This window comes from Anomaloglossus baeobatrachus, chromosome 11, assembly GCF_048569485.1.
Source record: "Anomaloglossus baeobatrachus isolate aAnoBae1 chromosome 11, aAnoBae1.hap1, whole genome shotgun sequence".
In the NCBI taxonomy this organism is placed as follows: domain Eukaryota; kingdom Metazoa; phylum Chordata; class Amphibia; order Anura; family Aromobatidae; genus Anomaloglossus; species Anomaloglossus baeobatrachus.
Window position 1 is genome coordinate 177,961,781 of NC_134363.1, and position 72,089 is coordinate 178,033,869.

General features: G+C 45.7%; 1 protein-coding gene across 1 annotated transcript; it reads right to left on the reverse strand.

The window, feature by feature from the left end:
• Window positions 1–349: 349 nt before the first annotated feature.
• Window positions 350–38,725, reverse strand: LOC142257169 (nicotinamide N-methyltransferase-like). The gene is made up of 5 exons (XM_075329288.1): window positions 38,652–38,725; window positions 38,355–38,413; window positions 22,164–22,305; window positions 16,003–16,210; window positions 350–2,540 (listed from the first exon to the last, which is right to left on the reverse strand). Exons 3-5 carry the CDS (start codon window positions 22,225–22,227, stop codon window positions 2,117–2,119), a joined length of 696 nt encoding a protein of 231 aa, XP_075185403.1. The 5' UTR covers window positions 22,228–22,305; window positions 38,355–38,413; window positions 38,652–38,725; the 3' UTR covers window positions 350–2,116.
• Window positions 38,726–72,089: the final 33,364 nt, after the last annotated feature.

The window sequence follows — 72,089 nt, forward strand, 5'->3', positions numbered from 1 at the left end:
GTGAGAAAAGCTGGGGTGGTCATGAGGCAGCGAGGTCATCGGAGATTATAGGCATTTCTGAACACATGCGTTTTCATGTCATTATGCCCTTTCCTTATATCACAGTGCACTGGGTAACATGATTTCAACACATACCCTTCATGTTGCATCTAAAATGTTTGTATTGGACACATTGATACTTCCATACATAGGGCTGTGAATGGTGCTGCCAGTTAAGGATATGACATTTAGGTAAATCTCTGGAATACCCCTTTAAAGCGCACCAATCAGCAGGATTTTCCTACATAACCTATAGCCAGTGCTATACTGGCACTATCAGGCTGATTTTATACATATCTTTAGTTGTCAGCTCGGATGTTTAGGTTTTAAAACTCAAGCAAGTAAAATTTGTAAAATGAGCAGCTTTTGATTGGCAGTAGCTGCCGATCAGCTGATAGCTGGTGGGTATTCATAGTGATTCCCACCCCCCTGCCTGTCCATCCTCCCCCTGTAATTTATGCTAATTCTATTATAGAATCCCATGTGACCAGAAGGGGCGAGGCCTCATCCAACAGAAAAATAATGTTGCTTTCTGGTAACAGCTATGTTGGATGAGGCCACGCCCCTTCTGGTCACATGGGTATGACATCAGCACAGGTCTTTTTAGCCACCATGATTTAGCCACAATCATTAGTAACACACTTCTATAATGGAATTAGCATACATAATAGTGGGAGGTTACATAAGCAGGGGGGCGGGAATCACTATCAAAACCCCACCCCAGCTATTAGCAGCTGCTGTCAATCAAAAAGCTATTCATTTTACAATCTTTACTTGCCTATATTTCAAAACCCATACATCCGAGCTGACCACTAAAGGTATATATAGAATCAGCCTGATAGTGCCAGTATAGCACTGGCTTTAGATTATATAGGGAAATCCTGGTGGTTGGTGCGCTTTAAGCCCTCTTAACTTTGGTAGGTCTTATCCATCATAATTGACTTATGATTCTACGGCTTATCAGTGCTACAGTCTTAGCTGTGATCATTGCAAATATAAAAGACTTGCCTAGAACAACATGGTGGCCATTGGGACCACCGACGTTCCCAGACTCTAAAATGCACATGCACACTATTACATCACTCATTTTCTATGAATCTGCCAGAGACAGCCGAATAAAGGAGCAGAAATCATGTACATATAAGGCAATATTTTGGAAAGTATATGTGTATTTATATGCAACATGTGCTACAAAGGGAGAAATCTTTGTAACTGAACCCCATCCCTTGACTACAAGGCGGCAGATTGAAAGCTGTAAGCGCGACTGTGCAGAGACTTCAATAGGACAACTTCCAAAATGTTCAACACAAATTGTACCACACCTTTACCATGTTGGTTACCATGGCTGGAGAAAAGTTGAGTATCTTTAACCTTACAGGGGTTGTTCACTAGTGGAGAACCCAAGAATTAAGTATTTAAGAGCTCTAATATATATAAAAATAATGTATAGTCACCTACCGCGACGGTGCCTGTCCGGGGATGTCAGCGGCTTTGTTATTGGGGAATGAAATAACTTGTTGTGTCACGTGAAGGCCGCTGCCAACATGAGGCCCTTTGTCAGCTGTTTACTACGGTATTTTGTCAGTACCGGTGTCCGTCCTGAAGGAGTATTGATCAGCTGCAGCCAAACGTTGGTCCAGTCAGCAGGTGACACAACAATGTCACATCATTACCAGGAGCAGTGACACCAACATCGCTGGAATACCGCCATTGATAGAGGTGAGTACATACTGTTCTGATTAGAATTGGGGTCCTGACATCATTAAGCAGGGGTTTACCAGTAGTGAACATCTCATTTAGTGCTAAATTAAAACAAATAAAGGATCATTCCCATCTATGATGTTATCTAGGAACCAACTGGTCTTGAGAATGGAGCAGTGAAATGTCCAATAAGAATGGTGGGGTGTCCACACAAGCGCACTACCAAGAGGACCAAGATTACCAAGTGAACTTTGTAGCTTTGTTATCGGGATCGGTGGCAAGCCCAGTTTTTGGATGGGAAATGATCAACAAGTTATTCTGTGGATAGGTGACATCATACTAAGCAAGGGATAAACTAAGAATATATTCCCCAGAATTACTTGTTTTTGTGAGCAGCTACGAATATTTCCCCCTCATTATTGACGAGATCACTCTTCGCCTTCTTAGCATTGACCTCAACTTCATCAATAATGAAACCTGCAACATTAAGAGTTTCTCTCACAAACTGCTCATCATATTTGAAGACATTAACTTTCTGTCCCCCCATCATGACGGAGGATGTATTTAACATCCCAAATAACAGCAGACGTCCTCCGGGCTTCAGCAGCGTATAGAACGTCTTCAGATATCTCTCGAAGTCAGCTCCATCTTTACTTATTGTGTCAAGGAGATCTACAGTTGTCACAGCGTCCGCTTTGGGTAAAACCTCTGGATCTGTAATATTTTCTTTAGTAAGGTCATATCTCCGGACAGGCTGTACTGTAGATCTCACATTTGTGTCTGGCTGTGTATCCCCATCACTGAAACAAAAACATAACAAATGTCATTAACCAAAGTTCACTTAAGACCAAAATGATAAATGTCATTATTATTAGATGTTCTTGACGGAAATATGGGCAACTTCAGAAGTTTGGGTCATCTGTATAAATGCACCATCTTTATGGTGAAGTTCAGGGGGTCAGGACATTATTGTGAGGACCCTCCTACAGGTAGAAGTAATATTTAGGATAGCTCTCTCTTGAAGACACCAATTGTGCTATGGTTTCATAAGTGTGAAGTGTAATGTGTATTGTGTCCTGTGTTAAGGGGGCTTTACACGCTGCGACATCGCTAATGCGGAGTCGTTGGGGTCACGGAATTTGTGACGCACATCCGGCCGCATTAGCGATGTTGCTTGCGTTCTTCATCAGGGGAGAGGCATCCTGATGAAGAATTGACACCAAATATTTTGAAACATTCGTCAGGCGTTTTCCTGCGGTCTCATTCCAGTGACCGGCCACTATTTCTGCCCTTACCATCATTGTCTGTAGATATTAATTTCCTAATACCGTGTTTTTCCAAAAATAAGACCTCCCCCAAAAATAAGCCCTAGCAGGGATTTTCAGCATTTTCAGAGAAAGGCTTAAATATAAGCCCTCCCCCGAAAATAAGCCCTAGTCGCGGATCAATAATGAAGTGTCCGTGCAGCTAAAAAAGATACAGATACTGCAGGACACTTCATTATACACAGCGGCACCCAGCAATTACACTCACCTGACACTGAGCAGCAGGACCTGCAGTGATCACACACCCGCACACATCAGCTCACACACACACACACTCACACACACACACACGATCTCACACACAAACATCGGATCGCACACACAGTCAGATCGCACGCATAATCAGATCGCACACACAAACATCGGATCACTTGCAAACATCAAATCACACACACACACACACACACACATCGGATCGCATACACACTCACCTCATCCAGTGACATCGATCTCTTCTCGCCGGGAGAATCCTGAGGCAGTGCGGTGCAGCGCGACGAACAGGACCTGCGGCCAGACACGTGACTTGCTCTCATTCCCTGCTGCTGTAAGTGCTGGATGTGATATGATGTGTGTGTGTGTGTGTGTGTCTGCAATCGGCTGTGTGTGTATCTGTGATCGGCTGTGTTTTTCTGTGATCTGCTGTGTGTATCTGTGATCGGCTGTGTGTATCTGTGATCGGCTGTGTGTATCTGTGATCGGCTGTGTGTATCTGTGATCGGATGTGTGTGCCTGTGATCGGCTGTGTGTATCTGTGATCGGCTGTGTGTGCCTGTGATCTGCTGTGTGTATCTGTGATCGGCTGTGTGTGCCTGTGATCGGCTGTGTGTATCTGTGATCGGCTGTGTGTGCCTGTGATCGGCTGTGTTTTTCTGTGATCTGCTGTGTGTATCTGTGATCGGCTGTGTGTATCTGTGATCGGCTGTGTGTATCTGTGATCGGCTGTGTGTATCTGTGATCGGATGTGTGTGCCTGTGATCGGCTGTGTGTATCTGTGATCGGCTGTGTGTGCCTGTGATCTGCTGTGTGTATCTGTGATCGGCTGTGTGTGCCTGTGATCGGCTGTGTGTGCCTGTGATCTGCTGTGTGTATCTGTGATCGGCTGTGTGTGCCTGTGATAGGATGTGTGTATCTGTGATCTGCTGTGTGTATCTGTGATCGGCTGTGTGTGCCTGTGATCGGATGTGTGTATCTGTGATCGGCTGTGTGTATCTGTGATCTGCTGTGTGTATCTGTGATCGGCTGTGTGTGCCTGTGATAGGATGTGTGTATCTGATCGGCTGTGTGTGCCTGTGATAGGATGTGTGTATCTGTGATCGGCTGTGTGTGCCTGTGATCGGATGTGTGTATCTGTGATCGGCTGTGTGTATCTGTGATCTGCTGTGTGTATCTGTGATCGGCTGTGTGTGCCTGTGATAGGATGTGTGTATCTGATCGGCTGTGTGTGCCTGTGATAGGATGTGTGTATCTGATCGGCTGTGTGTGCCTGTGATAGGATGTGTGTATCTGTAATCTGCTGTGTGTATCTGTGATCGGCTGTGTGTATCTGTGATCGGCTGTGTGTGCCTGTGATAGGATGTGTGTATCTGATCGGCTGTGTGTGCCTGTGATAGGATGTGTGTATCTGTGATCTGCTGTGTGTATCTGTGATCTGCTGTGTGTATCTGTGATCGGCTGTGTGTGCCTGTGATAGGATGTGTGTATCTGATCGGCTGTGTGTGCCTGTGATAGGATGTGTGTATCTGTGATCTGCTGTGTGTATCTGTGATTGGCTGTGTGTATCTGTGATCGGCTGTGTGTATCTGTGATCGGATGTGTGTGCCTGTGATCGGCTGTGTGTATCTGTGATCGGCTGTGTGTGCCTGTGATCTGCTGTGTGTATCTGTGATCGGCTGTGTGTGCCTGTGATCTGCTGTGTGTATCTGTGATCGGCTGTGTGTGCCTGTGATAGGATGTGTGTATCTGTGATCTGCTGTGTGTATCTGTGATCGGCTGTGTGTGCCTGTGATCGGATGTGTGTATCTGTGATCGGCTGTGTGTATCTGTGATCTGCTGTGTGTATCTGTGATCGGCTGTGTGTGCCTGTGATAGGATGTGTGTATCTGATCGGCTGTGTGTGCCTGTGATAGGATGTGTGTATCTGTGATCGGCTGTGTGTGCCTGTGATCGGATGTGTGTATCTGTGATCGGCTGTGTGTATCTGTGATCTGCTGTGTGTATCTGTGATCGGCTGTGTGTGCCTGTGATAGGATGTGTGTATCTGATCGGCTGTGTGTGCCTGTGATAGGATGTGTGTATCTGATCGGCTGTGTGTGCCTGTGATAGGATGTGTGTATCTGATCGGCTGTGTGTGCCTGTGATAGGATGTGTGTATCTGTGATCTGCTGTGTGTATCTGTGATCTGCTGTGTGTATCTGTGATCGGCTGTGTGTGCCTGTGATAGCATGTGTGTATCTGATCGGCTGTGTGTGCCTGTGATAGGATGTGTGTATCTGTGATCTGCTGTGTGTATCTGTGATCGGCTGTGTGTGCCTGTGATAGGATGTGTGTATCTGTGATCGGCTGTGTGTATCTGTGATCTGCTGTGTGTATCTGTGATCGGCTGTATGTGCCTGTGATAGGATGTGTGTATCTGATCGGCTGTGTGTGCCTGTGATAGGATGTGTGTATCTGTGATCGGCTGTGTGTATCTGTGATCGGCTGTGTGTGCCTGTGATCGGCTGTGTGTATCTGTGATCGGATGTGTGTATCTGATCGGCTGTGTGTATCTGTGATCGGCTGTGTGTATCTGTGATCTGCTGTGTGTATCTGTGATCTGCTGTGTGTATCTGTGATCTGCTGTGTGTGTCTGTGATCGGCTGTGTGTGTCTGCGATCGGCTGTGTGTATCTGTGATCGGCTGTGTGTGTCTGTGATCGGCTGTGTGTATCTGTGATCGGCTGTGTGTGTCTGTGATCGGCTGTGTGTGTCTGCGATTGGATGTGTGTATCTGTGATCGGCTGTGTGTATCTGTGATCGGATGTGTGTATCTGTGATGGCTGTGTGTGCCTGCGATCTGCTGTGTGTGCCTGCGATCTGCTGTGTGTGATCTGCTGTGTATATCTGCGATCTGCTGTGTATATCTGCGATCTGCTGTGTGTATCTGTGATCTGCTGTGTATATCTGCGATCTGCTGTGTGTCTGTGATCGGCTGTGTATATCTGCGATCTGCTGTGTGTATCTGTGATCGGCTGTGTGTATCTGTGATCGGCTGTGTGTATCTGTGATCGGCTGTGTATATCTGCGATCTGCTGTGTGTATCTGTGATCTGCTGTGTGTATCTGTGATCTGCTGTGTGTATCTGCGATCTGCTGTGTGTGTATCTGTGATCGGCTGTGTGTATCTGTGATCGGCTGTGTGTATCTGTGATCGGCTGTGTGTATCTGTGATCTGCTGTGTGTATCTGTGATCGGCTGTGTGTATCTGTGATCGGCTGTGTGTATCTGTGATCTGCTGTGTGTATCTGTGATCTGCTGTGTGTATCTGTGATCGGCTGTGTATATCTGCGATCTGCTGTGTGTATCTGTGATCGGCTGTGTGTATCTGTGATCGGCTGTGTGTGCCTGTGATCGGCTGTGTGTGTGCCTGTGATCGGCTGTGTGTATCTGTGATCTGCTGTGTGTATCTGTGATCGGCTGTGTGTATCTGTGATCGGCTGTGTGTATCTGTGATCGGCTGTGTGTATCTGTGATCGGATGTGTGTGCCTGTGATCGGCTGTGTGTATCTGTGATCGGCTGTGTGTGCCTGTGATCTGCTGTGTGTATCTGTGATCGGCTGTGTGTGCCTGTGATCTGCTGTGTGTATCTGTGATCGGCTGTGTGTGCCTGTGATCGGATGTGTGTATCTGTGATCGGCTGTGTGTATCTGTGATCTGCTGTGTGTATCTGTGATCGGCTGTGTGTGCCTGTGATAGGATGTGTGTATCTGATCGGCTGTGTGTGCCTGTGATAGGATGTGTGTATCTGTGATCGGCTGTGTGTGCCTGTGATCGGATGTGTGTATCTGTGATCGGCTGTGTGTATCTGTGATCTGCTGTGTGTATCTGTGATCGGCTGTGTGTGCCTGTGATAGGATGTGTGTATCTGATCGGCTGTGTGTGCCTGTGATAGGATGTGTGTATCTGATCGGCTGTGTGTGCCTGTGATAGGATGTGTGTATCTGTGATCTGCTGTGTGTATCTGTGATCGGCTGTGTGTATCTGTGATCGGCTGTGTGTGCCTGTGATAGGATGTGTGTATCTGATCGGCTGTGTGTGCCTGTGATAGGATGTGTGTATCTGATCGGCTGTGTGTGCCTGTGATAGGATGTGTGTATCTGTGATCTGCTGTGTGTATCTGTGATCTGCTGTGTGTATCTGTGATCGGCTGTGTGTGCCTGTGATAGGATGTGTGTATCTGATCGGCTGTGTGTGCCTGTGATAGGATGTGTGTATCTGTGATCTGCTGTGTGTATCTGTGATCGGCTGTGTGTATCTGTGATCGGCTGTGTGTATCTGTGATCGGATGTGTGTGCCTGTGATCGGCTGTGTGTATCTGTGATCGGCTGTGTGTGCCTGTGATCTGCTGTGTGTATCTGTGATCGGCTGTGTGTGCCTGTGATCTGCTGTGTGTATCTGTGATCGGCTGTGTGTGCCTGTGATAGGATGTGTGTATCTGTGATCTGCTGTGTGTATCTGTGATCGGCTGTGTGTGCCTGTGATCGGATGTGTGTATCTGTGATCGGCTGTGTGTATCTGTGATCTGCTGTGTGTATCTGTGATCGGCTGTGTGTGCCTGTGATAGGATGTGTGTATCTGATCGGCTGTGTGTGCCTGTGATAGGATGTGTGTATCTGTGATCGGCTGTGTGTGCCTGTGATCGGATGTGTGTATCTGTGATCGGCTGTGTGTATCTGTGATCTGCTGTGTGTATCTGTGATCGGCTGTGTGTGCCTGTGATAGGATGTGTGTATCTGATCGGCTGTGTGTGCCTGTGATAGGATGTGTGTATCTGATCGGCTGTGTGTGCCTGTGATAGGATGTGTGTATCTGTGATCTGCTGTGTGTATCTGTGATCGGCTGTGTGTGCCTGTGATAGGATGTGTGTATCTGTGATCGGCTGTGTGTATCTGTGATCTGCTGTGTGTATCTGTGATCGGCTGTGTGTGCCTGTGATAGGATGTGTGTATCTGATCGGCTGTGTGTGCCTGTGATAGGATGTGTGTATCTGTGATCGGCTGTGTGTATCTGTGATCGGCTGTGTGTGCCTGTGATCGGCTGTGTGTATCTGTGATCGGATGTGTGTATCTGATCGGCTGTGTGTATCTGTGATCGGCTGTGTGTATCTGTGATCTGCTGTGTGTATCTGTGATCTGCTGTGTGTATCTGTGATCTGTGTGTATCTGTGATCGGCTGTGTGTGTCTGCGATCAGCTGTGTGTATCTGTGATCGGCTGTGTGTATCTGTGATCGGCTGTGTGTATCTGTGATCGGCTGTGTGTGTCTGTGATCGGCTGTGTGTGTCTGCGATTGGATGTGTGTATCTGTGATCGGCTGTGTGTATCTGTGATCGGCTGTGTGTATCTGTGATCGGCTGTGTGTATCTGTGATCGGCTGTGTGTGTCTGTGATCGGCTGTGTGTGTCTGTGATCGGCTGTGTGTGTCTGTGATCGGCTGTGTGTGTCTGCGATTGGATGTGTGTATCTGTGATCGGCTGTGTGTATCTGTGATCGGCTGTGTGTATCTGTGATCGGCTGTGTGTGTCTGTGATCGGCTGTGTGTATCTGTGATCGGCTGTGTGTATCTGTGATCGGCTGTGTGTATCTGTGATCGGCTGTGTGTATCTGTGATCTGATGTGTGTATCTGTGATCTGCTGTGTGTATCTGTGATCTGCTGTGTGTATCTGTGATCTGCTGTGTATATCTGCGATCTGCTGTGTGTCTGTGATCGGCTGTGTATATCTGCGATCTGCTGTGTGTATCTGTGATCGGCTGTGTGTATCTGTGATCGGCTGTGTGTATCTGTGATCGGCTGTGTATATCTGCGATCTGCTGTGTGTATCTGTGATCTGCTGTGTATATCTGTGATCGGCTGTGTGTATCTGCGATCTGCTGTGTGTGTATCTGTGATCGGCTGTGTGTATCTGTGATCGGCTGTGTGTATCTGTGATCGGCTGTGTGTATCTGTGATCTGCTGTGTGTATCTGTGATCGGCTGTGTGTATCTGTGATCGGCTGTGTGTATCTGTGATCTGCTGTGTGTATCTGTGATCTGCTGTGTGTATCTGTGATCGGCTGTGTATATCTGCGATCTGCTGTGTGTATCTGTGATCGGCTGTGTGTATCTGTGATCGGCTGTGTGTGCCTGTGATCGGCTGTGTGTGTGCCTGTGATCGGCTGTGTGTATCTGTGATCTGCTGTGTGTATCTGTGATCGGCTGTGTGTATCTGTGATCGGCTGTGTGTATCTGTGATCGGCTGTGTGTATCTGTGATCGGATGTGTGTGCCTGTGATCGGCTGTGTGTATCTGTGATCGGCTGTGTGTGCCTGTGATCTGCTGTGTGTATCTGTGATCGGCTGTGTGTGCCTGTGATTTGCTGTGTGTATCTGTGATCGGCTGTGTGTGCCTGTGATCGGATGTGTGTATCTGTGATCGGCTGTGTGTATCTGTGATCTGCTGTGTGTATCTGTGATCGGCTGTGTGTGCCTGTGATAGGATGTGTGTATCTGATCGGCTGTGTGTGCCTGTGATAGGATGTGTGTATCTGTGATCGGCTGTGTGTGCCTGTGATCGGATGTGTGTATCTGTGATCGGCTGTGTGTATCTGTGATCTGCTGTGTGTATCTGTGATCGGCTGTGTGTGCCTGTGATAGGATGTGTGTATCTGATCGGCTGTGTGTGCCTGTGATAGGATGTGTGTATCTGATCGGCTGTGTGTGCCTGTGATAGGATGTGTGTATCTGTGATCTGCTGTGTGTATCTGTGATCGGCTGTGTGTATCTGTGATCGGCTGTGTGTGCCTGTGATAGGATGTGTGTATCTGATCGGCTGTGTGTGCCTGTGATAGGATGTGTGTATCTGATCGGCTGTGTGTGCCTGTGATAGGATGTGTGTATCTGTGATCTGCTGTGTGTATCTGTGATCTGCTGTGTGTATCTGTGATCGGCTGTGTGTGCCTGTGATAGGATGTGTGTATCTGATCGGCTGTGTGTGCCTGTGATAGGATGTGTGTATCTGTGATCTGCTGTGTGTATCTGTGATCGGCTGTGTGTATCTGTGATCGGCTGTGTGTATCTGTGATCGGCTGTGTGTATCTGTGATCGGATGTGTGTGCCTGTGATCGGCTGTGTGTATCTGTGATCGGCTGTGTGTGCCTGTGATCTGCTGTGTGTATCTGTGATCGGCTGTGTGTGCCTGTGATCTGCTGTGTGTATCTGTGATCGGCTGTGTGTGCCTGTGATAGGATGTGTGTATCTGTGATCTGCTGTGTGTATCTGTGATCGGCTGTGTGTGCCTGTGATCGGATGTGTGTATCTGTGATCGGCTGTGTGTATCTGTGATCTGCTGTGTGTATCTGTGATCGGCTGTGTGTGCCTGTGATAGGATGTGTGTATCTGATCGGCTGTGTGTGCCTGTGATAGGATGTGTGTATCTGTGATCGGCTGTGTGTGCCTGTGATCGGATGTGTGTATCTGTGATCGGCTGTGTGTATCTGTGATCTGCTGTGTGTATCTGTGATCGGCTGTGTGTGCCTGTGATAGGATGTGTGTATCTGATCGGCTGTGTTTGCCTGTGATAGGATGTGTGTATCTGATCGGCTGTGTGTGCCTGTGATAGGATGTGTGTATCTGTGATCTGCTGTGTGTATCTGTGATCGGCTGTGTGTGCCTGTGATAGGATGTGTGTATCTGTGATCGGCTGTGTGTATCTGTGATCTGCTGTGTGTATCTGTGATCGGCTGTGTGTGCCTGTGATAGGATGTGTGTATCTGATCGGCTGTGTGTGCCTGTGATAGGATGTGTGTATCTGTGATCGGCTGTGTGTATCTGTGATCGGCTGTGTGTGCCTGTGATCGGCTGTGTGTATCTGTGATCGGATGTGTGTATCTGATCGGCTGTGTGTATCTGTGATCGGCTGTGTGTATCTGTGATCTGCTGTGTGTATCTGTGATCTGCTGTGTGTATCTGTGATCTGTGTGTATCTGTGATCGGCTGTGTGTGTCTGCGATCAGCTGTGTGTATCTGTGATCGGCTGTGTGTATCTGTGATCGGCTGTGTGTATCTGTGATCGGCTGTGTGTGTCTGTGATCGGCTGTGTGTGTCTGCGATTGGATGTGTGTATCTGTGATCGGCTGTGTGTATCTGTGATCGGCTGTGTGTATCTGTGATCGGCTGTGTGTATCTGTGATCGGCTGTGTGTGTCTGTGATCGGCTGTGTGTGTCTGTGATCGGCTGTGTGTGTCTGTGATCGGCTGTGTGTGTCTGCGATTGGATGTGTGTATCTGTGATCGGCTGTGTGTATCTGTGATCGGCTGTGTGTATCTGTGATCGGCTGTGTGTGTCTGTGATCGGCTGTGTGTATCTGTGATCGGCTGTGTGTATCTGTGATCGGCTGTGTGTATCTGTGATCGGCTGTGTGTATCTGTGATCTGATGTGTGTATCTGTGATCTGCTGTGTGTATCTGTGATCGGCTGTGTGTGTCTGTGATCGGCTGTGTGTGTCTGCGATTGGATGTGTGTATCTGTGATCGGCTGTGTGTATCTGTGATCTGCTGTGTGTATCTGTGATCGGCTGTGTGTATCTGTGATCGGCTGTGTGTATCTGTGATCGGCTGTGTGTGTCTGCGATTGGATGTGTGTATCTGTGATCGGCTGTGTGTATCTGTGATCGGCTGTGTGTATCTGTGATCGGCTGTGTGTGTCTGCGATCGGATGTGTGTATCTGTGATGGCTGTGTGTGCCTGCGATCTGCTGTGTGTGCCTGCGATCTGCAGTGTGTGATCTGCTGTGTATATCTGCGATCTGCTGTGTATATCTGCGATCTGCTGTGTGTATCTGTGATCTGCTGTGTATATCTGCGATCTGCTGTGTGTCTGTGATCGGCTGTGTATATCTGCGATCTGCTGTGTGTATCTGTGATCGGCTGTGTGTATCTGTGATCGGCTGTGTGTATCTGTGATCGGCTGTGTATATCTGCGATCTGCTGTGTGTATCTGTGATCTGCTGTGTATATCTGTGATCGGCTGTGTGTATCTGCGATCTGCTGTGTGTGTATCTGTGATCGGCTGTGTGTATCTGTGATCGGCTGTGTGTATCTGTGATCGGCTGTGTGTATCTGTGATCTGCTGTGTGTATCTGTGATCGGCTGTGTGTATCTGTGATCGGCTGTGTGTATCTGTGATCGGCTGTGTGTATCTGTGATCGGCTGTGTATATCTGCGATCTGCTGTGTGTATCTGTGATCGGCTGTGTGTATCTGTGATCGGCTGTGTGTGCCTGTGATCGGCTGTGTGTATCTGTGATCTGCTGTGTGTATCTGCGATCTGCTGTGTATATCTGCGATCTGCTGTGTATATCTGCGATCTGCTGTGTGTATCTGTGATTGGCTGTGTGTATCTGTGATCGGCTGTGTGTGCCTGTGATCGGCTGTGTGTGCCTGTGATCGGCTGTGTGTGCCTGTGATCGGCTGTGTGTGCCTGTGATCGGCTGTGTGTGCCTGTGATCGGCTGTGTGTATCTGTGATTGGCTGTGTGTGTCTGCGATCTGCAGTGTGTGATCTGCTGTGTGTATCTGATCTGCTGTGTGTGTGCCTGTGATCGGCTGTGAGTATCTGTGATCGGCTCTGTGTATCTGTGATCGGCTGTGTGTATCTGTGATCTGCTGTGTATATCTGCGATCTGCTGTGTGTGTGTGCCTCTGATCGGCTGTGAGTATCTGTGATCGGATGTGTGTATCTGTGATCGACTGTGTGTATCTGTGATTGGCTGTGTGTATCTGTGATCGGCTGTGTGTGATCTGCTGTGTATATCTGTGATCTGCTGTGTGTGTGTGTGTGTGTGTCTGGGATCTTCTGTGTGTGTCAACGTGTCAGCTAGCAGCAGGGTAGGATGGCGTGCAGCACCGACCGGAGATCGCCGGAGGACCTTGGAACTACGCAGACGTCCTGGTCTGGTGAGTATGAGTCTCCTGGGAAGTGGGGGGGGGGGGTCTGCTTTTTTGGGGGTTAAACTTACCCCCAACCGTGTTTCTCCAAAAATAAGACCTCCTCCAAAAATAAGCCCTAGTGCTTTTTTGGGGGGCAAAAAAAATATAAGACAGTGTCTTATTTTTGGAAAAACACGGTATTGGTTGTATGTTATACTAACTTATATGGGATCCTGTGGGGATATGTCCATTATGGGCACAGTCTAATATGGAGTATACTTATAATAATAATCCATTGCTTTGCAATTTTTGTAAATGTTTTGTATATCCTGGATCCCTAGTGATCTGTGTATAGGACCTGATCCTGGTATATTTTATATGCTTTTAATGGATGTTCACCTTGTGCCTTAGTAAACTTTTTTGTACTATTTTGCACTATAAAAACTCTATGTCCTCTTTCTTCATATACTATGATTTTGAGTTTGAGCTGCATGTGGGGATGCGGTAGAATCCACATCCACAATTACAATTGTATGGTGTTATGGAGCTTATTGTTAATTTATGTCCCTGTATCCAGTAGCATAAATAGATTATAGAAAAGGTATTTCTAAAGATCCTATATGATAAGCTAATGATGGCAAGGACTAGTTGCAAGGGCATTAGTTCCTAGGCTTATTCCGCCCCCTTATCAAGCCCCCAGGGACGTACTAACATTCTACTCAATGCCCATTGCTCAGCGTCATCATTGGCAGTGATACGCATACCTGTGTCCATTGTCACTGCCTCAGACGCCGGGCAGTACTCATGATCAGAAGTCCCCAGCACTTCCGCTCATGCGCAATAGACCTCTTTGAAGCCGGGACACGTAGACCCAACTTCATAGTGCGCATGCCTGGAAGTGTCGGGGACTTATGATCATGCGCACTGACCCTAAGCCCGGCATTCTGAGGTGGTGCAATGGACACAAGTATGTGCGTCACTGCTGTTGATGACGCTGGCAATGGGCATTGAATAGCATGTTAGCACACCGCTGTCGGCGGTGTGCTAACATGCTATAAGGGCAGAATGAGTGCAGGAACTAATGCCCTTGTAACTAGTCCCCGTGCTCTCTTTCTAAAGATCTCTTTATGTATGCTACTAGATACAGGGACAGTCAGCCAGGGATTAGCAATATGCATCTGTGGCGCCCTGGACTAGCCAGGTCGTCACAGGTAACACGCACACACCCCCACCACCCTAGGCAGTTACATTAGCCAGACACAAAACCCTTGTTGCCTCCCTCCAGGGTCTGATGTCCACACCAGGTGGGGAAGAGCCAGGCGGTTGGCCCCGCCCACCGAGGAGTTCACAGGCCTGGAGGCGGGAAAGGTAGTCAGTGAAGTTTAGGAGGTTGAAGTGAGAGGAGTAAAGTGGAGAGTGTCTGGGTTGTGGCCCAGGCACTGACAGCAAGGTTGGCAGACGGTGGCGGCCGTCTGCAGGAGTGGTGGATCAACCCGGAACCATAGGACCGGGGTCGGGCGGAGGCCCGCCGGTACCGACCGGGGAGCGAAGTGAAGCTAGCACACACAGGCAGGGCCATCGGACCCCGACTAGGCTTGGAGTCGCCATCAACAGTCAAATCCAAGTGTGACAGGAACCCCAGGGGTTTCCTAACAACCAAAGACCCGTTAGAAGGCAACCGTCCGCACCGTGAGGGTATACAGCCACCGCCAATGGCTAGAGACCCAAGGGCCAGCGCCTGCGGGCAAAACGGGCTCCTCCGGCATCCATACACCGGGGAGCGGACTACCGTTGGGAACCCATCGTAGTCAAGACAGTACACAAAGGTGCAGGGAAAGACAGCCACCATCACCTGTCCGGGGAGAGACACTGCAGCAGCCGGCTGCGGAACCCGTCCATCCAGCCGTTTAGTTTACTGGAGACTTTATGCATCTCTTGCTGAGTGAGTACACCCGTGCCATCCGGCACCGCGCCGCGCTGTCCCTGCAACCCTGCACCTCACCTACCCTGCCTCCCAGTCACACCACCGGGCCCCGGGACCACTAACCCCTACCCACGGAGGGGGAAAACAACATCACAGCTGCTCCCTACCATCGCTCCCGGGATCTTCACCACAACCCGTGGGTAACGTCATGGACTAAATCCCCAAACCAAACCACCCCCCTTTTCACTCACGGGCGAGGAGCGCCGCTCGAGTCCCCGGATCCGGCCCACCGCTCGAGCCACCGAGCAGCAGCAGCAGCACCGGACCCGAGCGTTAGCGAGCGCAGCGCCCCACCGCCCGCGACACATCCAGAACTGCTCATGATTGTGGGTGCATATTGGACCTGACAGGTTCCCTTTAAGGAGTTTGTCTCTGGATATCTGAAGTGTTGTTACTATTGCAGCTGTAAAGTTTCCTACGAAAGAAGGAGTGGTTTTTTTTATTGTGTCTTTCCCCAGCCATTTGTCTTACCATCCTGGTGTTGTCTTATTGTGGTGACAAGATTAGCATCTCAATGGCCTTCAATAGGCAGGCTGAGCTCAGGGCCAGCAAGGGCCTAGGCACGTGATCGGCTTACAAGGAGACGGACCCATCTAGGGACATTAGGGAGTGCAGAGATCAGCTTCAGGTGAGTGTTAGGAGGTGACCCCGCTCCCTGGGATATGATTAACAGCAATGTAAACTAATTAATATAAGTAATAGATCAATATCTCAAATATCACAGAAAAAACTTCCTGTATTTTCCCCATTGTTGATCATCACGGCTCGATAGACTTCTACCATTTGTATAATGACTTCACCTGTTTCCTGTGATACCGGCCAGGATTTTCGATGCGCAAGACCAATCAAACGCTCCCGTACGTTTGTTCACAAATTTATTAATCTCTGCGATGCTACTGTCAGAGTCTCGCAGTATTATTATCTGTTTGAAATAGTGGGAGGCAGGTAAAAGATGGTAAATGAGGGAGCCGTAGCTGACATCAATCAATGTGTCCCCTTTAATGTGACCTGTGGGAGAATAAGAAGTGCAAAGTATTATATTATACGTGATATAATAGAATACACTGTAAAATATATTATATATAGGTCATAGATCGATAGAGGGATAGATCGATAGAGGGATAGATCGATAGAGGGATAGATCGATAGAGGGATAGATCGATAGAGGGATAGATCGATAGAGGGATAGATCGATAGAGGGATAGATCGATAGAGGGATAGATCGATAGAGGGATAGATCGATAGAGGGATAGATCGATAGAGGGATAGATCGATAGAGGGATAGATCGATAGAGGGATAGATCGATAGAGGGATAGATCGATAGAGGGATAGATCGATAGAGGGATAGATCGATAGAGGGATAGATCGATAGAGGGATAGATCGATAGAGGGATAGATCGATAGAGGGATAGATCGATAGAGGGATAGATCGATAGAGGGATAGATCGATAGAGGGATAGATCGATAGAGGGATAGATCGATAGAGGGATAGATCGATAGAGGGATAGATCGATAGAGGGATAGATCGATAGAGGGATAGATCGATAGAGGGATAGATCGATAGAGGGATAGATCGATAGAGGGATAGATCGATAGAGGGATAGATCGATAGAGGGATAGATCGATAGAGGGATAGATCGATAGAGGGATAGATCGATAGAGGGATAGATCGATAGAGGGATAGATCGATAGAGGGATAGATCGATAGAGGGATAGATCGATAGAGGGATAGATCGATAGAGGGATAGATCGATAGAGGGATAGATCGATAGAGGGATAGATCGATAGAGGGATAGATCGATAGAGGGATAGATCGATAGAGGGATAGATCGATAGAGGGATAGATCGATAGAGGGATAGATCGATAGAGGGATAGATCGATAGAGGGATAGATCGATAGAGGGATAGATCGATAGAGGGATAGATCGATAGAGGGATAGATCGATAGAGGGATAGATCGATAGAGGGATAGATCGATAGAGGGATAGATCGATAGAGGGATAGATCGATAGAGGGATAGATCGATAGAGGGATAGATCGATAGAGGGATAGATCGATAGAGGGATAGATCGATAGAGGGATAGATCGATAGAGGGATAGATCGATAGAGGGATAGATAGATAGAGGGATAGATAGATAGATAGAGGGATAGATAGATAGATAGAGGGATAGATAGATAGATAGATAGAGGGATAGATAGATAGATAGAGGGATAGATAGATAGATAGAGGGATAGATAGATAGAGGGATAGATAGATAGATAGAGGGATAGATAGATAGATAGATAGAGGGATAGATAGATAGATAGAGGGATAGATAGATAGATAGAGGGATAGATAGATAGAGGGATAGATAGATAGATAGAGGGATAGATAGATAGAGGGATAGATAGATAGAGGGATAGATAGATAGAGGGATAGATAGATAGAGGGATAGATAGATAGAGGGATAGATAGATAGAGGGATAGATAGATAGAGGGATAGATAGATAGAGGGATAGATAGATAGAGGGATAGATAGATAGAGGGATAGATAGAGGGATAGATAGATAGAGGGATAGATAGATAGAGGGATAGATAGATAGAGGGATAGATAGATAGAGGGATAGATAGATAGAGGGATAGATAGATAGAGGGATAGAGGGATAGAGGGATAGATAGATAGAGGGATAGATAGATAGAGGGATAGATAGATAGAGGGATAGAGGGATAGATAGATAGAGGGATAGATAGAGGGATAGATAGATAGAGGGATAGATAGATAGATAGAGGGATAGATAGACTCATTACAAGGTATATACACATGAGGTATATATAGAAAAAAAAATGACCTCATTCACAATCAGCAGCTGGAACATTCAAGGCCTGAGCACCTCGGCCTTTGGATGTAAAACAAATGACCCCGACTTTATTCAAAGACTGAAGAATATAGACATTCAGATCCTCCTGGAAACATGGACCAGAGCTGAAAACGAATCTCTGGTGCCAATCGGATACAGAGAAATCTCAGTCCCTGCCCTTAAAAATAAAAACATCAAACAGGGCCGCTGCTCAGGAGGAATATTGATCTGTTATAAAGAAGAGCTCCACCAGTACATCAAACCAGTGAAGAGAGGAGGCAGCCACATATGGATCAGAATCAGCAGCTCCATCCTCACCTCTCAGTCCGATGTCTACCTCTGCACCACCTATATACCACCGCCAGAGTCCCCCTACTTCAATCCAGACAGCTTTGAGATCTTACAAGAAGAAGCCACCCATTATCAGGTCCTGGGCAAAGTTCTCATCTTTGGAGACCTCAATGCAAGAACAGGGAGAGAAAAAGACTTTCTGACCACAGATGGAAACATCTACATATTTGGGGCAGAGAACGACAGTCACGACTCAGAACACTCAGAGAGAAACAGCTATGACAGTACAGTCAACAAAAGTGGCAAAAAGCTCCTGAACTTATGTAAAAGTTTAGGTCTTCATATTCTTAATGGACGTACAAAGGGAGACTCACTGGGAAGATATACACTAGACTCCCATGTAGGAAGGAGTGTAGTAGACTACGCCATTACAGATATGGACCCGGCAAATATTAGCGCCTTCATAGTCACCCCACAAACGCACCTGTCAGACCACAGCCAACTTCTCCTGTACATGAAATCTACAGAGAAACCATCCACACAAAAGCCACAGCAGAGCAGCCTCTACAACCGACCTCCATCCTATAAATGGTCCAAGACGTCAGAAATAAAATATAAAGAGGCTCCCAACAGACCGGAATTACAAGAGATGCTCCACAACTTCTACAGCTACAAGTACAAGTCAAACCCAGAAGGAGTGAATCAAGCTGCAAAAGACCTCAACAAAATATTCCACACCATGGCCAAATTGTCCGACCTCAAACAAGTCAACTACAAGAGGCCAAAAGAAAAGCAGATCAATGGTTGGTTTGACAAAGAGTGTAAAGCCGTTCGAAAGACCCTGAGAACAGCCTCAAACAATAAACACAGAGACCCCAACAACCCAGACCTGAGGGAAGCCTATGACACCATACAAAAGCAGTACAAAACCATCCTCAGGAGGAAGAAGCAGAGCTACATCTCTACCAAACTTAGCCAACTCCAAGACGCCCTCCAAGACAACTCCTTCTGGGAAATATGGAGCCACATGGACACAAAGAGCAAGAAAAAGACTGATACCCATATCCAAAATGGCAACATCTGGCTCCAGTACTCCAGAGACCTCTACAAAGACATCCCAAAAGAAGGACTAAGCCAAGAGCAGGAAAACATAACATCAAAACTAAAGGCAATGGAAGAGAAAATCAAAAACTTCCAAAACCCACTGGACACACCAATTACATTACAGGAAGTTGCAGAGAAAATCACTTCCATAAAGTGTAAAAAATCTAGTGGTCTGGATGGAATCCCCCCAGAGATGTTGAAGTACAGCCCACCAGAAATTCAAGCTGCAATGGTTAAACTGTTCAACATTGTGCTGAGTGCTGGCTACTTCCCTCGTACCTGGAACCAAGGACTCATTACACTGATCCACAAGATTGGGGACAGGTATGACCCTGCCAACTACAGAGGCATATGTGTCAGCAGTAACTTGGGAAAACTGTTCAACAGCATCCTAAACAAAAGGATCATCAGTTTCCTTACCGAGCACAATGTCTTGAGCAAAAGCCAAGCAGGGTTCGTGCCAAACCACCGCACCACGGACCACATCTACACCCTGCACAGTCTCATTCAGAGCCACGTCCACAATACAAAGCATGGGAAGATATACGCCTGCTTTGTAGACTTTAAAAAGGCCTTTGACTCAGTGTGGCACCCGGGCTTGTTCTTAAAAATGCTGGAAAGCGGAATAGGAGGAAAGACCTACGATGTCATCAAAAGCTCCTACACCGAGAACCTCTGCAGCGTGAGTGTGAACGGTAGAAGAACGGCTTATTTCCAGCAGAGCCGAGGAGTCAGACAGGGCTGCAGCCTAAGTCCAACGCTCTTCAATATTTACATCAATGAGCTGGCTGCTGCTCTGGAATCTTCACCTGCTCCAGGTCTCACACTCCATGACGCCCAGGTGAAATTCTTGCTCTATGCAGATGACCTACTGCTGGTGTCACCAACCGAGAAAGGTCTCCAAGACAACCTACAAATTTTGGAGAAATTCAGCTCCACATGGGCACTACCGATCAATCTAAAGAAAATAAACATCATGGTGTTCCAGAAGAGAAAAAGAAGATTTGACCAGCATCCTTCATTTGTCGTAAACGGCTGCACTCTAACAGGAACAGACAAATACACCTACTTGGGCCTGGAAATTCACCAGTCAGGGAGCTTTAAACAAGCCATAGAGACCCTGAAAAACAAGGCCTGCAAAACCTTTTATGCCATCCGAAGGAAATTGTATCATCTGAAGCCACCAGTGAGGGTCTGGCTAAAAATCTTCGATTCCATCATTGCTCCAATCCTCCTGTACGGCAGCGAAGTCTGGGGCCCTCACACTTACCCAGATTGGTCAAGGTGGGATTCCAGCCCAACAGAAATATTCCACCTGGAATTCTGTAAGCACCTTCTCCAGGTCCATCGAAGCACCTCCAACAGCGCCTGTCGAGCCGAGCTGGGCAGATTCTCTCTACACGTAGCAGCTCTGAAGAGGTCACTATCATTTCAGGCTCACCTACAGAGCAGCAATCCAAGCTCCCATCACCACAAAGCTCTGATATATATACGTGGGCCAGATGAACCAGGACCCCGGGCACAGCTCTCCCAAACCCAACTGGACAAAATAACCAATCACAGCAGCCTGACAAGAACCAGAATCAGGAAGATGGTAGACGAGGGCCAGGAGAGGTATGTCAGTGACTGGAGGACCGACATCAACACCTCACAGAAACTGACCACGTACCAGAGACTACAGAGAGACTACAGACTGGCCCCGTATCTGGAGAAAATCCCGGACCCCAGAGACCGCAGGACCCTGAGCCGATATAGACTCAGTGCCCACAGTCTAGCCATCGAATCCGGTCGACACAAGCAGAGCTACAAGCCAAGGGAGGACAGACTGTGCCAACACTGTGACCTGGAGGCCCTGGAGGATGAAACCCACTTCCTGCTACACTGCACCAAGTACTCAGCAGTGAGGGACACTCACTTCAGGAGACTCTCCCATCTCTTCCCGGATTTCAGCTCCATGAAGGAGGAAGAGAAAACATATATCCTGCTGGGGGAAGAAGAGAGCGCAGTGGAGATAGCAGCGCGGTATGTGAGCGAATGTCATAGACTTCGAGAAAGAGAACTATGATAAGCCATGGACTCCCATAGCCCCCCATCCCAGATGTGGCCCCCCAATCCCCACCCTGGATATGTCCCATCCACCGTTACCACAGTCCCCACCGTGGATATGCCCCATCATAAGCCATGGACTTCCATAGCCCCCATCCTAGAAGTGCCCCCACAGTCCCCACCCTGGATGTGCCCCATCCATCTTTCCTACAGTCCCCACCCCCCATCCCCACAGCCCCAGCCCCAGCCCCTAATGTACACTTGCTTTGGCAAAACTAATTTGTATTTGGTCCTGCCAATAAAGCTTATTTGATTTGATTTGATTTGATTTGATAGAGGGATAGATAGAGGGATAGATAGAGAAATAGATAGATAGATAGATAGAGGGATAGATAGAGAGATAGAGGGATAGATAGAGGGATAGATAGATAGAGGGATAGATAGATAGAGGGATAGATAGATAGATAGATAGATAAATAGAGGGATAGATAGAGGGATAGATAGATAGAGGGATAGATAGATAGAGGGATAGATAGATAGAGGGATAGATAGATAGATAGATAGATAGATAGAGGGATAGATAGATAGATAGAGGGATAGATAGATAGATAGATAGATAGATAGATAGAGGAATAGATAGAGGGATAGAGGGATAGATAGTTGGGATATTCCATACAAACCCTGACTGAAAGTAGAGTGCAGTTTTTTCATAGGAATTGTAAATGCATCATCTGCACGATCCATCTTCTGGTGCGGATGTATGAGGAGGCACGTCTGTCTGTCTGTCTGTCTGTCTGTCTCTCGGAGAGCCTGTCTATATACCTTTGGAAATAAACCATTAGACTGAATATATTAGTAAATATTGTATAACAAGTTAGTCAGAAGAATTCAGGTGATCATCTGTTGTAGACTTTATTGAAGATAGACCCCCTGGGCTCATATGATCTCAGCTCATGGTGAAGAAAATAAGATTAAGATGTTATATCCTACTAGAAGGTGGCCCGATTCTACGCATCAGGTATTCTAGAATTTACGTATTGTGTAGTTAATGTATGATTTTTGTTATATATATATATATATATATATAGATAGATGTTGTTGTGTGTAGTTACCAAGTGTTTGTGTAGGGCGCTGTACATGTTCTGGGTGTTGTCTGGGTGTGGCGGGGGGTGAGAGCGGTGTTTGTGTGTTGCGTGTGTTGCGTTGTTTGTGGAGCGCTGTGTGTCTGTAGCGTTGTGTGTGTATTGCGCGGTTTGTGTGGGTGTGGTGTGTGTGTGTGTGTTTTGGGGGAGGTATGTTTTGTGCAGTGTGTGTTGTGCTGTATGTGCGTATATTTGTGTGTGCCATGGTGTTTGTGTGTTGGGTGTTGTGTGTGTGCGGCGTTGTCTGTGTGTGTGGGTGTCTGTGTAGGGCGGTGTTTGTGGTTCCCAGTGTGTGTGTGGTGTGTTGTGCAGTGCGTGTGTGGCGGTGTGTGTGTGTGTTTTGGGGGGAGGTGTGCACCCCCCATCGTGCTCCATCCCCCATGCTGCGCACCCCCCATCGTGCTCCATCCCCCATGCTGCGCACTCCCCATCATGCGCCATCCCCCATGCTGCGCACCCCCCATCGTGCTCCATCCCCCATGCTGCGCACCCCCCATCGTGCCTGCGCACTCCCCATCGTGCTCCATCCCCCATGCTGCGCACTCCCCATCATGCTCCATCCCCCATGCTGCGCACTCCCCATCGTGCTCCATCCCCCATGCTGCGCACTCCCCATCATGCTCCATCCCCCATGCTGCGCACCCCCCCATCGTGCTCCATCCCCCATGCTGCGCACTCCCCATCATGCGCCATCCCCCATGCTGCGCACCCCTCATCGTGCTCCATCCCCCATGCTGCGCACCCCCCATCGTGCCTGCGCACTCCCCATCGTGCTCCATCCCCCATGCTGCGCACTCCCCATCGTGCTCCATCCCCATCGTGCTCCATCGCCCATGCTGCGCACTCCCCATCGTGCTCCATCCCCCATGCTGCGCACTCCCCATCATGCTCCATCCCCCATGCTGCGCACCCCCCATCGTGCTCCATCCCCCATGCTGCGCACCCCCCATCGTGCTCCATCCCCTATGCTGCGCACCCCCATCGTGCTCCATCCCCCATGCTGCGCACTCCCCATTGTGCTCCATCCCCCATGCTGCGCACTCCCCATTGTGCTCCATCCCCCATGCTGCGCACTCCCCATCGTGCTCCATCCCCCATGCTGCGCATTCCCCATCGTGCTGCATCCCCCATGCTGCGCACTCCCAAACGTGCTCCATCCCCCATGCTGCGCACTCCCCATCGTGCTCCATCCCCCATGCTGCGCACTCCCCATCGTGCTCTATCCCCCATGCTGCGCACTCCCAAACGTGCTCCATCCCCCATGCTGCGCACCCCCCATCGTGCTCCATCCCTCATGCTGTGCAGTCCCCATTGTGCTCCATCCCCCATGCTGCGCATTCCCCATCGTGCTCCATCCCCCATGCTGCGCATTCCCAAACGTGCTCCATCCCCCATGCTGCGCACTCCCCATCGTGCTCTATCCCCCATGCTGCGCACTCCCAAACGTGCTCCATCCCCCATGCTGCGCACTCATCGTGATCCATCCCCCATTCTGCGCACCCCCCATCGTGCTCCATCCCCCATGCTGCGCACCCCCCATCGTGCTCCATCCCCCATGCTGCGCACTCCCCATCGTGCGCCATCCCCCATGCTGCGCACCCCCCATCGTGCTCCATCCCCCATGCTGCGCACCCCCCATCGTGCCTGCGCACTCCCCATCGTGCTCCATCCCCCATGCTGCGCACTCCCCATCGTGCTCCATCCCCCATGCTGCGCACTCCCCATCGTGCTCCATCCCCCATGCTGCGCACTCCCCATCGTGCTCCATCCCCCATGCTGCGCACTCCCCATCGTGCTCCATCCCCCATGCTGCGCACCCCCCATCGTGCTCCATCCCCTATGCTGCGCACCCCCATCGTGCTCCATCCTTCATGCTGCGCACTCCCCATTGTGCTCCATCCCCCATGCTGCGCACTCCCCATTGTGCTCCATCCCCCATGCTGCGCACTCCCCATCGTGCTCCATCCCCCATGCTGCGCATTCCCCATCGTGCTGCATCCCCCATGCTGCGCACTCCCAAACGTGCTCCATCCCCCATGCTGCGCACTCCCCATCGTGCTCCATCCCCCATGCTGCGCACTCCCCATCGTGCTCTATCCCCCATGCTGCGCACTCCCAAACATGCTCCATCCCCCATGCTGCACACCCCCCATCGTGCTCCATCCCCCATGCTGTGCACTCCCCATTGTGCTCCATCCCCCATGCTGCGCATTCCCCATCGTGCTCCATCCCCCATGCTGCGCATTCCAGATCGTGCTCCATCCTCCATGCTGCGCACTCCCAAACGTGCTCCATCCCCCATGCTGCGCACTCCCCATCGTGCTCTATCCCCCATGCTGCGCACTCCCAAACGTGCTCCATCCCCCATGCTGCGCACTCCCCATCGTGATCCATCCCCCATTCTGCGCACCCCCCATCGTGCTCCATCCCCCATGCTGCGCACTCCCCATCGTGCTCCATCCCCCATGCTGCGCACCCCCCTTCGTGCTCCATCCCCCATGCTGCGCACTCCCCATCGTGCTCCATCCCCCATGCTGCGCACTCCCCATCGTGCTCCATCCCCCATGCTGTGCACCCCCCATCGTGCTCCACAGTCACACATCAGACAGTATACACGCACACATCTGATCGCATACACTCACACACACACCCCACTTCTCCCTGTGCCCACCGGTGGGCGGTCCCAGCAGCTGTGCTGCACGCCGTACTCCTCTGCCGACACTCACAGATCCGATCGCATACACTCACACACACACACACACTCACACATCAGAACACACTCACACACATCCGATTGCATACACGCACACACACACTGACGATATCGCACATACACGCTCACACAATCACAGCATCCAGAGATACCACATGCTTCGGGCCATGTGATCCTCCGGCAGGTCCTGGAAGGTCACTGCACAGTATCGCCGCCGAGAAGCAAGCGATATCACGGGATGTTATGAGTATGTGGATGCGATCTGATGTGTGTGTGAGGTGTGTGTGAGAGTGAGTGTGATCTGATGTGTGTGTGTGTGTCTGTTCTTATGTGTGTACGTGTGTGTGTGTTCCGCCGCTGCAGGACCTTGATGTGCTCACCTCGGGGCGAGAGGCCATTCCGTGTGGGGGGCGGAGCCTGGGCGAGCGGCCAATCCGTGCAGGGGGGGCGGAGTCGAGGCGAGCGGCCAATCCGTGCGGGGGGAGGAGCCGAGGCGAGTGGCCAATCCGTGAGGCCGAGCGGCCAATCCGTGCGGGGGGGCGGGGCCATGGCGAGCCCAGCGGCCAATCTGCTGTTTGTCACCGTAAGGACATGGCCAATCCGTAGGGGGGGGGAGGAGCCGAGGCGAGTGGCCAATCTGTGCAGGGGGGGAGGAGGCGAGGTGAGCGGCCAATCCGTGCTGGGGGCGGGGCCATGGCGAGCCCAGCGGCCAATCTGCTGTTTGTCACCGTAAGGACATGGCCAATCCGTAGGGGGGGGAGGAGCCGAGGCGAGTGGCCAATCTGTGCAGGGGGGAGGAGGCGAGGTGAGCTGCCAATCCGTGCTGGGGGCGGGGCCATGGCGAGCCCAGCGGCTAATCCGCTGTTTGTCACCGTAAGGACACAATTTTGGAGCAAGACAGACAGAATAAGGCAATTATATATATAGATATTAGCTCCATACTGTAACATGCATCAGGGCCAGTAGGACATAGACCATTGGGTCACCTGGTCTCCAGAGATGGGACAATGTCCTCTACCTCAGGTCATCGGAACTGGACCTGGGCATAGATGAAGGAGGGTGCTGGCCCCAGGCAAGGCAGGCGCAGCTCTCCTTCGTTATTATTATTATTATTTATTATTATAGCGCTATTTATTCCATGGCGCTTTACATGTGAAAGGGGTGTACATAATATGGACAAGTACAATAATCATAAACAATACAAGGCACAGACTGGTACAGGAGGATAGAGGTCCCTGCCCTCGAGGGCTCACAATCTACAAGGGATAGGTGAGGATACAGTAGGTTAGGGTAGAGCTGATTGTTCGGCGCTGTATCAGACTGAGGGTTACGGCAGATTGTAGGCTTATCGGAAGAGGTGGGTCTTCAGGTTCCTTTTGAAGCTTGTCAAGGTGGGCGAGAGTCTGATGTGTTGTGGCAGAGCATTCCAGAGTATGGGGGAGGCACGGGAGAAATCTTGGATGCGATGGTGGGAAGAGGAGATGAGAGGGAAGTAGAGAGAAGGAGATCTTGTGAGGATCGAAGGTTATGTGCAGCTAGGTACCGGGAGACTAGGTCACAGATGTAGGGAGGAGACAGGTTGTGGATGGCTTTGTATGTCATGGTTAGTGTTTTGAACTGGAGTCTTTGGGCAATGGGAAGCCAGTGCAGAGATTGGCAGAGAGGAGAGGTCGGGGAGTAGCGGGGGTAGAGGTGGATTAGCCGGGCAGCATAGTTTAGCAGTTTAGAATAGATTGTAGGGGTGCGAGACTGTTAGAAGGGAGGCCACAGAGCAGGAGGTTGCAATAATCCAGGCGGGAGATAATAAGGGCATGCACTAGGGTTTTCTTTAATGAAACTCTGGGTGTGTAGAAGACTTTGGGAGGGGTACATGGCATTTACTTGGTGCTTTGGGCCAATGCCTAAAACTGTAGTATGAAAGAAAAGCTTTTTCAGCTCACCCCAATGACTGCGCTCCAGGACTTAGCAGGGTGCACGTGGTCCACTGGACAGGCAGGTCCAGAATGTGAAATCAGAAGAAGAAGGGAGGTTGGATCCAGCACCAATTCCAATGCAATAAAATCCCAAAAACTTTATTGGATCATTTAAAAACTATGTTACAAAAAGTTCCATGATGAACGCCAAAGCATAGGTGCTGACGCGTTTCAGACTAGATAAAAACAGTCCTTAATCATAAGCTGTCTTAATCATGTCTGCTCCTGCTGTGATTGCAGACATCAGATTTTATAGTAGTCCTATATTATCTGTATATAAACTCTCATGTCTGTACATAGTATACTACATCCAGTATACAGGAGAGAATGTGACTGATATGATATACTGTGACTACAGACAGGGCTGCCACTAGGAATTTCAGGGCCCCATACTGGCAAAAGTTCGGGGCCCCCTTGATGCTCCACCTCCACCCCAGCTCCGCCTCCACCCCAGCTCCGCCCCACGAATCTTCCACAGTCCCACCGCCACTCTTGGAAAAACTTCACTTCTGCACGACAGCCCCACCAATCACACATTAACCCTTTACATTGAACACCGTATCACACACGCAGCCATCAGATTTTGTTTTAGCCAAAAGATTTTTGTAAGCCTGCCTCCACAACAAGGTGGACTCTTTTCGCCGGGCCCTACTTTACTCTAACTTTTTTTTTTCTTTTTAAATCTAACTTCTTTGTTATATATTTATTTTTGGTTTATCTATTTTTTTTTCTTTAAGGGAATGTGTCACATACAGTTTTTAAAGTAATTGAAACCAAATTGCGACAATGCAGACTTGTGGATTTAGACCTGACAACCCCTTCAAAGGGAATCTGTCACCAGGTTTTTATCACCTAATCTGAGCGCAGCATAACATAGGGGAAGAGATCCTGATTCCAGCGATTGTCACTTATTGGGCTGCTTAGTGTAGTTTTGATAACATCACTGGTTAATCAGCAGGAGATTATCATTACAGGGCTACTTGTCATGCTGCAGGTAGTCCAGTATATTCATGAGCTCTGTATAATTGCTAGATCTTCAGCAGAGAAAACAATGATTTTATCACAATGAAAGCAAACAGCCCAGTAAGTGACACATCGCTGGAATCAGGGTATCTGTTTCTACTTTATGCTGCTCTCAGATGGGGGAGCAAAAACCTGCTGACAGATTCACTTTAAGGCTCTTTCAGCAGATAGATAGAATCATAGATAGATAGATAGATAGATGGATATGTGGCGCCCCTGAGGCTTCAGTCACCACAGGGTACTGCACCTCACTTAAGGTGCAGTACTCATCCTGGATCCAGAGGAGGTCGGTACCAGTTCCACAACACAAACTCATATACACAACCAGGTTGCCCTCCCCACTGGGGACCAGGCTAGGGTCAGGTCTTAAAGTAGACACCAAACATGGGGGGCAGCCACCCACTAGTGCCAGGGAACCGGGGGAGGAGCAGCCACCAGGGAGAGTTAGGAGCTTACACAACAGTTAGAGTGTTCTCCAGCAGTAGAGAACAGGAGCGGGACCAGTGTGGTTCAGGGTGCAGAGCCGTTAAGGTGGAACAGACTTCACATTGTATCACCAGAATCTGCAGGACAGGGGGATTGCAGGTCCCTCTGACCACCATGAGATCCCAGAGCACAGTTCCACATAGGATCCGGAGTCGTGATTACAGTCAAGCCCCACAGCGGCCCCGCGTCACCTACACATGGGACAGGAGCTAACACTACACAAACCGGGGTCCCCAAGCATCATCAGGACACGGGGATCCATCTTTAAAGGCGCAAAAAGGAAGAGCCCATCGACCACCATACCGGTTCTAACCTCCAACGGATCCGGGATCGGCTGGTGCCCATCACGGCTGGAAGCACAGCAGCTGATTCAGCCTTTTGATTGCCGTCGCCCCACGCTTTGGCGCCAATGGCCACTACTCTCCTCATCATCCTCCCTGGGGCCCCGCTCCACCTGTGGGGAGCAGAACCATCCTTGCTGCAACACCATCCACCCCTGAGGACAGCGACAGCAGCGGCGGCTAATCCCTGGCCACGTACCACAGGTGGCGTCACAAGACTATCATCCTCATCATTCCCCACCATCATCCAAATCCCCTTTTATCGTATACCTCGGGGCCACGAAGCCGGACAGGGCCACCTGTGACATCCCAGATCCGACATCACCGGCCCGGCGACGAGTAACATTTAACCCCTGCCCCGTGGGTGCTACATATAGATGAGAGACGGATAGCCAGAGGTACGGATGGACAGAGGAACGGATGGACAGAGGGACGGATAGCCAGAGGGACGGATGGACAGAGGGACAGATGGACAGAGGGACAGATGGACAGAGGGACGGATAGCCAGAGGGACGGATGGACAGAGGGACGGATAGCCAGAGGGACGGATGGACAGAGGGACGGATGGACAGAGGGACGGATGGACAGAGGGACGGATGGACAGAGGGACGGATGGACAGAGGGACGGATGGACAGAGGGACGGATGGACAGAGGGACGGATGGACAGAGAGACGGATAGATGGTGGGGGGGATCACAGCAGGTGGGGGGCTCACAGCAGGTGGAGGAAGGTGAGAGGTGGGCGAGGGGGCAGCAGATGAGGGAGGGGGGCAGCGGCTGATGGGGGAGAGCGGTGGCAGATGGAGGGGAGACAGCAGATGGGTTCAGTGACGGTGGATTGGGGCAGTGACTGCTGCAGCCGGTGGCTGAAGGGTGGGGGCTAGGGCAATGGCGGCAGCTGAAAGGAGACAGTGTCAATAACTTACCGATCGCTCTCCTCAGCTTCCACAGATGCCGGAGTGAAGCTGGGGGGAGCGGTCTCCGGCCCCAGATCAACAGTGATTGGAGGGATCGGTCACAAGGCCGGTCTCTCCAATCAGAGCTGGGGGCGGCTGAAACTGAGGTCACCCAGCTCCATCCAATGATCGGTGCTATAGCTGCACTGATCAGGGCTGGATTTCAATGTTTCAGCCATTTTCAATGGTTGAAACATTACAGTGGCTGTGATTGGCTGACGAACGCCGCTCAGCCAATCACAGCCTCCTTTGGTCCGGGGAGGAGACACCACCCCTCCTGAAGTCAGGCAGAGGTCCCCTCCTCCCCGATTCTAAGATATTTGCAGCGATCGCAGCCACCGGGGCTCCGGGGCTGCGAAATCGCCATGACGTACAGGGTACGTCATGGGTCCTTAAGTACCAGGGAGCTATGACATACCCAGTACGTCATAAGTCACTAAGGGGTTAACACGTTTTCAGGCTCTAGGGGCGCGCTCCTGCTTGGGGCCCCTGTGCGACTGCAGGTGCTGTCAGTGCAACGTCCCCACCCCCTGCCCATGGGGCCCGGTGAGCAGAGGAATGAAAGGGGAGGGGCCCGGGCTGTCAGCTGGGCCCCCCCTCCTGCCTGCTGCTCACCGGCCCGATACAAGAGTCCCAGTAGTAATGGCCTGATTGCGGCCCTGACTACAGATACCAGATGTGATGTACAGAATATGTGATTGGTATAAGTACAGAATATCAGATATTATACCAGATGCATTCTATCCTGTATAGGACATCTGATGTCTATACATAGTATATTACATCCAGTATACGGGAGAATATGTGACTGGTGTATGATATACTGTGATCACAGACAGTTATTGTAAGAGCCACATGTGAATGGAGCAGCAGAGCGCGGGATCAGCTACAGCTCCCATTACATGGTGCTATTCAGAGCCACATTTCTCAGGATCATGGGTCCCAGCCGTCACATCCACAGCGATTGGAAAGTCATCCACTATCCACAACATAAGTGATAACTTCCAAACTTGGGAAAAACAATTTTAACATATTTTTTAATATTTATTTTTAGTTGTCCATAGGAATATAGAAAATAATAAACCAATAATGACCCTGCGAAGTACAATGTCGCCTCTCTTATAACAGGACAGGAGAAGTGGTACTGTGCAGTGTATATATACACAGAATAATACAGATACACAGGATTATACTGTGCAGTGTATATATACAGAATAATACAGATACTGAGGATTACACCCAGTATACAGGACAGGAGAAGTGGTACTGTGCAGTGTATATATACAGAATAATACAGATACTGAGGATTACACCCAGTATACAGGACAGGAGAAGTGGTACTGTGCAGTGTATATATACAGAATAATACAGATACTGAGGATTACACCCAGTATACAGGACAGGAGAAGTGGTACTGTGCAGTGTATATATACAGAATAATACAGATACTGAGGATTACACCCAGTATACAGGACAGGAGAAGTGGTACTGTGCAGTGTATATATACAGAATAATACAGATACTGAGGATTATACCCAGTATACAGGACAGGAGAAGTGGTACTGTGCAGTGTATACATACACAGAATAATACAGATACTGAGGATTACACCCAGTTTACAGGACAGGAGAAGTGGTACTGTGCAGTGTATATATACAGAATAATACAGATACTGAGGATTACACCCAGTATACAGGACAGGAGAAGTGGTACTGTGCAGTGTATATACACAGAATAATACAGATACTGAGGATTGCACCCAGTATACAGGACAGGAGAAGTGGTACTGTGCAGTGTATATATACAGAATAATACACATACTGAGGATTACACCCAGTATACAGGACAGGAGAAGTGGTACTGTGCAGTGTATACATACACAGAATAATACAGATACTGAGGATTACACCCAGTATACAGGACAGGAGAAGTGGTACTGTGCAGTGTATATATACAGAATAATACAGATACTGAGGATTACACCCAGTATACAGGACAGGAGAAGTGGTACTGTGCAGTGTATATATACAGAATAATACAGATACTGAGGATTATACCCAGTATACAGGACAGGAGAAGTGGTACTGTGCAGTGTATATATACACAGAATAATACAGATACTGAGGATTACACCCAGTATACAGGACAGGAGAAGTGGTACTATGCAGTGTATATATACAGAATAATACAGATACTGAGGACTACACCCAGTATACAGGACAGGAGGAGTGGTACTATGCAGTGTATATATACAGAATAGTACAGATACTGAGGATTACACCCAGTATACAGGACAGGAGAAGTGGTACTGTGCAGTGTATATACACAGAATAATACAGATACTGAGGATTGCACCCAGTATACAGGACAGGAGAAGTGGTACTGTGCAGTGTATATACAGAATAATACAGATACTGAGGATTACACCCAGTATACAGGACAGGAGAAGTGGTACTGTGCAGTGTATATATACAGAATAATACAGATACTGAGGATTGCACCGAGTATACAGGACAGGAGAAGTGGTACTGTGCAGTGTATATACAGAATAATACAGATACTGAGGATTACACCCAGTATACAGGACAGGAGAAGTGGTACTGTGCAGTGTATATATACAGAATAATACAGATACTGAGGATTACACCCAGTATACAGGACAGGAGAAGTGGTACTGTGCAGTGTATATATACACAGAATAATACAGGTACTGAGGATTACACCCAGTATGCAGGACAGGAGAAGTGGTAGTGTGCAGTGTATATATACAGAATAATACAGACACTGAGGATTACACCCAGTATACAGGACAGGAGAAGTGGTACTGTGCAGTGTATATATACAGAATAATACAGACACTGAGGATTACACCCAGTATACAGGACAGGAGAAGTGGTACTATGAAGTGTATATACACAGAATAATACAGACGCTGAGGATTACACGCAGTATACAGGACAGGAGAAGTGGTAGTGTGCAGTGTATATATACAGAATAATACAGACACTGAGGATTACACGCAGTATACAGGACAGGAGAAGTGGTACTGTGCAGTGTATATATAAAGGATAATACAGATACTGAGGATTACACCCAGTATACAGGACAGGAGAAGTGGTAGTGTGCAGTGTATATATACAGAATAATACAGATACTGAGGATTACACCCAGCATACAGGACAGAAGAGGTACTGTGCAGTGTATATATACAGAATAATACAGATACTGAGGATTACACCCAGTATACAAGACAGGAGAAGTGGTACTGTGCAGTGTATATATACAGAATAATACAGGTACTGAGGATTACACCCAGTATACAGGACAGGAGGAGTGGTACTGTGCAGTGTATATACACAGAATAATACAGATACTGAGGATTACACCCAGTATACAGGACAGGAGAAGTGGTACTGTGCAGTGTATATATACAGAATAATACAGATACTGAGGATTACACCCAGTATACAGGACAGGAAAAGTGGTACTGTGCAGTGTATATATACAGAATAATACAGATACTGAGGATTACACCCAGTATACAGGACAGGAGAAGTGGTACTGTGCAGTGTATATATACAGAATAATACAGACACTGAGGATTACACCCAGTATACAGGACAGGAGAAGTGGTAGTGTGCAGTGTATATATACAGAATAATACAGATACTGAGGATTACACCCAGTATACAGGACAGGAGAAAAGGTATAGTGTAGAGTATATATATATACAGAATAATACAGATACTGAGGATTACACCCAGCATACAGGACAGAAGAGGTACTGTGCAGTGTATATGTACAGAATAATACAGATACTGAGGATTACACCCAGTATACAGGACAGGAGAAGTGGTACTGTGCAGTGTATATACAGAATAATACAGATACTGAGGATTACACCCAGTATACAGGACAGGAGAAGAGGTACTGTGCAGTGTATATATACAGAATAATACAGATACTGAGGATTACACCCAGTATACAGGACAGGAGAAGTGGTACTGTGCAGTGTATATATACAGAATAATACAGATACTGAGGATTACACCCAGTATACAGGACAGGAGAAGTGGTACTGTGCAGTGTATATATACAGGATAATACAGATACTGAGGATTACACCCAGTATACAGGACAGGAGAAGTGGTACTGTGCAGTGTATATATACAGGATAATACAGATACTGAGGATTACACCCAGTATACAGGACAGGAGAAGTGGTACTGTGCAGTGTATATATACAGAATAATACAGATACTGAGGATTACACCCAGTATACAGGACAGGAGAAGTGGTACTGTGCAGTGTATATATACAGAATAATACAGATACTGAGGATTACACCCAGTATACAGGACAGGAGAAGTGGTACTGTGCAGTGTATATATACAGAATAATACAGATACTGAGGATTACACCCAGTATACAGGACAGGAGAAGTGGTACTGTGCAGTGTATATATACAGAATAATACAGATACTGAGAATTACACCCAGTATACAGGACAGGAGAAGTGGTACTGTGCAGTGTATATATACAGAATAATACAGATACTGAGGATTACACCCAGTATACAGGACAGGAGAAGTGGTACTGTGCAGTGTATATATACAGAATAATACAGATACTAAGGATTACACCCAAATCCAGAAAGAAAGGGGGTTTCTTTCCGCTCGCCTATTCAGTGTCCAGATTACTGGCTGTGAGTCCACTTGATACTGGGCGGTGCAGGGAAACAAAACGCCGGGCAGTCCAGGATACTAGTGAGTGGAAGGAGGTCCAGCATTTGTCCAGATAAAATCAATTTTCTTTATTTCAAAAATTCATTAAAAAACATGGCCCATAATAAAACGAGGTACTGGCACCAATACAACCACTTACGCGTTTCAGAGCGTGAGGTCCGTACTCATAGCATAAAGGATTTAACAACATAAGACATTTTTATAAAGCTAAAGAGGAAGTCACAAGACAACGTAATTCGTAATTAGCATATTCAAATGTGAAATTGTGCAATGAAACAATTATTCAATGAGAGATTGCAGTAACAGGGAGATACCAGGAACTCCCAAGGGCAATTATCCAAACCACTCTAGTATAACCTGCTTTAAGCTATGTATTTACATAGTAAAGCATACATAGGGCAAACACGAATATCACCATAATAATTTAATATATACTCTTAAGAGTGGCAAATAATCAAATAATTTGTTTGAAATCCACATATTCTCTTATTTTAATAAAAAAAAGCACCTGAAGGGGTAATAAATATTGCAATAAGCAAGATCAAATTTTAATCAAAACTCATCGATATGACTACCATGATAACGTTCCATAAGGGGTACTTCTCACATTGCGAGATCGCTGCTGAGTCACAGGTTTTGTGACGCACTAGTGACCTCATTAGCGATCTCGCTGTGTGTGACACTGAGCAGCGACCTGGCCCCTGCTGTGAGATCGCTGATCTTTGCACACTGTTCTGGTTCATTTTTTGCTCGTTGGTCTCCCGCTGTGCAGCACACAATCGGCGTGTTTGATGGCGGGAGACCAATGAGCACTGACTCTGTGTAAGCGGTGTACGCTGGTAACCAGGGTAAATATCGGGTAACTAAGCAAAACGCTTTGCTTGGTTACCCAATATTTACCTTGGTTACCAGCGTACACCGCTTAGCGCTGGCTCCCTTCACACGTAACCAGGGTACGTATCGGGTTACTGAGCAAAACGCTTTGCTTAGTTACCCGATATTTACCCTGACTACATGTGCAAGGAGCCAGCGCTAAGTGGTGTATGCTGGTAACCAAGGTAAATATCGGGTAACCAAGCAAAGCGCTTTGCTTAGTTACCCGATATTTACCTTGGTTACCAAGCGCAGAGTCGCTGGTGGCTGGTCACTGGTGAGATCTGCCTGATTGACAGCTCACCAGCGACCATGTAGTGATGCACCAGTGATCCTGACCAGGTCATATTGTGGTCAGAATCGCTGGTACGTCGTTTAGTGAGACGGTACCCTAAGGCACGTAGGGAGTAACTGGATTATGCTAACAATAGTAAATTTCCTGCATCGAACCATGACACAGAAATTATTAATAAATAAATGCCATGTGAGCAAGGATGGTTGACCTTAGGGAGATCAACATCCACCACTGCGGAGACACCATCACGTGTTTCTCAACGCAGTGATTCTAGAGCAATGCCCCCTGGGAAATATTCAAAGCAAGAAGGCCTGCGGAGACACCATCACAAGTTTCTCAACGCTGGCAGTAAACTAGCCAGGTCTTTCACCGGGAAGGAACAACCACGGGAAGGGCAGTCTCCAGTCAAGGAGACCACCTATGCCAAACATGGTATCCATCCACAGACAGCCGTTTCGGGGTATTTGCCCCTCATCAGTGTGGAGTAGGAATCTGGCTAGTGGGACATTGCCTAGTAAAAGACTATGTGAGCAAGGATGGTTGACCTTAGGGAGATCAGCATCCACCACTGCGGAGACACCATCACGTGTTTCTCAACGCAGGGGGCATTGCTCTAGAATCACTGCGTTGAGAAACACGTGATGGTGTCTCCGCAGTGGTGGATGTTGATCTCCCTAAGGTCAACCATCCTTGCTCACATAGTAAATTATTGATAGTAAATAAGGACACGGCACTTCTGTGGGATTGGGTGCGCTAGTAGGATCCAACTCTGTAAAGAGATAATGAGACTAGGCACTCCAAGAGAAGATATAATTAGTTGATTTTTTTTTTACAGCCAATAGTTCACAACTAGATCAATAGACGTTTCGGTCAAAAATATTAACCTTCGTCAGTAGGAACTGATGAAACACACACAGAACATAACAAAATTAGTCAAAAAAATATATAAATCAGATGTCCATTGACAATTACAAATAAATCGGCCATTTAATTGTGAATATACAAAAATACAAACATGGTGCATTCAGAACAAACATAAAATAGCGAGCTAGGAGGGATGAGGGGAAAGGGAAGAGGAAAGGGAATGTGCATAGTAAAAAAAAGAATACAAACTGGAGAAAAAAGTAGTAATAATAGAAGTAAGGAGAAAATAGTGAAAATTAGTGCAAAATAAATAAAAGAGCTTACCCAGCTGTATATAAGAGATCAAAATGATATTTTTATCTGACAAAAAAAAAGAATTGGTATAATCATGTGCAATAATTGATAAGGGGTGTAAATGAAGAGAACAGGAGGAAAAGGAAAAAAGGTGAATATACCTGATGAAGCCTGTTAGTAATCACAGGCAAATTGAAAAGGAGTAGGTCGATGAGAATCGAGAGGCAAGGTCACTGGAAAATGCACTAAAACAATACATAGTGAATTAGCTCAAATATAGTGGCTAATGGGGATTGTAACTACTGAAAGTTAAGGCTGCTTTACACGCATCGACATTGCTAGCGATAGCACCCGAACATGTAGTTTGTGCATCATGGGCAAATCGCTGCCCATGGCGCACAATATCGCTAGACCCCGTCACACAGATTTACCTTCCTAACGACGTCGCCGTGGCCGGCAAACAGCCTCTTTTCTAAGGGGGCGGTTCGTGCGGAGTCACAGCGACGTCACACGGCAGGCGTCCAATTGAAGCGGAGGGGCGGAGAGCAGCCGCATGGAAGTCACGCCCACCTCATTGCCGGAGGACTCAGGTGCGAGGTTGTTCCTCGTTCCTGGGGCGTCACACATAGCGATGTGTGCTGCCTCAGGAACGACAAACAACCCGCGTCCTGCACGAGCAACGACATTTGGAAAATGGACGACGTGTCAACAATCAACGATTTGGTGAGTATTTTACATCATTAGCGGTCGCTTGTACGTGTCACACGCAACGACGTCGCTTACGAGGCCGGATGGGAGTCACGAATTCAGTGACCCCCAACGACATCTCGTTAGCGATGTCGTTGCGTGTAACAGGGCCTTAAGACTCACTATGGCTCACTAAAGAATGTGAATTTTGTGAATGTCAAGTATTCAAAAAGAAAACGCACAATAAAGGTCTTCAGTGAATCTGATTATGAAACATGAATCATCAAATTTGTAGCTACCATACATCAATAAATTCTGAAATGACATGGAGAAAAAATGGAGTATCACCTATGACATATCATCAAAAGGTATATATAAGGGGTTAATTAATTCTCAATTTCTTAGATTTGCTATTCTTTTTAAACTAATTTATCACTAGCAAGAGTGAATTGTTGAAAAACAGGAAAATGTAGATCTCACCTCTGGATTATACAGACAAAGAGAAGATGTGCAAGATCTGTAAATGAGTTCACAACCTCCTAAGGAAGGAATAAACATGTAAGAATGTGTACATAAAATAACTGTAGTGGAAAGAGATACAAAGGGGTTAATCTCACCTCAAAGGAGGAGGTTATGCATAAGCTCGGGAGAATATTAAGCCTTCAGGTGAAGGAAAATGATCCAGGAAGTCCAGTAACTGCCTGACGAGTATCTCAAGATTAGTAAAGGAAAGTAAAGGAACCGTGATATAACGCTAATAGCGGAAGGTAAACTTACCAGGAGCGAAGCGTCCGGGGAACAACAAGGTATCCACCGTTGGTGTGAGGAGTAACGTCAGATGGATGGGACTTCCGGGTTCAAATAGCACATGACTAGATCACGTGATCAGCTATTAGTGACGTGTGTGGGGTTCACTGAGCATGCGATTGAATAGTAAACAGCAAACAGTGAGAGAATTGGTGACGCATGCGTGAATAAGGAAAGCACATGATCTGTGACGTACTATACATGGTCACATGATCAGGATCACACCAAAATAAGAAATAAAAATAAAAACAAAACATAAAGGACCGAAGAGAAGGTTTATATATGAACATATCTGTAGAAACATAAGTAAATAAGGGAAAACATATCACAACCTTGTGGGAACAAAAAATTGAAGGGACAAATAGAAACAATGCATCAATGTGATTATTATTATTATTTATTATTATAGCGTTATTTATTCCATGGCGCTTTACATGTGAAAGGGGTGTACATAATAGGGACAAGTACAATAATCATAAACAATACAAGGCACAGACTGGTATAGGAGGAGAGAGGTCCCTGCCCGCGAGGGCTCACAGTCTACAAGGGATAGGTGAGGATACAGTAGGTTAGGGTAGAGCTGATTGTTCGGCGCTGTATCAGACTGAGGGTTACGGCAGGTTGTAGGCTTGTTGGAAGAGGTGGGTCTTCAGGTTCCTTTTGAAGCTCATCAAGGTGGGCGAGAGTCTGATATGTTGAGGCAGAACATTCCAGAGTATGGGGGAGGCACGGGAGAAATCTTGAATGCGATGGTGGGAAGAGGAGATGAGAGGAGAGTAGAGAAGGAGATCTTGTGAGGATCGAAGGTTACCTGCAGGTAAGTACCGGGAGACTAAGTCAGAGATGTAGAGAGGAGACAGGTTGTGGATGGCTTTGTATGTCATGGTTAGTGTTTTGAACTGGAGTCGTTGAGCAATGGGAAGCCAGTGAAGGGATTGGCAGAGAGAGATCGGGGAGTAGCGGGGGGGGACAGGTGGATTAGCTGGGCAGCATAGTTTAGAATAGATTGTAGGGGTGCGAGACTGTTAGAAGTGAGGCCAAAGAGCAGGAGGTTGCAATAATCCAGGCAGGAGATAATAAGGGCATGTACTAGGGTAATGTACATGTGTGAGCACGTATAAGCATAAATTGATATGTATGTCTATAGGACATAAATATATATGTAAATATACATCTCAAATTTTCCATATATAGAAAATAGAATCTAAGACATGACTACAAAATACAGGACCACACAGTGATGAGTCGCTGTCTAAATATGTACCATAAAAATAGTAAAGCAAAAAAGGGGGGAATTGAACCGGCGTGTACTGCATATGTAAAAAGGAAATGAACTAGATTAATAGCATATATGCAACAAGACTAATGTATAGATGTATGTCACGTGCGGCCACAATCCCTCCTGATGCACATTATGAAATGGGCTACTGAGAAACTAAGGAATTGGTATAAATGTATGTAATGTACATATATAATATAACAGTAGGGTAAGACATAGAAAACCAGAAAATGAAAAAAGAAGTAATATAGGAAGAAGCAAAACAGGGAAAAAAAGGAAGCAATTCCATGATCACGTGAGTGAAGGGACCTCAGGGAAGGGTCAAGGGACACAGGAAAGATGCATTATCGAGGTTTCTGTAAATAAACACTAATTAGTAACATTGACTATTGTCAACAAACAGGAGCAACATGTAGATATAATGATACAAAAAGAATGTACATGTGATAGGTATTTATCTAGAACCATCACATAAGCACATACGTTATATCCGGGAAAGAACTCCGAGACAACATGAACAATAGTACGATTAGTGTCCTGAAGAGAAAAGTAGCAAGTTGCGAGAAATTAAATGACAGTGAGTATATCATAATCTCTATTTAAGCCACGGGGGGCCAATGTTTTCAGTCCATGAATCTTGTTTTTTCAAAAGGCGACTATGATTGCCCCCTCATCGCGGGGTCTGAACAGAATCAATAACTTGAAATTTAAGCTGTGCTACCATGTGTCCTGCTTTATGAAAATGTTCAGGTATAGGAAGAAGTAGGTTTTTGCATCTAATTGTGGATTTATGCTTAGAGATACGGTCTCTTATATGTTGGGTAGTTTCACCAACATATAAGAGACCGAGTGGCATGTATAGAAATTCTTGTTGTTATATCTCTGCCCGGAATATGGATGGTAAAAATACTCACCCTTCAATACATTGTTGCACTGATGACATCCTAGACATGGAACAGTGCCAAATTTGGGAATACTCAAAAATGTTTGCCTTAAGGACGTGGAGGAGGAGCCAATATCTGCTCTAACAAGTTCACTTTTGAGGTTGGAGGCATGGTGAAAGCATGGTAAGAATGATGATTGGAATTCTGATATTGTGGGATAACTAGTTTAAAGGATATGCAAGTGTTTACGAATAATTTTATGGATCTTATATGAAAATGGATGAAAAGTATGAACAAAAGGAATTCTATTGGACACAGTAGTGGATGTGAAACAAGAAGACAAATTATTGTTCAGAATGTAGGGGGGATAACCCCTATGATGGAATTTAGTTAGCATTTCTTGAATACGAGTATTCCGAACATCAGGATTAGAAACCATTGTGTTAACTCATTGTATTTTACATCGGGGGAGTGACCTCTTAGTTGCTAATGGGTGCATACTTTGAAAGTGTAAAAGACTGTTACGATCAGTATCTTTAGTATATAATGAAGAAAAAACAAAAAGCCAGCACCAAATGTGCACTGCGGCACTAAACATTCCAAACTGTACTTATTTTAAAAATTTTGAGATTTTTGGCAAAAAATTGCAATTTCTTGAGCTGCTTCGCCACGTCACGGCAAATCTCATTTGAAGCAGTCCTACACTAAAATATTTTTATAAAATGTGCCATACGGCCTCACATATGAATAGTAGAACTGCTCTTAGCAGCACTCACCTGGTCTATTTCAATCCCGTACCCATGACTGAGTCATGGCTGTGGGCGGGACAGGTCCAAGCAAATGCTGCATGAAGTAAATAGCCTGTGGACAAAGCCTGATGACTTAATGTGAACAGTCACCAACCGCCAAAATCCAGACAGATGGAATACATCCCAAATTGGGGTGCATAGCAAGGTGGAGGTCAACCACCGACCAATTCAATGAAGAAAAAACAAAAAGCCAGCACCAAATGTGCACTGCGGCACTAAACATTCCAAACTGTACTTATTTTAAAAATTTTGAGATTTTTGGCAAAAAATTGCAATTTCTTGAGCTGCTTCGCCACGTCACGGCAAATCTCATTTGAAGCAGTCCTACACTAAAATATTTTTATAAAATGTGCCATACGGCCTCACATATGAATAGTAGAACTGCTCTTAGCAGCACTCACCTGGTCTATTTCAATCCCGTACCCATGACTGAGTCATGGCTGTGGGCGGGACAGGTCCAAGCAAATGCTGCATGAAGTAAATAGCCTGTGGACAAAGCCTGATGACTTAATGTGAACAGTCACCAACCGCCAAAATCCAGACAGATGGAATACATCCCAAATTGGGGTGCATAGCAAGGTGGAGGTCAACCACCGACCAATTCAATGGAGAAAAAACAAAAAGCCAGCACCAAATGTGCACTGCGGCACTAAACATTCCAAACTGTACTTATTTTAAAAATTTTGAGATTTTTGGCAAAAAATTGCAATTTCTTGAGCTGCTTCGCCACGTCACGGCAAATCTCATTTGAAGCAGTCCTACACTAAAATATTTTTATAAAATGTGCCATACGGCCTCACATATGAATAGTAGAACTGCTCTTAGCAGCACTCACCTGGTCTATTTCAATCCCGTACCCATGACTGAGTCATGGCTGTGGGCGGGACAGGTCCAAGCAAATGCTGCATGAAGTAAATAGCCTGTGGACAAAGCCTGATGACTTAATGTGAACAGTCACCAACCGCCAAAATCCAGACAGATGGAATACATCCCAAATTGGGGTGCATAGCAAGGTGGAGGTCAACCACCGACCAATTCAATGAAGAAAAAACAAAAAGCCAGCACCAAATGTGCACTGCGGCACTAAACATTCCAAACTGTACTTATTTTAAAAATTTTGAGATTTTTGGCAAAAAATTGCAATTTCTTGAGCTGCTTCGCCACGTCACGGCAAATCTCATTTGAAGCAGTCCTACACTAAAATATTTTTATAAAATGTGCCATACGGCCTCACATATGAATAGTAGAACTGCTCTTAGCAGCACTCACCTGGTCTATTTCAATCCCGTACCCATGACTGAGTCATGGCTGTGGGCGGGACAGGTCCAAGCAAATGCTGCATGAAGTAAATAGCCTGTGGACAAAGCCTGATGACTTAATGTGAACAGTCACCAACCGCCAAAATCCAGACAGATGGAATACATCCCAAATTGGGGTGCATAGCAAGGTGGAGGTCAACCACCGACCAATTCAATGAAGAAAAAACAAAAAGCCAGCACCAAATGTGCACTGCGGCACTAAACATTCCAAACTGTACTTATTTTAAAAATTTTGAGATTTTTGGCAAAAAATTGCAATTTCTTGAGCTGCTTCGCCACGTCACGGCAAATCTCATTTGAAGCAGTCCTACACTAAAATATTTTTATAAAATGTGCCATACGGCCTCACATATGAATAGTAGAACTGCTCTTAGCAGCACTCACCTGGTCTATTTCAATCCCGTACCCATGACTGAGTCATGGCTGTGGGCGGGACAGGTCCAAGCAAATGCTGCATGAAGTAAATAGCCTGTGGACAAAGCCTGATGACTTAATGTGAACAGTCACCAACCGCCAAAATCCAGACAGATGGAATACATCCCAAATTGGGGTGCATAGCAAGGTGGAGGTCAACCACCGACCAATTCAATGAAGAAAAAACAAAAAGCCAGCACCAAATGTGCACTGCGGCACTAAACATTCCAAACTGTACTTATTTTAAAAATTTTGAGATTTTTGGCAAAAAATTGCAATTTCTTGAGCTGCTTCGCCACGTCACGGCAAATCTCATTTGAAGCAGTCCTACACTAAAATATTTTTATAAAATGTGCCATACGGCCTCACATATGAATAGTAGAACTGCTCTTAGCAGCACTCACCTGGTCTATTTCAATCCCGTACCCATGACTGAGTCATGGCTGTGGGCGGGACAGGTCCAAGCAAATGCTGCATGAAGTAAATAGCCTGTGGACAAAGCCTGATGACTTAATGTGAACAGTCACCAACCGCCAAAATCCAGACAGATGGAATACATCCCAAATTGGGGTGCATAGCAAGGTGGAGGTCAACCACCGACCAATTCAATGAAGAAAAAACAAAAAGCCAGCACCAAATGTGCACTGCGGCACTAAACATTCCAAACTGTACTTATTTTAAAAATTTTGAGATTTTTGGCAAAAAATTGCAATTTCTTGAGCTGCTTCGCCACGTCACGGCAAATCTCATTTGAAGCAGTCCTACACTAAAATATTTTTATAAAATGTGCCATACGGCCTCACATATGAATAGTAGAACTGCTCTTAGCAGCACTCACCTGGTCTATTTCAATCCCGTACCCATGACTGAGTCATGGCTGTGGGCGGGACAGGTCCAAGCAAATGCTGCATGAAGTAAATAGCCTGTGGACAAAGCCTGATGACTTAATGTGAACAGTCACCAACCGCCAAAATCCAGACAGATGGAATACATCCCAAATTGGGGTGCATAGCAAGGTGGAGGTCAACCACCGACCAATTCAATGAAGAAAAAACAAAAAGCCAGCACCAAATGTGCACTGCGGCACTAAACATTCCAAACTGTACTTATTTTAAAAATTTTGAGATTTTTGGCAAAAAATTGCAATTTCTTGAGCTGCTTCGCCACGTCACGGCAAATCTCATTTGAAGCAGTCCTACACTAAAATATTTTTATAAAATGTGCCATACGGCCTCACATATGAATAGTAGAACTGCAGTTTGGAATATTTGATGCCTTAGTGCACATTGGTGCTGGCTCTTTGTTGTTTCTTTGTTGAATTGGTCGGTGGTTGACCTCCACCTTGCTACGCACCCCAATTTGGGATGTATTCCATCTGTATAGATTTTGGCGTTTGGTGACTGTTCACATTGGGTCATCAGGCTTTGTCCACAGGCTATATATATACTTCATGCAGCATTTGCTTGGACCTGTCCCGCCCACAACCATGACTCAGTCATGGGTACGGGACTGCAATAGACCAGGTGAGTGCTGCTGAGAGCAGTTCTGTTATTCATGTGTGAGGCCGCATGGCACATTTTATAAAAATATTTTAGTGTAGGACTGCTTCAAATGAGATTTGCCGTGACGTGGCGAAGCAGCTCAAGAAATTGCAATTTTTGCCAAAAATCTCAAAAAAATTTTTTTATAATGCAGTTTGGAATATTTGATGCCTTAGTGCACATTGGTGCTGGCTCTTTGTTGTTTCTTTGTTGAATTGGTCGGTGGTTGACCTCCACCTTGCTACGCACCCCAATTTGGGATGTATTCCATCTGTATAGATTTTGGCGTTTGGTGACTGTTCACATTGGGTCATCAGGCTTTGTCCACAGGCTATATACATACTTCATGCAGCATTTGCTTGGACCTGTCCCGCCCACAACCATGACTCAGTCATGGGTACGGGACTGCAATAGACCAGGTGAGTGCTGCTGAGAGCAGTTCTGTTATTCATGTGTGAGGCCGCATGGCACATTTTATAAAAATATTTTAGTGTAGGACTGCTTCAAATGAGATTTGCCGTGACGTGGCGAAGCAGCTCAAGAAATTGCAATTTTTTGCCAAAAATCTCAAAAAAAATTTTTTTATAATGCAGTTTGGAATATTTGATGCCTTAGTGCACATTGGTGCTGGCTCTTTGTTGTTTCTTTGTTGAATTGGTCGGTGGTTGACCTCCACCTTGCTACGCACCCCAATTTGGGATGTATTCCATCTGTATAGATTTTGGCGTTTGGTGACTGTTCACATTGGGTCATCAGGCTTTGTCCACAGGCTATATATATACTTCATGCAGCATTTGCTTGGACCTGTCCCGCCCACAACCATGACTCAGTCATGGGTACGGGACTGCAATAGACCAGGTGAGTGCTGCTGAGAGCAGTTCTGTTATTCATGTGTGAGGCCGCATGGCACATTTTATAAAAATATTTTAGTGTAGGACTGCTTCAAATGAGATTTGCCGTGACGTGGCGAAGCAGCTCAAGAAATTGCAATTTTTTGCCAAAAATCTCAAAAAAATTTTTTTATAATGCAGTTTGGAATATTTGATGCCTTAGTGCACATTGGTGCTGGCTCTTTGTTGTTTCTTTGTTGAATTGGTCGGTGGTTGACCTCCACCTTGCTACGCACCCCAATTTGGGATGTATTCCATCTGTATAGATTTTGGCGTTTGGTGACTGTTCACATTGGGTCATCAGGCTTTGTCCACAGGCTATATATATACTTCATGCAGCATTTGCTTGGACCTGTCCCGCCCACAACCATGACTCAGTCATGGGTACGGGACTGCAATAGACCAGGTGAGTGCTGCTGAGAGCAGTTCTGTTATTCATGTGTGAGGCCGCATGGCACATTTTATAAAAATATTTTAGTGTAGGACTGCTTCAAATGAGATTTGCCGTGACGTGGCGAAGCAGCTCAAGAAATTGCAATTTTTTGCCAAAAATCTCAAAAAAATTTTTTTATAATGCAGTTTGGAATATTTGATGCCTTAGTGCACATTGGTGCTGGCTCTTTGTTGTTTCTTTGTTGAATTGGTCGGTGGTTGACCTCCACCTTGCTACGCACCCCAATTTGGGATGTATTCCATCTGTATAGATTTTGGCGTTTGGTGACTGTTCACATTGGGTCATCAGGCTTTGTCCACAGGCTATATATATACTTCATGCAGCATTTGCTTGGACCTGTCCCGCCCACAACCATGACTCAGTCATGGGTACGGGACTGCAATAGACCAGGTGAGTGCTGCTGAGAGCAGTTCTGTTATTCATGTGTGAGGCCGCATGGCACATTTTATAAAAATATTTTAGTGTAGGACTGCTTCAAATGAGATTTGCCGTGACGTGGCGAAGCAGCTCAAGAAATTGCAATTTTTTGCCAAAAATCTCAAAAAAATTTTTTTATAATGCAGTTTGGAATATTTGATGCCTTAGTGCACATTGGTGCTGGCTCTTTGTTGTTTCTTTGTTGAATTGGTCGGTGGTTGACCTCCACCTTGCTACGCACCCCAATTTGGGATGTATTCCATCTGTATAGATTTTGGCGTTTGGTGACTGTTCACATTGGGTCATCAGGCTTTGTCCACAGGCTATATATATACTTCATGCAGCATTTGCTTGGACCTGTCCCGCCCACAACCATGACTCAGTCATGGGTACGGGACTGCAATAGACCAGGTGAGTGCTGCTGAGAGCAATTCTGTTATTCATGTGTGAGGCCGCATGGCACATTTTATAAAAATATTTTAGTGTAGGACTGCTTCAAATGAGATTTGCCGTGACGTGGCGAAGCAGCTCAAGAAATTGCAATTTTTTGCCAAAAATCTCAAAAAATTTTTTTTATAATGCAGTTTGGAATATTTGATGCCTTAGTGCACATTGGTGCTGGCTCTTTGTTGTTTCTTTGTTGAATTGGTCGGTGGTTGACCTCCACCTTGCTACGCACCCCAATTTGGGATGTATTCCATCTGTATAGATTTTGGCGTTTGGTGACTGTTCACATTGGGTCATCAGGCTTTGTCCACAGGCTATATATATACTTCATGCAGCATTTGCTTGGACCTGTCCCGCCCACAACCATGACTCAGTCATGGGTACGGGACTGCAATAGACCAGGTGAGTGCTGCTGAGAGCAGTTCTGTTATTCATGTGTGAGGCCGCATGGCACATTTTATAAAAATATTTTAGTGTAGGACTGCTTCAAATGAGATTTGCCGTGACGTGGCGAAGCAGCTCAAGAAATTGCAATTTTTTGCCAAAAATCTCAAAAAAATTTTTTTATAATGCAGTTTGGAATATTTGATGCCTTAGTGCACATTGGTGCTGGCTCTTTGTTGTTTCTTTGTTGAATTGGTCGGTGGTTGACCTCCACCTTGCTACGCACCCCAATTTGGGATGTATTCCATCTGTATAGATTTTGGCGTTTGGTGACTGTTCACATTGGGTCATCAGGCTTTGTCCACAGGCTATATATATACTTCATGCAGCATTTGCTTGGACCTGTCCCGCCCACAACCATGACTCAGTCATGGGTACGGGACTGCAATAGACCAGGTGAGTGCTGCTGAGAGCAGTTCTGTTATTCATGTGTGAGGCCGCATGGCACATTTTATAAAAATATTTTAGTGTAGGACTGCTTCAAATGAGATTTGCCGTGACGTGGCGAAGCAGCTCAAGAAATTGCAATTTTTTGCCAAAAATCTCAAAAAAATTTTTTTATAATGCAGTTTGGAATATTTGATGCCTTAGTGCACATTGGTGCTGGCTCTTTGTTGTTTCTTTGTTGAATTGGTCGGTGGTTGACCTCCACCTTGCTACGCACCCCAATTTGGGATGTATTCCATCTGTATAGATTTTGGCGTTTGGTGACTGTTCACATTGGGTCATCAGGCTTTGTCCACAGGCTATATATATACTTCATGCAGCATTTGCTTGGACCTGTCCCGCCCACAACCATGACTCAGTCATGGGTACGGGACTGCAATAGACCAGGTGAGTGCTGCTGAGAGCAGTTCTGTTATTCATGTGTGAGGCCGCATGGCACATTTTATAAAAATATTTTAGTGTAGGACTGCTTCAAATGAGATTTGCCGTGACGTGGCGAAGCAGCTCAAGAAATTGCAATTTTTTGCCAAAAATCTCAAAAAAATTTTTTTATAATGCAGTTTGGAATATTTGATGCCTTAGTGCACATTGGTGCTGGCTCTTTGTTGTTTCTTTGTTGAATTGGTCGGTGGTTGACCTCCACCTTGCTACGCACCCCAATTTGGGATGTATTCCATCTGTATAGATTTTGGCGTTTGGTGACTGTTCACATTGGGTCATCAGGCTTTGTCCACAGGCTATATATATACTTCATGCAGCATTTGCTTGGACCTGTCCCGCCCACAACCATGACTCAGTCATGGGTACGGGACTGCAATAGACCAGGTGAGTGCTGCTGAGAGCAGTTCTGTTATTCATGTGTGAGGCCGCATGGCACATTTTATAAAAATATTTTAGTGTAGGACTGCTTCAAATGAGATTTGCCGTGACGTGGCGAAGCAGCTCAAGAAATTGCAATTTTTTGCCAAAAATCTCAAAAAATTTTTTTTATAATGCAGTTTGGAATATTTGATGCCTTAGTGCACATTGGTGCTGGCTCTTTGTTGTTTCTTTGTTGAATTGGTCGGTGGTTGACCTCCACCTTGCTACGCACCCCAATTTGGGATGTATTCCATCTGTATAGATTTTGGCGTTTGGTGACTGTTCACATTGGGTCATCAGGCTTTGTCCACAGGCTATATATATACTTCATGCAGCATTTGCTTGGACCTGTCCCGCCCACAACCATGACTCAGTCATGGGTACGGGACTGCAATAGACCAGGTGAGTGCTGCTGAGAGCAGTTCTGTTATTCATGTGTGAGGCCGCATGGCACATTTTATAAAAATATTTTAGTGTAGGACTGCTTCAAATGAGATTTGCCGTGACGTGGCGAAGCAGCTCAAGAAATTGCAATTTTTTGCCAAAAATCTCAAAAAAATTTTTTTATAATGCAGTTTGGAATATTTGATGCCTTAGTGCACATTGGTGCTGGCTCTTTGTTGTTTCTTTGTTGAATTGGTCGGTGGTTGACCTCCACCTTGCTACGCACCCCAATTTGGGATGTATTCCATCTGTATAGATTTTGGCGTTTGGTGACTGTTCACATTGGGTCATCAGGCTTTGTCCACAGGCTATATATATACTTCATGCAGCATTTGCTTGGACCTGTCCCGCCCACAACCATGACTCAGTCATGGGTACGGGACTGCAATAGACCAGGTGAGTGCTGCTGAGAGCAGTTCTGTTATTCATGTGTGAGGCCGCATGGCACATTTTATAAAAATATTTTAGTGTAGGACTGCTTCAAATGAGATTTGCCGTGACGTGGCGAAGCAGCTCAAGAAATTGCAATTTTTTGCCAAAAATCTCAAAAAAATTTTTTTATAATGCAGTTTGGAATATTTGATGCCTTAGTGCACATTGGTGCTGGCTCTTTGTTGTTTCTTTGTTGAATTGGTCGGTGGTTGACCTCCACCTTGCTACGCACCCCAATTTGGGATGTATTCCATCTGTATAGATTTTGGCGTTTGGTGACTGTTCACATTGGGTCATCAGGCTTTGTCCACAGGCTATATATATACTTCATGCAGCATTTGCTTGGACCTGTCCCGCCCACAACCATGACTCAGTCATGGGTACGGGACTGCAATAGACCAGGTGAGTGCTGCTGAGAGCAGTTCTGTTATTCATGTGTGAGGCCGCATGGCACATTTTATAAAAATATTTTAGTGTAGGACTGCTTCAAATGAGATTTGCCGTGACGTGGCGAAGCAGCTCAAGAAATTGCAATTTTTTGCCAAAAATCTCAAAAAGATTTTTTTATAATGCAGTTTGGAATATTTGATGCCTTAGTGCACATTGGTGCTGGCTCTTTGTTGTTTCTTTAGTATATAAGTCCGTAGATAAAGTACCAAAAGTATCTTTAATGACATAAGTATCAAGAAAATTAATTCTATGACTACTATAATGAATGGAAAAATGTAAGTCAGGCCAGAAGTTGTCAATGTCCTGGTTAAATTGAATGAGGGGCTCCAATGGGCCTGACCATATGCAAAAGACATCATCGATGTACCTTTTCCAGCTCAGAGAATATTGAGAAAATAGTGTATGAGGATATACTACTAAGTTTTCAAATAACGCCATGTAGCAATTAGCATACGGTGGGGCCACATTGGAGCCATTGCGGTACCTTGTATCTGTAAATAAAAAACATCACCAAACAGAAAAAAGTTTTCTTTAAGAACCAGAGTCAAAAGATCAATACACAGTGAGATGAGTTGAGGATGATGTCCCGAGTCAGTAAGCAATTCACGTACAGCCTGTATGCCCAAATCGTGAGATATGCAGATATACAGGCTGTTGACATCAAAGGTGACAAGAATGGCATCCGGTGTTAACCAAGGTAAGTTGTGAATAATGTGTAGAAAGGATCCTGTGTCAAGAAGAAACGAGTCAGCTTATTGAGTTAGAGGTGTCAGGATCGTCTCGAGGAAAACAGAAAGAGGGGAAAGTAGAGAATTAGTGGAGGCAACAATGGGTCTCCTAGGTGGATGTAAAAGATTCTTATGAATCTTGGTAAATGTATACAGTACCGGTGTTATAGGATGATGTGTGGTTAGAAAATCCACTGTGTTTTGATCAATAGTATTATTGGCAAAATATTTATGGACCATATCAGATATTTTAACTGCAAGTTGATTATTGGGGTCGCGAGATAATCGTATGTAGACGCTGGAATCAAATAATTATCGTTCTATTTCTTTAATGTAGTCACATCTATTCATTACCACAATTGCTCCACCTTTATCGGCGGGTTTTATAACCAGGTCTTTATCAACAGCTAAGCTGTTAAGAGCTTGTTTCTCAAGGGCTGAAATATTACTCTGATGTCATAATTTGCCACGTTCTATATCGTTTCTCATGCAATTGAATTCTCCACTGACAAAATCGATGAATGCCTCAAGTGCAGATGAACCATGTGGTGGACGATAAGTACTAGGGGTACAGAGGCCCAAAGAAGAAGAAGTAATAACAACATTACTAGAGGACATAGAAGTATTAGCAGGAGAGGCATCAAAGTGCGTCTTAAAGCATAGAACCCTAAAAAAACATTGTAAGTCCATCTCTAATTGAAATGTACTTAAACTATTGGTGGGACAAAACAATAGTCCTTTCTGAAGTACCGAAAGTTGAGCCGGACTCAATGTTTTAGACGAGATGTTGACCACCAGGAAGGACGATTGGTTACCTGAGATCTGAGTATCCGTGATGTGTTGGGCCCCTCGCCGACACTGGCCTCCTCTTCAAATCTTATTTTGCCTCGGGGACGTTCGTAACCCTTTCCTAAAAAAGGACCAGTAGGGGTGGTATAACTTCGTGTTTCGGTAACGGTCCTGGATGAAGAATGTTCTGTAGAGGATCGTCTGTAAAATGAGCGAGGATGAGAAATACGAAAGTTGTCGTGCCATCTGTAAACCAAATTATTGGCTTAGTCATCCGCGTCTCTTTGGAATTTAACTCTTTTTTTATCTTGGGTATCCCTACGATGCTGTTCCAAGTTTGTTTGGATCTTGGTCTTAAAAGAATTAAATTCCTCTAGAGAGGCAAAAGTAGACTCTAATTGTTTTTCAATATTAGAGATTCGGGTATTGGTTTCAGAAATACTTTTTTGTAAAAACTCAACAGTCAATGTCATCAAATCAAAGGAACATTTGTTCAAAATCTGTTCGAATTTAGCACAAAATTCACTATTGTTATTGAAGACATGTCAGATTTAATATTATGTCCATCCGGTATTCTGGTGATTAGATTTAAAAGCCACATAGCTTCTCTTTTTAATATCAAAGATCTTCTATCCCCTCCCCTATTTAGTATTGGAATTGTTTCCAAAGCTATTACCCTAAACTCGCTGGTGTCACCACCATGGCAATCAGCAAAATGCTTTGAAGCACCTGAAAGACTTCTAGTGCTACAATACCCAATGTCATATAGATGTTCTGATATTCTCTTACGCAATGTCCTAATGTCCTGGTCGTGCTCCCAACATACTGTTTGTTACAGATACCACTAGTGATCATTAGAGTTGAGCGCGGTTCGTGGTTCTCCAGTTCGCGGTTCGAGTGATTTTGGGGGCTGTTCTAGATCGAACTAGAACTCGAGCTTTTTGCTAAAGCTCGATAGTTCTAGTTACGTTCGAGAACGGTTCTAGCAGTAAAAAGCCAAGCTAATTACTAGCTGGCTTTCCGCAGTAATTGTGTAAGTCACTCTGTGACTCACACTATTATGAAATTTCAGCGTATAGAGTGCGGGAACAGCGCATTCAGATCACTGTTGCTGGGATAATGGCGATCGCCATTTTTTTCCTTGTCTTCCTTCCCTAAGCGCGCGCGTGTAGTGGGGCGGGCGAGCATGTCAGCCAATCCCAGACACACACACAGCTAAGTGGACTTTTAGCCAGAAAAGCAACGGCATGTGTGATAGGATGTCCATGTCACATGTCCCTGCATTATAAATAAGGGCATCTGCCCATCTGGACACCATTATCTGCCTTCTGCGTCTGGGTGTCAGTCACCGCTGGCGTAGCTCCTGTCTCCGATACTGCTGTGTACGCTCTACACACAGCGCTATACAGAATAGGGATAGAAGTTTCTATTAGCCCTTATAAGGGCTAATACCAGCAGGCTCAGAGCCAGATTTTAACAGCTACACAAGATAACATCATCTGTGTAGCTAAGGTCAGGGATTTCCTTGCTGCATTTCCCCATTAGGAGGGATAGAAAGTGAGGCTTCCTTTCCTTTACCCAGACCCACAACCCTGCCACTGTACCCTCCTGCCCTTTGCACACTCAAGCTCATTGTTACTAAGCCATTATACTAGTAAACACTGAGTAAACTTAGTGGCATCCTAAAAGTGGCTTTTGGACTTCCATTAGTGTCCCACTAGTGCAAATCTATTTGAAGCACCTCTGCATTGCACTCTCAAACTCATTGTTACTAAGCCATTATACTAGCAAACACTGAGTAAACTTAGTGGCATCCTAAAAGTGGCTATTGGACTTCCATTAGTGTCCCACTAGTGCAAAGATATTTGCAGCACCTCTGCATTGCACACTCAAACTCATTGTTACTAAGCCATTATACTAGCAAACACTGAGTAAACTTAGTGGCATCCTAAAAGTGGCTGTTGGACTTCCATTAGTGTCCCACTAGTGCAAATCTATTTGCAGAACCTCCGCATTGCACACTCAAACTAATTGTTACTAAGCCATTATACTAGCAAACACTGAGTAAAATTAGTGGCATCCTAAAAGTGGCTGTTGGACTTCCATTAGTGTCCCACTAGTGCAAATCTATTTGCAGAACCTCTGCATTGCACACTCAAACTCATTGTTAGTAAGCCATTATACTAGCAAACACTGAGTAAACTTAGTGGCATCCTAAAAGTGGCTGTTGGACTTCCATTAGTGTCCCACTAGTGCAAATCTATTTGCAGCACCTCTGCATTGCACACTCAAACTCATTGTTACTAAGCCATTATACTAGCAAACACTGAGTAAACTCAGTGGCATCCTAAAAGTGGCTGTTGGACTTCCATTAGTGTCCCACTAGTGCAAATCTATTTGCAGCACCTCTGCATTGCACACTTAAACTCATTGTTACTAAGCCATTATACTAGCAAACACTGAGTAAACTTAGTGGCATCCTAAAAGTGGCTGTTGGACTTCCATTAGTGTCCCACTAGTGTAAATCTATTTGCAGAACCTCTGCATCGCACACTCAAACTCATTGTTACTAAGCCATTATACTAGCAAACACTGAGGAAACTTAGAGGCATCCTAAAAGTGGCTGTTGGACTTCCATTAGTGTCCCACTAGTGCAAATCTATTTGCAGAACCTCTGCATTGCACACTCAAACTCATTGTTAGTAAGCCATTATACTAGCAAACACTGAGTAAACTTAGTGGCATCCTAAAAGTGGCTGTTGGACTTCCATTAGTGTCCCACTAGTGCAAATCTATTTGCAGCACCTCTGCATTGCACACTCAAACTCATTGTTACTAAGCCATTATACTAGCAAACACTGAGTAAACTCAGTGGCATCCTAAAAGTGGCTGTTGGACTTCCATTAGTGTCCCACTAGTGCAAATCTATTTGCAGCACCTCTGCATTGCACACTTAAACTCATTGTTACTAAGCCATTATACTAGCAAACACTGAGTAAACTTAGTGGCATCCTAAAAGTGGCTGTTGGACTTCCATTAGTGTCCCACTAGTGTAAATCTATTTGCAGAACCTCTGCATCGCACACTCAAACTCATTGTTACTAAGCCATTATACTAGCAAACACTGAGGAAACTTAGAGGCATCCTAAAAGTGGCTGTTGGACTTCCATTAGTGTCCCACTAGTGCAAATCTATTTGCAGAACCTCTGCATTGCACACTCAAACTCATTGTTACTAAGTCATTATACAGTCAGGGCCAGAAATATTTGGACAGTGACACAAGTTTTGTTATTTTAGCTGTTTACAAAAACATGTTCAGAAATACAATTATATATATAATATGGGTTGAAAGTGCACACTCCCAGCTGCAATATGAGAGTTTTCACATCCAAATCGGAGAAAGGGTTTGGGAATCATAGCTCTGTAATGCATAGCCTCCTCTTTTTCAAGGGACCAAAAGTAATTGGACAAGGGACTCTAAGGGCTGCAATTAACTCTGAAGGCGTCTCCCTCGTTAACCTGTAATCAATGAAGTAGTTAAAAGGTCTGGGGTTGATTACAGGTGTGTGGTTTTGCATTTGGAAGCTGTTGCTGTGACCAGACAACATGCGGTCTAAGGAACTCTCAATTGAGGTGAAGCAGAACATCCTGAGGCTGAAAAAAAAGAAAAAATCCATCAGAGAGATAGCAGACATGCTTGGAGTAGCAAAATCAACAGTCGGGTACATTCTGAGAAAAAAGGAATTGACTGGTGAGCTTGGGAACTCAAAAAGGCCTGGGCGTCCACGGATGACAACAGTGGTGGATGATCGCCGCATACTTTCTTTGGTGAAGAAGAACCTGTTCATAACATCAACTGAAGTCCAGAACACTCTCAGTGAAGTAGGTGTATCTGTCTCTAAGTCAACAGTAAAGAGAAGACTCCATGAAAGTAAATACAAAGGGTTCACATCTAGATGCAAACCATTCCTCAATTCCAAAAATAGACAGGCCAGAGTTAAATTTGCTGAAAAACACCTCATGAAGCCAGCTCAGTTCTGGAAAAGTATTCTATGGACAGATGAGACAAAGATCAACCTGTACCAGAATGATGGGAAGAAAAAAGTTTGGAGAAGAAAGGGAACGGCACATGATCCAAGGCACACCACATCCTCTGTAAAACATGGTGGAGGCAACGTGATGGCATGGGCATGCATGGCTTTCAATGGCACTGGGTCACTTGTGTTTATTGATGACATAACAGCAGACAAGAGTAGCCGGATGAATTCTGAAGTGTACCGGGATATACAGTTAGGTCCAGAAATATTTGGACAGTGACACAAGTTTTGTTATTTTAGCTGTTTACAAAAACATGTTCAGAAATACAATTATATATATAATATGGGCTGAAAGTGCACACTCCCAGCTGCAATATGAGAGTTTTCACATCCAAATCGGAGAAAGGGTTTAGGAATCATAGCTCTGTAATGCATAGCCTCCTCTTTTTCAAGGGACCAAAAGTAATTGGACAAGGGACTCTAAGGGCTGCAATTAACTCTGAAGGCGTCTCCCTCGTTAACCTGTAATCAATGAAGTAGTTAAAAGGTCTGGGGTTGATTACAGGTGTGTGGTTTTGCATTTGGAAGCTGTTGCTGTGACCAGACAACATGCGGTCTAAGGAACTCTCAATTGAGGTGAAGCAGAACATCCTGAGGCTGAAAAAAAAGAAAAAATCCATCAGAGAGATAGCAGATATGCTTGGAGTAGCAAAATCAACAGTCGGGTACATTCTGAGAAAAAAGGAATTGACTGGTGAGCTTGGGAACTCAAAAAGGCCTGGGCGTCCACGGATGACAACAGTGGTGGATGATCGCCGCACACTTTCTTTGGTGAAGAAGAACCCGTTCACAACATCAACTGAAGTCCAGAACACTCTCAGTGAAGTAGGTGTATCTGTCTCTAAGTCAACAGTAAAGAGAAGACTCCATGAAAGTAAATACAAAGGGTTCACATCTAGATGCAAACCATTCATCAATTCCAAAAATAGACAGGCCAGAGTTAAATTTGCTGAAAAACACCTCATGAAGCCAGCTCAGTTCTGGAAAAGTATTCTATGGACAGATGAGACCAAGATCAACCTGTACCAGAATGATGGGAAGAAAAAAGTTTGGAGAAGAAAGGGAACGGCACATGATCCAAGGCACACCACATCCTCTGTAAAACATGGTGGAGGCAACGGGATGGCATGGGCATGCATGGCTTTCAATGGCACTGGGTCACTTGTGTTTATTGATGACATAACAGCAGACAAGAGTAGCCGTATGAATTCTGAAGTGTACTGGGATATACTTTCAGCCCAGATTCAGCCAAATGCCGCAAAGTTGATCAGACTGCGCTTCATAGTACAGATGGACAATGACCCCAAGCATACAGCCAAAGCTACCCAGGAGTTCATGAGTGCAAAAAAGTGGAACATTCTGCAATGGCCAAGTCAATCACCAGATCTTAACCCAATTGAACATGCATTTCACTTGCTCAAATCCAGACTTAAGACGGAAAGACCAACAAACAAGCAAGACCTGAAGGCTGCGGCAGTAAAGGCCTGGCAAAGCATTAAGAAGGAGGAAACCCAGCGTTTGGTGATGTCCATAGGTTCCAGACTTAAGGCAGTGATTGCCTCCAAAGGATTCGCAACAAAATATTGAAACTAAAAATTTTTTTTTGGGTTTGGTTTATTTGTCCAACTACTTTTGACCTCCTAAAATGTGAAGTGTTTGTAAAGAAATGTGTACAATTCCTCCAATTTCTATCAGATATTTTTGTTCAAACCTTCAAATTTAACGTTACAATCTGCACTTGAATTCTGTTGTAGAGGTTTCATTTCAAATCCAATGTGGTGGCATGCAGAGCCCAACTCGCAAAAATTGTGTCACTGTCCAAATATTTCTGGACCTAACTGTACTTTCAGCCCAGATTCAGCCAAATGCCGCAAAGTTGATCGGTCGGCGCTTCATAGTACAGATGGACAATGACCCCAAGCATACAGCCAAACCTACCCAGGAGTTCATGAGTGCAAAAAAGTGGAACATTCTGCAATGGCCAAGTCAATCACCAGATCTTAACCCAATTGAGCATGCATTTCACTTGCTCAAATCCAGACTTAAGACGGAAAGACCCACAAACAAGCAAGACCTGAAGGCTGCGGCTGTAAAGGCCTGGCAAAGCATTAAGAAGGAGGAAACCCAGCGTTTGGTGATGTCCATGGGTTCCAGACTTAAGGCAGTGATTGCCTCCAAAGAATTTGCAACAAAATATTGAAAATAAAAATATTTTGTTTGGGTTTGGTTTATTTGTCCAATTACTTTTGACCTCCTAAAATGTGGAGTGTTTGTAAAGAAATGTGTACAATTCCTACAATTTCTATCAGATATTTTTGTTCAAACCTTCAAATTAAACGTTACAATCTGCACTTGAATTCTGTTGTAGAGGTTTCATTTCAAATCCAATGTGGTGGCATGCAGAGCCCAACTCGCGAAAATTGTGTCACTGTCCAAATGTTTCTGGACCTAACTGTACTAGCAAACACTGAGTAAACTTAGTGGCATCCTAAAAGTGGCTGTTGGACTTCCATTAGTGTCCCACTAGTGCAAATCTATTTGCAGAACTTCTGCATTGCACACTCAAATTCATTGTTACTAAGCCATTATACTAGCAAACTATGCTGCCAGTTTAAGGGCCGTAGTTGCATTGTCAGGGATAATTATTTTTGTTTATTCTGCTGTTAATAAAGCTAGACCACCGCTGCAATCTACACCACCTCTCAATTTTTACTACCACATTTTAAGTGCACAATCTTGTCGCAATCAAAATGAGTGGCAAAATGACAGATGCTGGTGGAAAGGGGAAGAGGCGTGTTGGAAAAGGAAAAAAAGGGTTTGTCCGTGGGGAAGGTCGCAAAGCTCCATTAACATCTGCTGAAGATAGACCATCTTCCAGCAAAAGTAAGATGTCTACTACTTACCGTGGACAATCCGATGTGCTCCCTTTTTTACGGACACGAACAACTGGAACAAAGGTAGATGATGGCCAAAAAAGGAAAATGCTTGAATGGATCTCAAGTGGTCCAACAAGTGCCCTCTCCGCCACCTCAACTACCGCATCCAAAAACCACCAGTCCTCTGAGTTGTCAGCCCAATCACACTTGCTTTCTCACAGCTCTGAAGTCTCCATTCGCCCTGCACAGTATGGTGGAACTGAGATGGCTGAGTCTGCAGAGCTGTTCAGTCACACTATAGCGTGGGAATCAGAGGTCTGCTCCCAAGCTACAGTGAGTACAGACCAGGAATTGGTCTGCAGTAATGCCCAGAACCTTTGTGACTCTGATTCAGGCCGTGAGGACCAAGTTTCTGAGCATAATGTTGACCCTTTTTCACAAACTGTAACACCTGTTGTTATAGACAATGAGGAACATACTGATGGCGATGAGACGCAGATACCAGATTGGGATGACAACTTAATTATTCTGTCAGGGCAAGAAGAGGCTCGGTCTGAGGGTGAGGGGAGTGCAAACACAACAATTGATGAGGAAGTTATAGATCCCACCTACTGTCAACCCACAGTCAGGCCCTCGAGGAGGTCAACAGAGGCGGTGGAGGAGGATGCAACCGACGACGAAGTTACCTTGCGCCTTCCTGGACAGAGTCGGAGCACTGGTAGCACGTCTACAACTGCATCCTCAGCCACCACTCTGCCTCTGAGCACTAGTCAGGGTGGATCAGCAGGTCGCATGCCCTCTAAGCCTTGCCTAGCCTGGTCGTTTTTTGACATAGCAAAAGATCGCCCAAATTATGTGATCTGTAAAATTTGTCGTGATTCTGTTAGTAGAGGGCAAAACCTCAGCAGTTTGACAACTTCTTCCATGAATCGTCACATGAATAAATATCATATGTCCCAGTGGGAAGCTCACCGTGCTGCAATGCGGCCTAGCGGAGCGAACCATCCACCGCCTGCCCCTTCAAGTGCATCCGCGCGCTCTTCATCTTCTAGGACTGTGGGGACAGCTGTCACACCTGGTTTTCCACGCACAACTTCCACCACTGTAACCGCAACAGGCAGTTTGCTTGGTAGGTCGTCAGTTGGTTTGGAAGGGGAAACAAGTGCGTGTGTACAGCTCTCTCAGACATCGATAGCACCAACGTTGGATGAAGGCAACATCATGTCTACGCCTGCACTTTCCTCACAAACCTGCATTTTTCCAGGGACACCCTACTCAACACCGTCTACACACAGCAGACAGATCTCTGTCCCTCAGATGTGGACAAATAAAAGGCCATTTCCTGCGACCCATGACAAAGCTAAGAGGTTGACTTTATCCCTCTGTAAGCTCTTGGCTACCGAAATGTTGCCTTTCCGCCTGGTGGACACACAGGATTTTAGAGACGTTATGTCTGTCGCTGTGCCCCAGTACCAGATGCCCAGTCACCACTACTTCTCTAAGAAAGGTGTGCCTGCGCTACACCAGCATGTCGCACACAACATCACCGCTTCCTTGAGAAACTCTGTGTGAACGGGTGCATTTCACCACCGATACTTGGACCAGTAAGCATGGACAGGGACGTTACATGTCGTTGACTGGGCACTGGGTAACTATGGTGATAGATGGTGAAGGGTCTGTTGCACAAGTCTTGCCATCCCCACGACTTGTGTGTCAATCCTCTGTCTGTCCAAGTTCCGCCACTGCTTCTGCCTCCTCCACCTCGTCTGGGTCCTCCAACTCCGCCCCAAGCCTGCCTGGTCATGCCACCAGCGTTCTAACTGCGCAGAAGGAATCACGCACTCCTCATTACTATGCTGGCAGCAGAGCGCAACGGCATCAGGCAGTCTATAGCTTGAAATGTCTTGGAAATAAGAGTCACACAGCGGCTGAGTTGTGGGCAGCCCTGGAGACTGAGTTTAATAAATGGTTGTCTCCACTCAACCTGCAGCCTCGTACCGCCACCGCTGCTGAGCGACTTGCATCGCTCCAGAAGTCTTTCAGCCTGCCGGTTCATCGCCTGAAATGCGATGTGCCGACACGCTGGAATTCAACTCTCCACATGTTACAACGACTGTGGCAGCACCGTCGAGCCCTTGTGCAATACGTCATGACGTATAGCCTGGGCCAACAAGATGCAGAGGTGGAGCAGATAAACCCTGATGGAGTGGTCTCAGATCAAGGACCTATGCACCCTTCTGCACAGTTTCGACATGGCGACGAATATGTTTAGCGCTGACAATACCATTATCAGCATGACAATTCCAGTCATTTACATGCTGGAGCACACGCTAAACACTATTCGGAGTCAGAGGGTGGGACAACAGGAGGGGGAGGAACTACAGTAGGATTCATATGCGCAAGAGACAACAACATCACCAAGGTCCAGACGTTCATCATCACCAACGCGGCAGGCATGGGACCATGGGGGACAAGGATCAACAAGGGCACATGGTAGCAGGCGAAATGTTGAGGAAGGTGCAGGAGAACATGAAGAAATGGAGGACGAACTGTCCATGGACATGGAAGACTCAGCGGATGAGGGAGACCTTGGTCAAATTTCTGTTGAAAGAGGTTGGGGGAGATGTCAGAGGAAGAAAGAACGGTTAGCACCTCTATGCCACAAACACAGCGTGGACTTGGTCCGCATGGCTGCGCAAGACACATGAGCGCCTTCTTGCTGCACTACCTCCAACATGACCCTCGTATTGTCAAAATTAGAAGTGATGATGACTACTGGATTGCCACACTATTAGATCCCCGGTACAAGTCCAAATTTTGTGACATAATTCCAGTCATAGAAAGGGACGCATGTATGCAGGAGTATCAGCAGAAGCTGTTACTCGATCTTAGCTCGGCTTTTCCACCAAACAACCGTGCAGATACAGGGAGTGAATCTCCCAGTTGTAACTTGACAAACATGGGACGGTCTCGTCATCTTCAACAATCTACCCGTACCAGTAGCACCGTATCTGGTGCTGGTAACAGCAATTTTATTGAATCTTTTCATAATTTTTTTGGACTCTCCTTTGCAAGGCCACCAGAGACAACAAGTCTGACACATAGTCAACGGCTGGAGAGGATGATACAGGAGTATCTCCAAATGAACATCGATGCCATGACTTTGCAAATGGAGCCTTGCTCATTTTGGGCTTCAAATCTTGAAAAATGGCCAGAGCTCTCCACTTACGCCTTGGAGATTTTGTCGTGTCCAGCTGCCAGCGTTGTCTCTGAACGTGTCTTCAGTGCTGCTGGGTGTGTGCTGACAGATAAGCGCACGCGTCTGTCCAGTGACAATGTGGACAGACTAACGTTCATCAAAATGAACAAGTCATGGATCCACAAGGAATTTACTACCCCTGTGTCATCCTGGGGAGAGTAAATGCTTGTGGATTTGGAATGTGCTTGATGCAAATGTACCTGTGAAGTGTACAATTGGGGCACAACTGCTGCCACTGAAGGGGTGGGTGTGTGTGGGGCACGATTTTTGGAAAAAAGGGAGACTCCGCTTGGAGTAACCCTTGCTTACATTGTTTTTAAAAATGATCCAAGATGAACAGTGCTGGGATCAGGAAAGACTTAGCTACCTACCCCGGGGTCATCCTGGGAACGGTTAAGGATGGCGTATTTTTGAATGTGCTTGATGCAAATCTACCTGTGAAGTGTACAACTGGGGCACAACTGCTGCCACTGATGGGGTGGGTGTGTGTGTGGCCCAATTTTTGGAAAAAAGGGAGACTCCGCTTGGAGTAACCCTTGCTTACATTGTTTTTAAAAATGATCCAAGATGAACAGATCTGGGATCAGCAAAGACTTTGCCACCTACTCCGGTGCCATCCTGGGGACGGTGAAGGATGGCGTATTTTTGAATGTGCTTGATGCAAATCTACCTGTGAAGTGTACAACTGGGGCACAAGTGCTGCCATTGAAGGGGTGGGTGTCTGTGTGGCCCAATTTTTGGAAAAAAGGGAGACTCTTCTTGGAGTAACCCTTGCTGTGTTTTTTAAAAGGAGCCAAGATGAACAGAGCTGGGATCAGGAAATACTTTGCTACCTACCCCGGTGCCATCCTGGGGACGGTTAAGGATGGCGTATTTTTGAATGTGCTTGATGCAAATCTACCTGTGAAGTGTACAACTGGGGCACAAGTGCTGCCACTGAAGGGGTGGGTGTGTGTGTGGCCCAATTTTTAGAAAAAAGGGAGACTCAACTTGGAGTCACCTTGCGGTGTTTTACATGATTTTAGAAGGGCGTGCCATGCCTATATCTGTGTCTCCTCCTCTTTTTCCTTGTCCAGCTCTTTTGTTTTCACATGAGTATATGTCCTTGTCACTTTCCCATGTGTTTGTGTTGTGTTGGGAGTTGTTTGTCACCTTTTGGACACCTTTGAGGGTGTTTTCTAGGTGTTTTTATGTGTTTGTGATTGCCTGCCATTGTTTCCTATGCGGTTCGAGTGGTTCACCGAACCGAACTCGAACGTGACCTCCGTTCGGCAAACCGAACTCGAGCCGAACCGCGACCGGTTTGCTCATCTCTAATCGTCACTGTCACTCCATGTCCCAGGGGGTACATCCTGCATACCTGAGAGGATGCAGTTCTTTGTAGTGCCCTGAGTGGTTCAGGGGCGCTACAGAGACTCTGGGTGCATAGAGGACTTTGGGTGGGGAGCATGGCACTTACTTGCTGCTTTGGGCCAGTGCCCATCACCCCTGCTGCCAGTTGTCGACATAGGCGGTAGTCAGACATGCAACACCAGAGTTCCCTTAGCCAACCAGATTTGTTTACTTTTATTCTTCACACCGTTATGACATATGTGAGCTTAATTCTATGCCTCTTGAACTCCAAATTAATAAGTTTTGTTTTATGAGCGCTCGGGAAATCAATACAGCACACAAGCTTAGTATAGTGTACTGAAAGAATTCTGCTTTATTAGTACATGAGACCAGTTTATATAGGGTTACAGAGAAAGGAAAAGTCCCCTCTGAACTATGAACCAATAAGGGCAATAGGGACGTGAACAGAAATGTGAAACTTCTCCACCTATCAGTGTTAGCTGAGCATCATGACATCATACAGTTATACAGTCATATGAAAAAGTTTGGGCACCCCTATTAATGTTAACCTTTTTTCTTTATAACAATTTGGGTTTTTGCTATTTCAGTTTCATATATCTAATAACTGATGGACTGAGTAATATTTCTGGATTGAAATGAGGTTTATTGTACTAACAGAAAATGTGCAATCCGCATTTAAACAAAATTTGACCGGTGCAAAAGTATGGGCACCCTTATCAATTTCTTGATTTGAACACTCCTAACTAATTTTTACTGACTTACTAATGCACTAAATTGGTTTTGTAACCTCATTGAGCTTTGAACTTCATAGGCAGGTGTATCCAATCATGAGAAAAGGTATTTAAGGTGGCCACTTGCAAGTTGTTCTCCTATTTGAATCTCCTATGAAGAGTGGCATCATGGACTCCTCAAAAAAAACTCTCAAATGATCTGAAAACAAAGACTATTCAACATAGTTGTTCAGGGGAAGGATACAAAAAATTGTCCCAGAGATTTAAACTGTCAGTTTCCACTGTGAGGAACATAGTAAGGAAATGGAAGAACACAGGTACAGTTCTTGTTAAGCCCAGAAGTGGTAGGCCAAGAAAAATATCAGAAAGGCAGAGAAGAAGAATGGTGAGAACAGTCAAGGACAATCCACAGACCACCTCCAAAGACCTGCCGCATCATCTTGCTGCAGATGGTGTCAATGTGCATCGGTCAACAATACAGCACACGTTGCACAAGGAGAAGCTGTATGGGAGAGGGATGCGAAATAAGCCGTTTCTGCAAGCAAGCCACAAACAGAGTCGCCTGAGGTATGCAAAAGCACATTTGGACAAGCCAGTTACATTTTGGAAGACGGTCCTGTGAACTGATGAAACAAAGATTGAGTTGTTTGGTCATACAAAAAGGCGTTATGCATGGAGGCAAAAAAACACGGCATTCCAAGAAAAGCACTTGCTACCCACAGTAACATTTGGTGGAGGTTCCATCATGCTTTGGGGCTGTGTGGCCAATGCCGGCACCGGGAATCTTGTTAAAGTTGAGGGTCACATGGATTCAACTCAATATCAGCAGATTCTTGACAATAATGTGCAAGAATCAGTGACGAAGTTGAAGTTACGCAGGGGATGGATATTTCAGCAAGACAATGATCCAAAACACCGCTTCAAATCTACTCAGGCATTTATGCAGAGGAACAATTACAATGTTCTGGAATGGCCATCCCAGTCCCCAGACCTGAATATCATTGAACATCTGTGGGATGATGTGAAGCGGCTGTCCATGCTCGGCGACCATCAAACTTAACTGAACTGGAATTGTTTTGTAAACAGGAATGGTCAAATATATATTCATCCAGGAACTCATTAAAAGCTACAGGAAGCGACTAGAGGCTGTTATTTTTGCAAAAGGAGGATCTACAAAATATTAATGTCACTTTTATGTTGAGGTGCCCATACTTTTGCACCAGTCAAATTTTGTTTAAATGCGGATTGGACATTTTCTGTTAGTACAATAAACCTCATTTCAATCCAGAAATATTACTCAGTCCATCAGTTATTAGATATATGAAACTGAAATAGCTGCTGCAAAAACCCAAATTGTTATAAAGAAAAAAGGTTAACATTAATAGGGGTGCCCAAACTTTTTCATATGACTGTAAGACAAGATGGAAACTATAAGAACAAAATTAATTCTGTTCTCTCACATTCCTCCCTTTAGTGACAAATTCTGGGTATATTGGGAGGTAGATAGGAGCACTCTGTCCGCGTCCTCGGAATGTTCTTACCTGCCTCACCTCAGTTCCTTACCTGAATACACATAATTGTATCACAACACTAATTGATCTCTTCTTGTCTTAAGTCCGTAATATACCACCAGGGGATCCTTGACTGGATTCCCCTTACATATGAACCTGATTACCTTCAGTAACAAAGAGTAGCACTTTTACGTCTACATATAACAACAAATAAGACAATACCAATTACATACAGGTGTGTTATCCTTGAAAGTCACTTAAACCCTTGAGCTAATTGCCCGGTTAAGTACAGAGAATGTTTCTCCCATCATGAATCTGTGGTTGCATCATGTTCCTGTATCTATCACTCTCTTATTTTGGCTATTTCCCGTATTTCATCCCCAATCTGAAGATATCCCACAAGGTCCTATGTGAGATAGTCCAGCACTATGGTGAATTGAGACTCTCATTCTGTTGGCGCTGTGACTCTTTACAGTGGCTGCTGTGTGTCCAGATGGGTTTTCCCTCAAGCTTCATCAAAGTTGCTGTGGTTAGGAGTAGCTGGATTGCCCCATGTAGTCTTAGCTCACAGCTGTGTCTCGCTCATCTTTTTAGGATCACCCAGTCTCCTGGCTTGAGACCATGTGCTTCTGAAACTGATGTAGAGTCTGGAATTGGAGAATATACCTGTTTATCACACTGTTTACGCAGTTATATAATGCTCGTAGATCGCTGGTCAGAGTATCATACTGTATCTGAAGTGTCTGTGTGAAATATATAATGCTGTTCTAGGTGCTAAACCAAAAAATATCTTATATGGAGACTTATTTATTAAGAAAAGAAAATCAAAGCAAGCATTTGGTCCATGACTTGCCAGTGTCAACCTTTACTGTCTGGATTTTTACCTTGAATGTCCTATTCAGTCTTTCCACCTCCCCACAGCTCTGTGGATGGTAAGGAGTGTGGAAAGCCTGTTATTCCCAAAAACTGTAGGATCTCCATAACGACATCTCTTATAAAATATGCACTTTTACCACTTTAGGAACCCCATTTTTACATACCACCACTATCATGAGTTTTTCAGCAGTAATGTAGTTTTCCGCACTGGATATACCTCAGATCAATCTTGGAAAGAAATTTACAGGACACACACAAACTCATATAAACATAATCATAGTAGATATAGATGATCAATCTGCAGTCTCTGGAGCAGTAGAGCGAATGCGGGGTGTGTTTCTGCAAGGTCTTTACAGCTTTTTTCTACTTTAAATTAGGCACACTTGTTACAAGACTGGGTATGTCTGGCCACCTAGGTATTGAACCCTGATGCCACCCATACCTTGTCCACCAAAGCACAGACATATAACTGTCTTTGTCAGATGTATCAGTCTATGGGTTACCTGGGCCATCATTGAGTAGAGCGCTCATGGCAGATAAAGCTTACCAGCCTTTATCCACAGAGCTTCCTCAGTCAGCTGGCTCCCCGCATCTCGCACTCCTTGTTGAACTGCTTGTTCCTGTAGGTATTTAAGAACATCAAGAGTGACGGATGCCACTGAAATGATGGGTGCCATTGAGGTCTTGGTCTGTGATGGTAAAAGACTCTCAACTCTAGGCCTGTTTACGGCTCCTTGTTCACTGCATCTGTGTGAGCATGTCCTCTTGCTCCATCAGTGTCAGCTCAGATGTGAGCTTTATCTTTAATACGCCAGGCTCATTTGATAACAGGAGAATCTCCATCCGGGCTCATACGCACTCTGTGGTGTTTATAGGTTTCTCATGTGATATTAGGAAAGATCAGCTGCCTTTATACACATTTGGCCATCTTACCCTTTGCCACTCTACACGCTACAGTGATTGAGTATTTTCATTTCTGACTCCTTTACTAATAGGAGAGGAGGGAGTGGTTTGGCTTTTATTACCTCATGTTGTATAACCTCAACCAGCGTCTTGGTATCTGGATTCATCTACAAAAAGCTCAAAATCTGCATTAGCTATGGGCTCATCTGAGACGTGTTTAAACCCTGCCGTTTCTTGTTGCATCAGAGCAATCATGAGATGTATGCATGTCTGCTAGATCCTCCGTAAAAATATAAAGAAAACTTGAAAAATATTGAAAAAAAATTAAAAACTTAAAATAAGTGAACAATAGAAAACTTAAAATAGATGACTTTCTGCATCTTTCCCCCCTTTTTGAATCCAGTATCCAAAATATAGCTGGATTCAAAACTGTTTGCCACTTGAGTTGTTCTACATTTGTGGCATAAGAAAGTCACATTGTGTATAGATTGTATCTAATGCCCGCTTTACACACTACAATATATCTTACGATGTGTCGGTGGGGTCACGTTGTAAGTGACGCACATCCGGCATCGTTAGGTACATTGTAGTGTTTAACAGCTACGTGCGATTGCGAATGAACAGTAAAACGTTCATCGCACGCACGTCGTTCATTCCTCATGAATTGAATGTCAGGTTGCTCATCGTACCCGGGGTAGCACACATCGCAGTGTGTGACACCCCGGGAACGATGAACAGCTCTTATCTGCCTCCTGTGGCTCCCGGCCAGCAATGCGGAAGGAAGGAGGTGGGCGGGATGTTTACATCCCGCTCATCTCCGCCCCTCCGCTTCTATTGGCCGGCTGCCGCGTGACATCGATGTGACGCCGAACGTCCCTCCCACTCCAGGAAGTGGATGTTCGCCGCCCACATCGAGGTCGTATGGACGGGTAAGTACGTGTGACGGGGGTTAATCGTTTGTACGGCACGTTCAACAAAATTGAACGTGCCGCACATACGATGGGGGCGGTTACGATCGCATACGATATCGTATGCTGGATCGTAACATGTAAAGCAGGCTTAACTGAGAAAACCCTGAATATCATGTTAATTGTAACTTTGAAATCAGGAACCATTTCTGTGGCCTTTTCAACCCTTGCTTGAACCACAAAAATGGCTCTGATACAAGAAATGCACTCTTTGTGAGCGGTCCAGACTACTTGGATAATAAGCCACAACTCTCTGCTGTAAATCATGCTTTTGCTCCAATTTAGGCTTCTGTATTGTAATCTTTCTTTTATCTGTGAGACTACCCTATACTGACAGAGCTGTAGTTTGCTCTCTGCTGGGAAATACAAGAAGAAAATATGTGACTCCTAACCTAATCCCCCGGATATACTGGAATCAATGTTGGCAAAATTGAGGACATTTCAGCAAGCAATATCCATTATCAATGAATTATGGGCACCTTGTGATAACCTTGTCCATGTATACTATAACCTGTTTATGTCCATGAAGGGAGAAAAAAATAGAAATAAATACTGGCAGTCTGGGAGCAGAGACATGGAATAAAAATGAATTTTCCAAGTAAATCACCATAACATGCTTTGATGATTTCCCATAGAAAACTATTATATACAACAGACTTCCCTACTCAAAACCTATTAAGAAATCTAATCTTGTTTAAAGGGAATTTATTTATTGGGGTATGATTAGTAAAATAAAAAAAAACTATTGCTAATTACTTTTTCCAGCATCCTAAGGCGAGAAAAAAATAATTTACAATGAATTGTTAAATGTAGGGAAAACTTTTGTTTAAAGGGAATTTTTTTCTGCAGTCCTTTACAGACAGTAAGGGCCATGTGCTTTCGGCCATGTTAGTTATGGGGGGTGCTCACCCTGCCTGTAAAGTAAAACTTACTCCTTTTCTTCCACAAGTTTGAATGAAGTCCTATTCCTCTCCTTTGCCAATTGCAAAAACATTTTTTTTTAAATTTTCTTCTTCAAGACATAAGCTGACAAGTCCCTCCATATTAGGCTTTTTTCATTCAAAGACTGTTCACAACATGCGTCTCTCAGATCCATTGAATTCATCCCCAAATATGCAAATACTCAGTCCCATGTCTACTAATTAGATATCATTTATGACTGTTTCAACTATAACTTTGTGCAGCCACATCTTTCACTTTACATTTGCAAATTACTCTCGGTTTTCAACCTACAGTTCTATATGACCTGCAGATTGGATTTGTCTGAATAATGGAACATGATTCTTCTCTTTAGTAAATAGTTCAGTTTAATGACATAATCATTCAGTATTCAGTCCTTTAGTAGGGTCAGTACCTCCTGTCTGATTCAATTGTTGGAGTTTCTACAGTATGTTCCTGAACATGGTGAGGAGGGCACAGGATCATCTCGTATGATTGGACCATCTAAAATGTTTGTATCGGACACATCGATACTTACATACATGCCTTGTGAAAGTATTTGGCTCCCTTGAATTTTTCAACCTTTTCTCACATTTCAGGCTTCAAATATAAAGGTAAAAATTTGAATGTTCTGGTGAAGAATCAACAAGTGGGACACAATTATGAAGTTGAACAAAATTTATTGTTTATTTTAAACTTTATTAAAAATTGGGGCATGCAATATTATTCATCCCCTGTAAGTTAATACTTTGTAGCGCCACGTTTTGCTGTGATTACAGCTGCGTCTCTTGGGATATGTGTCTATCAGTTTTGCACATGGAGAGGCTGAAATTCTTGCCCATTATTCCTTTGTAAACCGCTGGCCACCGGAGTCTGCTCCAGCGACTTCTACTCCGATCGCCAGGCGATGCCGTGTTCCTGCCTTGGATGGTGCTGGTGATGGGAGAGGAGTCGATGCCAGCGGCACCGGTGGGCGCAGGCTCCGATCATCCACTGGGCTGGGTTGTCTTGGGATCTGCAGTACCACTGGCTGACTGTGGGTGGCGTGTGTCTTCCAGCTGAAGTTGCCAGCGTTCGGCTACAGCCAATAGGAAGACACCACACCCTTCTTAGTTCCCCTTCTGTCTGCTGACCTCTGCCAGAGATAGTTCTGATTTCCTGGCTCCTGGTCCTCCCTATTCTGTTTTGTGATTCCTGTGTGCTGACTTCTGCGTGTTTTCTGACTAACCTTCTGCCTGCTGTTTTTGTACCTCGCTGCCCGATCTGGATTTGACCTCTGCTACGTTTTCTGATTACGTCCTTGTCTGCCGATTCTGTCCCTGTTCTGCTATTCCAGGTTTGACCCTGCCTGATGACTACTCTCATCGGACTGCTGCCTTCCACAGGTAGTGATCTCCAGGGCCCTGTGTAATTCCAAATTCCTGTATAGGGGTTAAAGGGTTTCAGGGTTCTGGGGGTCCTGCTTTGTGAGTGGCTTCCCTCTAGTCTGTCCATTACATCCCACCTGAGTCTGTTGATCCAGGCAGGCGTTACATTATCTCTGGCCCATCTAACAAGGAGAGAAGAAAAAAAAATGAATTCTCTCCATGCTGTGCTAAACCAGGTGCACACCTTTTCTGGCCTTGTTCATGGACTTGCACAGCAAATGCAGGATCTCAGGTCCGCTCAGGTTCAAGCCTCTGCAGCATCTACCTCATCGTGTCCAGAGTCTCGTCGACTGCAAGGGAGGAAATCACGTTGTGGAGCCAAACATGGAGTGCCTCAATCTCAGAGGCAATCGCTTCCAAGGCAGCAGCAGCACCTGACTGGGCCCCAGGATACCCACTCAGGTGCCCAGGTACTTCTGTTGATTATGGCTCTGCAGCTAATTTCATTGACACTATTGTAGCGAAAGAGCTGGGTTTGACTTTGCTAAGGTTGAATGCACCTATTAGAATATCTGCTATTGATAGCACCCCTCTCACTCAGGGTGTGGTTACTTTTGTAACTCCAGAGATCTCCATGTTGGTTGGTGCTCTGCATGTAGAATCAGTGTCATTTTTTGTTCTTGAGAATCTGATGTCAGCAGTTGTATTGGGCATGCCATGGCTGCGCAAACATAACCCGGTCATAGACTGGCACCAGGGTGAGATTGTGCGCTGGAACCCTGAGTGTCAGGAGACGTGTATGTCTTTATCTGGTAACCTGGCTAGAGCTGAACCTGTCCTCATACCTTATGCATTCAGGCAATTTGCTGATGTGTTTTCTGTATCTGAATCTGAAAAATTACCTCCGCACAGAGATTATGACTGCCCCATAGATTTGGTCCCCAATTCCCGACTCCCCAAGGGTAAAATGTATAATCTTTCTGGTCCGGAGCATCAGGCCATGAAAGATTATATAGCAGACAGTCTGCAGAGAGGGTTTATCAGACCATCCAGGTCACCAGTCGGCGCTGGATTCTTTTTCGTTGATAAAATGATGGTGGCCTCAGACCTTGTATTGACTACCGTGAACTTAATGCTATTACTGTAAAGAATCAGTACCCTCTCCCACTCATCCCCGATCTCTTTAACCAGCTCATAGGAGCCCGGTGGTTCACCAAGCTGGATCTCAGGGGAGCATATAACTTAATCCGCATCAGAGAAGGAGATGAGTGGAAAACGGCATTTAACACTCCAGAGGGACACTATAAGTACTTGGTAATGCCTTTTGGATTGAGTAATGCGCCGGCTATCTTTCAGAACTTTGTTAATGATATTTTCAGAGATATTTGTGGTCAATATGTGGTGGTCTATCTGAATGCCATCCTGATTTATTCTCCTGATGCTACGTCACATGTCCAACATGTTCGCACTGTGCTCCAA

Bases quoted from the DNA above. Each gene is read 5' to 3' on its own strand.
- LOC142257169 (XM_075329288.1), bottom strand. From the start codon at position 22,227: ATGGATCGTGCAGATGATGCATTTACAATTCCTATGAAAAAACTGCAC. The intron at 16,211-22,163 runs GTTTGTATGGAA...ATTCTCCCACAG, and splicing joins GCACTCTACTTTCAGTCAGG to GTCACATTAAAGGGGACACA. The intron at 2,541-16,002 runs GTGAAGTCATTA...TTTTTGTTTCAG, and splicing joins GCCGGTATCACAGGAAACAG to TGATGGGGATACACAGCCAG.